This window comes from Glycine max, chromosome 16 (assembly GCF_000004515.6).
Source record: "Glycine max cultivar Williams 82 chromosome 16, Glycine_max_v4.0, whole genome shotgun sequence".
In the NCBI taxonomy this organism is placed as follows: Eukaryota; Viridiplantae; Streptophyta; class Magnoliopsida; order Fabales; family Fabaceae; genus Glycine; species Glycine max.
In genome coordinates this window covers 32,989,388-33,060,895 of record NC_038252.2, presented here as the reverse complement: position 1 = coordinate 33,060,895, position 71,508 = coordinate 32,989,388, and the positions used below count along the sequence as shown (strand labels likewise).

Below are 71,508 nucleotides of genomic sequence, written 5' to 3'. Positions count from 1 at the left end.
TATCTTTCTTTTTTCATGCATAAAATTAACATATTTTTTCAAAATTATATTATTTAAAAAATTATTTTAAATTTAATTTACAAATTAAAATATTTATAAATTAGAAATCTTATATTTGTCACAATTTAGGAGTTGCACATTGTTAGGATATTGTGGATGAGCTGTAAGTGTAATTAATGTGGTTCACCCCGTAACTCTTCAAAGCGGTTTTACAAAAGTCGGCCTTACGTTTGAGTTTATTACAAAAATGTCATCGCCAATTTAAAATCAACGCGTAAATAATAGTGTTTTTAGTAGTGGTTGTTGAACATGAGAATAAAATTAAATGTTAGAATTAAATTTTATAAGAAAATATGATTATAAATTTTGTTTGAAAAAGAAAGAGTATGATAATAATTAACGTGATAAATAAGTTGTAAACAACATTTCTTTTCGAAAGAAAGTTGTAAACAACATAAACTTTGTTAATTGGTGTACATGTCATTATATTTTAGAAGAAGAGAATATAATTAAAAATTAGGAAATGTTAAACATGATACATGAAATAATTATTTGAATGATGTATAAAGTTTAAAAAGAAATGTTTATCTTTTCATTCATTAATATCGTTTCCAATAATATTAGATATTCATGCTGTGTTATAAAAATATTTTATATAGTTGAAATACTCGAACTCTGAAAAACCAATTTCTCAATTGCATTGGTGTTGTGGTCCTAGAGAAAAGGATATTCCATTTTAATTTGTTGGATTCTTTTGTAAACAACGGAGAAGATAGAGTACAATTCATGCGTGCATAACAAATACATGCATTATTAATTTTAAGGACTTTCTTTTCTGGGCAATAATATAATAATAAATACTTGATGAATTATGGATATAAAAGAATCGAAATTCAATACAAGTATTTAAAGAATATTACATTTCAGAATAATTTTTTTCAGTAACTAACCCCTTCAATTTAAATTGTTCATTATAAATTTAACGAAATTATATATTTACATTATTCACTATAAATTTCAGATAACTTATATGTTTAAAATCATTTATTTATTTATTAACGTAAAATATTCACAAGTAAAAATTTTGGATTTGTCATCGTCAATATCGACAACTAAAAGTCACCTTTTTCATTTTCTATCCCATCCAAAACGTTGTCATAATGCTACTTATAATTCAATTGGAAGTCAGTACTCTATGCAAAGATAAGACATACAGAGGTGAATGTAATGGTTAAAAAAAGAGAAATACTTATATAATTTCATGAAACCTAAGGAGGTATTGCAATTCGCTCTTTTAATTATTAAGTCAAAATAAGCATTCATTTTGTACCATAACGTTATTGAGGTGTTTCCCAACACTGCTATTGGAATTGACTTTAGGTCAATACTCTAAAAAATGAGACTTAGGTTTTATTTTGGCTTAATTCCATTTATGGTTAATCTAATATGATGAACACCTCTAAACAAATCTGTAAATTTTGAACTTCAATAGTGTCAAGTTAATCAAATTTTGTGTGCATGAATCTAATCTTCTTACTTTTTTATGAGCTTCAATAACAAACTACAGACATTAAAAGTTTCAATATCAATTGTCAAACAATGTAGGATTTAACTTTTCAAATAGCTAAACAATATTCAACAAGACAACAGAATCCTTGACGTTGCAGTCGCAAGAAAAAGTGTATTTTATGTCTAAATGAAGATTGTCTATAAAATTTTCAGTTTCATATACCAATTTTTTTAAGAATTCTTATGCTTTTACAGTCTGTTAAGCAATGCAATGACTAATACTGATGAGTGGATAACGACGGGGTGAAACAGAATCAATAGGATATTAATTATTTGTAGTTGCTTTCCGTACTAGCACTATACCTACTGATAGCAACAGAGCAACACCAGAAGAAGACACAGAGGAAGCAACAGACATAAACACAGGGGTACCAACAGCAAAACCGAAAAGGAAGATTACCAGGCCCGCATACCTCAGAGATTATGCTTGAAGAAGGAATTGCAAATGATGAGGAGCTGAGCTGGCAGCACAGGATTTGCTAGATCAAAATGTCTCTTGCTAGGAAGCATCGAGAATCAAATTCTGTTATGCAGATATTCCTGCAAATATGGATAATTACATGTAGCAGTTGGGCATTATAAATATATGTAAATAACTAGCAAATGAATAAGAACAATTACGCTCCTTCTTCATTACCTTCGTGACTCCCTTTATCCCTTTTCTTCTTCTTAGGAGGCCCCTGGCCCTCGAAGCCAGCAACCCGAGCACGAGTACCGTACCAATTTGGTGCTCTCGTTGCTCTTCACCATGGTAGACCCTGAACCCGCCTCATTTTCGTCGGACAAGCTGGAGGATGTCCTCAGCCGACTCACTAAACAGCAGCTATATCTTGGAGAGTCTGTCAATGCCATGACTCTCAAGATTGACGAACTCATTCAACGAGTTTCTCCAGTGTTCTCCACCACGCCACCCACTCCACCGCCGTTACCACCGCCGGCACCTACACCCATACACAGATTGAAATTAGATGTGCCAAGATTTGATGGGTCAGACCCACTTGGCTGGATTTACAAAATAACTCAATTCTTTGAGTACCATGGTACCCCAGACTCAGACAAACTCACCATTGCTTCCTTTTATATGGAAGGTCGCGCGCTTGCCTGGTTTCAATGGATGAACACCTCTGAGCAATTTCCGTCATGGCCTGCCTTCTTGCATGCACTGCGCACTCGCTTTGCCCCTTCACAATTCGAGGACCCTTCCGGAGCTTTGAGCAAGCTTACCCAGACCGGGACGGTAACCCAGTACCTCTCTGACTTTGAGGACCTTGCTAATCGCACGACGGGGTTGCCCTCCACCTTCCTTCTTAGTTGCTTTATCTCCGGCCTCATCCCGGAGATACGGAGAGAAGTTCAAGCCCACCAGCCGGCCACCCTGGTTCAAGCCGCGGGTCTCGCGCGCTTGCAGGAGGAGAAGTTCTCCGAGATGCGTCAACACCCTCGTCCTCGTCCTTCCCCTTTGCCCCAATTCCAGAGATCACCCTCAGTGTTTCCCTCCTTTCCCCAAGTCAACCCTACTGCCCCCGTATCCTCTCCACCCCTTTCCCCTATCCTCAAGACACCCTCACCGCCACTTTCTTCGACCTTACCACCTCTCTTACCACCCCCGCCCCCGCGACCACCGCCCCAAACCTGGAAACGGTTGTCCCCAGAGGAAATTGCCTCTCGAAGGGAACGTGGCCTCTGTTTCAATTGTGAGGAGAAATTCCATCGAGGGCACCGCTGCTCCTCTAGGTTTTTTCTCCTCATAACTGATGAGGAAGACCCGCCCCTTTCTCATATACCCAATTTTGACCCGCCCATTACTTTAACTCATGACCCGGTACCTATCCAACCCACAGACCCACCCGAAAGCCCACTTTCATACTCAGCCCAAATTTCACTTAATTCCCTTGCTGGCCATGTCGCTCCGGAGACAATACGCTTCATCGGTGCCATCTCCGGCCACCCTTTGTTGCTACTGGTTGATGGGGGCAGTACCCACAACTTTGTTCAGCAACAATTGGTGACCCAATTGGGCCTCTCTTGCCGGACCACTTCTCCTTTGCGTGTAATGGTGGGTAATGGCCAATATTTGGAGTGTCATTCCATATGTGACGCCATTTCCGTTCAGATTCAGAATCACAGCTTCACGGTCGACCTCCATGTCCTCCCAATCTCGGGTGCCAACGTGGTCCTCGGGGTCTAGTGGCTCAAATCCCTCGGCCCTGTGTTGACTGATTACTCAACCTTAAGCATGCAATTCATTCACAATGATCAATTGATTACTTTACAGGGAGACCCCGAAGCTAGCCTGAGCTCCATGACTTCATCCCAGTTTTGCCGTCTTTGTCGGACACAGCCCCAGGGCCTTTATTTTCAGATCACGGTCCTTTCTGATGACACCCCACCTTCTTCCCCAGACACCTTACCCCCTTCCCTTCAAGCTCTGCTCACCAAGTACGATGTCCTCTTTCAACCATCTCCGACACTTCCACCACCACGTCCCACTGACCACCACATTCATTTACTACCCCTATCAACGCCGGTCAACGTTAGACCTTATCGTTACCCCCATTTCCAAAAACAGGAAATCGAATTGCAAGTCGACTCAATGCTTCAGAAGGGTTTGATCCAACCCAGTACAAGCCCTTTTTCCTCCCCAGTCTTATTGGTGAAGAAGCATGATGGATCATGGAGATTTTGTGTCGACTACCGGGCACTGAATTCCCTCACCGTCAAGGACAGATTTCCGATACCCACCATAGACGAATTACTTGATGAATTGGGGGGCGCTCAATGCTTCTCCAAGCTCGATCTTCTCCAAGGTTATCATCAAATACGCATGCATTCAGAGGATATCCCTAAAACTGCATTTCGAACTCATCATGGACATTATGAGTTCAGAGTGATGCCCTTTGGCCTCTGTAATGCTCCATCTTCCTTTCAAGCTACAATGAACCTCATTTTCAGGCCCTTCCTTCGTCGCTTCGTCATCGTCTTCTTCGATGACATACTTATCTACAGCAGCTCTTTTGATGATCACTTGCACCATCTGGACTTAACTTTCCAGGTTCTGCTTGACAACCACTTCGTTCTTAAGAAATCTAAATGTTCCTTTGGTTAATCACAGGTTGAATATTTGGGACATTTAGTTTCCCAACGCGGAGTTGAGCCCATGCCTGATAAGATTGTTGCCATTGTTAATTGGCCTCAACCTCACTCCACCAGAGCTGTTCGAAGTTTTTTGGGGCTCGCCGGGTTTTATCGTAGATTTATTCGGGGATATGCCATGATTGCTGACCCTTTGGTTAAGGCCACCTCGGACCCCTTTCGTTGGACCCCACAAGCTCAACAGGCCTTTGAAGACCTCAAATCGGCTTTGTCAACTACTCCTGTTCTTGCACTTCCAGACTTTCAGGAGCCTTTCACAGTGGAGACTGACGCTTCCGGCAATGGCATGGGCGCTGTCCTATCTCAGAGAGGACACCCCATTGCTTATTTCAGCAAGCCATTCCCTAAGAAGCTCCTCAGGGCCTCCACCTATGTTCGTGAATTATTTGCTATTACCTCTGCAGTGAAAAAGTGGCGCCAATATCTCTTGGGCCACTCATTCACCATTGTCACCGATCATAGGAGCTTGAAAGAGTTGCTCACCCAAGTTATTCAAACACCCGAACAACATATGTACCTGGCCCGATTAATGGGATTTGATTATCAAATCCAGTACCGCTCCGGGAAGCACAACCAAGCAGCTGATGCCCTCTCACGGTCACCGGAATTCACTCCTTCACTTTCGTTGCTCTTATCTATTCCTTGTTTGAGCTTTCTTGATGAATTACGTCAGCAGCTCACCAATAATTCTCAGTATTGTCAGCACCGACAGGACATCATCAATTCTCCCACCACCTACCCCGATTACACTCTTAGTCAGAATTTCATCCTTTACAAGGGCAAAATTTGGTTACCCCGCGAGCTTCCTCTCATTCAGACACTCATGCTAGAGTACCACGCGACGCCGATGGGGGGCCATATGGGCGTCGCAAAGACGATAGCTAGGCTATCGGAAAATTTCACATGGCCGGGACTCCGTTCTGATGTTGCGACCTTCGTGGCCAATTGCTCTGACTGCCAATTCACCAAATATGAGACGAAACGCACAGCCGGGTTGCTTTGTCCCTTACCTGTTCCCTTTCGGCCATGGGAGGACCTCTCCCTTGATTTCATCACTGGGCTCCCTTCATATCAGGGCAAAACGGTGTTACTTGTTGTTGTGGACCGATTTTCTAAGGGTATTCACTTGGGCACCTTACCCACCGCGCATACGGCACACATGGTCGCCTCTTTGTTCATTGACATCGTGGTCAAACTCCATGGTCAACCTCGGAGTTTAGTTTCAGATCGCGATCCACTTTTCCTGAGTACCTTTTGGCAGGAGCTTTTTAAATTGAGTGGTACAAGGCTTCGAATGAGTTCAGCCTACCATCCACAGAGTGATGGTCAGACTGAAGTCATGAACAGAGTAATAGAGCAATATTTGCGGGCTTTCGTGCACCGCCGGCCGGGGACTTGGGGCAGATTCCTTCCCTGGGTTGAATTATCGCATAACACTTCCTGAAATGCAGGCACGGGCTCTACGCCGTATGAGATAACGTTTGGGCGGAAACCTTTCTCTTTTCCAGACTATATCACTGGCTCCTCCAAACTAGATGCGGTGGATGATACTCTGAAGCACCGTGAGGAAGTTTTTCTTTGCATTCGTCAGAAGCTATTAAAAGCCCAAGCTACGATGAAACGCACTGCTGATACTAAACGGCGTGAAGTTGACTATGAGGTTGGTAATTGGGTACTTTTAAAGCTTCGGCCCTACCGACAGCGTTCGGCCAAGGATGCTCAGCACAGCTCCGGCAAGTTAGCTAAGCGCTTCTACGGTCCCTTCAAGATTCTCGAGAGAATTGGTAAGGTTGCTTATTGTTTGGAATTACCAGAGGGCACGCGAATTCATCCCATATTCCACTGTTCACTTTTAAAACCTTTCCATGGGGATCCCGCCATCAGTCAGACCCCCTCACTTCCAGACCAATTCTTCAATAATCAGCCAATTATTTCTCCCTTGGCAATTTTGGATACTCGTCGTGCTGCAACCACTGAGGGACCATGGGAGGTTTTAGTTCAATGGAAGGGGTTACTTCCTGATGACACCTCTTGGGAAGATTGGGATCAACTGAAGCGGACCTATCACCTTGAGGACAAGGTGATTCTCCAAGGGCCACGGGAAGATGATAGCAACAGAGCAACACCAGAAGAAGACACAGAGGAAGCAACAGACATAAACACAGGGGTACCAACAGCAAAACCGAAAAGGAAGATTACCAGGCCCGCATACCTCAGAGATTATGCTTGAAGAAGGAATTGCAAATGATGAGGAGCTGAGCTGGCAGCACAGGATTTGCTAGATCAAAATGTCTCTTGCTAGGAAGCATCGAGAATCAAATTCTGTTATGCAGATATTCCTGCAAATATGGATAATTACATGTAGCAATTGGGCATTATAAATATATGTAAATAACTAGCAAATGAATAAGAACAATTACGCTCCTTCTTCATTACCTTCGTGACTCCCTTTATCCCTTTTCTTCTTCTTAGGAGGCCCCTGGCCCTCGAAGCCAGCAACCCGAGCACGAGTACCGTACCACTTACATACTGAAAAAGGAAATGTGTATTATTCATTGAGGATTAGTATCTTTCCTCACAAGTAATAAAGCATGATTTGGTTCATAATTTCTCTCCATGCAGCAACAATAAAGATACAATGATTCTGTTCATATACAACATTTTTCTGTGCTATCTTTTCTTCTGTTGTTTGTTTGTAGTTTCTGGAGGAATCGTGTCCTAGTGCTTCAACTATAATAGGATACTTGTTCTTTGGCATCCTTACAAGCGTTGGTTGCACAGAATTGTCTTTCTCCAGAGGTCTCCAACTGTAGCAATTTTTTTTTAATAAATAGTTAATGTACTGATAGTGGAAAGGGTTTTATAATGTTATTCAATCACAAATTTTATTGTATGCAATTGTTGACTTTTACAATAATTAAGTCATACTTATTATGATTTCCAATTGGTTGACAAGTGCATAGTATTAGAGATGTAGTTTGTGATTGGTAGTGAGCCTATATAAAGACTAATATAATCATCTTGTAATTATACCACTTCATTAAGCTAACAGAAAATTTTCAGTTTCTCCCAGTTTTTCTCTCTTCCTCTCCTCTGAAATCATGTTTCCTAACACAGAAATTAAACTCATGGAATATTTAGTTTAAACAAGGAAAATGAATATGGAAGAGACAAGGCTGAAATAAACAGAAAAGAATGGAATAGATGTTGTTTTGGAAAATCTAGTGTGATTGTCCATTTTCTAGGTGCAATGTGATTATCTTCACTATTCAAAATCTGTTCTAATCTTACTTGTATCTGTTGACAAGATGATGGATGAAAACACAAATTTCTAGCTTGGCAAGGTTCATTCCAGGACACATGCGTGGTCCACTACCAAATCCAAGAAAACTGAAAGGCCTCAGGGTTTCCTGCAATTAAATGAAAATATCAATTTTGGGGTCCTTAGAATAGAAATGGCTATTAAAGTCTCTTTTCAGGAAGCAACTTACATCAAATCTAGAGGGATCAAACTTTTCAGGATCTGGGAAAACTTCGGGGTCATGGTGTATAGAAACAACATTTAGGTTGACAGACCAACCTTTCTTAATTTTATAACCTGCCAAATTTAACATCAACTTCGAGTCTCATTCAAAGAACAACGGTTACAACATACACACACAAACACACATTATATAGTCATATTTGGCCATTCTGTATTGCCATACCATCAATTTCAAAATCCTGGGATGCCTTTCTTGAAAACCAAGGTAGTATTGTGGCTCTTCGAAGTGTTTCACTGATCACCTGAAATTTAAATGACCGATAATCTTGGTGAGACATAAAAACTTGAAGTTACTTGCAAGCTAAAGTTATTGTTGCTCACTTTAGCCGTGTAAGGCATGTTATTAACTTCAGCCCAAGTAAGATCTGTTCCACTCTTTCTGTTGATGACAATTTGTCTGTGTTCCTCCTGCAAAACATCGCATTCATGAAGCTACATTTGAAAATCTTCAAACATCTAAAGCAGAAGACTATAGGGGATTCAATACTTACTCTCAATTGTTCCAAAACAATTGGATTTTCACCAAGAAATTTGATGAGCCATGTAAGAGCAGCTGTTGTGGTATCATGGCCCGCAACCAGCAGAGTTAATATATTATCCTTCAATTGTTTATCTGAGTTTATTTTCATCTTCTTCCCCATCTTCTTTGCTATGTTTCATAACTAAGGATCCTAAGAAATCCTGTTGAAATTCTTGGCCACTTCTCCTCCGCGAAATTGTAGAATCCAACATCTCATACATCCTATCCCGAGCCTGCACAGATTTATAGCATTGCATCAGAGGAAATGAGAGTTCAGTGATCTTCAAAATTTAATCAGTGCACATATTTAGTGTGAGGTTAGTTATGCAATATTCTGTTACCTTGATACCATGATGGAATGCTGTCCCTGGAAGTTTAAATGGCAAAGAGGCAAATGAGGAAGAGATAATCTTAAAATTTGACCTAAACTTTTCCTGTTCCTCCCCAGAAGGCTCTAAACTCATGATCATATGTCCAATCACTTTTAGAGTAAACTGTAATATTCAAAATTTCAATTACTTAGTATAGAATGAAATGTATAACCAAATAAGAAATTTTCTTTGACAACTTATTGAAACTCAACTGTAGAAGCCTCCTCAAGAACCAGGACTTTCCTTCCTTGCCATTGACCTAATGTTTCCATTGCCTGAGTATTGATAAAATGGAAATATTTTTTCAGTCCATCAATTGATAAAGGTTCACCGATCAGCCTTCTTAGCCTTTTGTGTGCCTCTCCAGTGGTTTGCAGCAAAGTGGTGGGGCCCAGAACTTGCTGGCCAGTGTAAAACAGATTCAAACTCACAATCCCATCTTTTCCGGTTAACAAAATCTTACTTGCTTCTCTCCCAGTCATGAATACAGTGAACCTCCCCCGGACGAAGCTCTTGAAAACCTTTCCATATCTATGAGAAAATAAAAGTTATCCAAGAAAAAGAAAATCCTAGGAATTCTTTTGCTCCTAGCATGTAATTGTAAAAAGAAAAGTATAAAGGGTTTTTTTTGCAGTATCATGTCATCTAATGGGGAGTCATGTACTTGGAATCTGTTCTCTTGTGAATAATTACTTTAAAGGTTTAATTATGTTTTTATCAAACTATGTGCCTATCTTTTCTAATTCTCTAAAGAAAATTATTTTTTAGTTTTTCAAATTTATAAAATACTCGTTTAGTCCCTCTCAAAGTTTGTGAGACTAAAAGATACAAATTTTATTTGAGAAGAGTGACTAATATTTTTTGAATTTTAAGAATAAAAAATACATATTTTTATTTGAGGGACTAAAACAACAGCCGTATAAATTTGAGAGATTAAAATCATAAGACATACTTAAAGTGATTTCTAATTAGTTGATAATAACCGTGTAAATTTTTAAACTGTGTATCAAAAGTAACTCATTTCTAAGTTTTGATATTATATATATATTGCCTGTTGTTCATGAAGCTAAAGATTCCAGAGGGACTTGAAAAATCAGAGAGGAATGAGAAACTCTCTCCCACAATAGGCCAACCAAGGCTGCCAGGGATGCCTTCCATCGCTTTAGGAGACCCAGTAGCACACAACAAGTCCACAGTAGTAATGATTTTTTTTAACAAAAACAATTATTGCTTCTATTTATTCTATGCATTAACTAAGTTATTTAAGGGCATGCATCTTTAATGATAAAAATATAATATAATCACTTTGAGTCTTTTAGAGCATATTAAATTTTTTTTAAAAAAAAAACTTTGAAGATTGATTGCTTATATAAAATACTCAAGCTAAAATTTAAGAAACCTACAATATCAACAGAAAAACAACAAAAAAATAATAATTCATTTATTATCCTAAGAAACTCATCAAGCATCGTTTATTGGAGATGATGGGTTTAGTAGTCTTTACCAGCTGTGTGACGTGCGTATTTTAGAAAATAAAAAGATAAAAATTACATTTAATAAAAAAATGGACCAGCTGCGTGATGTGCGGAAAATAAATTAGTTATTTAATGTGTAGTGATTAAATAGTAGAATTATTATTCTTTTTAATTTCTGAGTAAATTAGTTTGGAAATTATATTATTTTTTCTATTTAATGAAGTTTACAAAAATCATAACTCATGAAATTATTTAAAAATAAATGCACCCTTACTTAATTGGATGAACTAATCTTGAGTAAATATTTTTCATCAGTTTACATGTTTTAATTTGTGAATATGAGTCAACCCCTACTTTTACGTTTAACTACATGACTACACGAGCTAACTCTTGAATTATTATTATATGTTATTTTTATTATCATCATGCACTGCAAGAAAAAAAGAAAGAGAATTAACGGGGTTTTTTTTGTCAACATTTTATTATTAATATACTGATATACATATCTACTAGCTAGTTAAATATAATTTCAAATTACTAGTCTTTCTAAAGGAATTTCAAATTATTAGTGATTCAATACTAATTGTGACTTTATACAATCGGTAACAATCAATCATACTTGACAATATGACAGAATTATTACAATGATAAATTTTATATAAATATGATTAGATTTTTGTTTACTAGCTAAAACATTTATCCTTTATTTCTTTTAGTAAGCAATAATTTTATATATGCGCTCTTTACATTAAAGAATAAAAAAATAATATATTGCTACATTGAGTTCATTAATTATAAGAACCAACAAATAAAAAATACATATATTAACTCTTGAAGTGGAAAAAAATAAAAAGTATGAGCAATGCAAAAAGAAAAGAAAAAATAATAATCAAGTTAATGAATAACACGATACAGAGAAAAATAGAGAATAATATTATATTACTATTAAAAGCCTGAATGCCTCTTCTCTACGTTTCTCTTATTGTGAGGTAGGGGGAGTGAGCTCTCATTCTTTTGTATGATTCAATGTCCATGTGTAAGCTTGAATGTTCATATGTTTTATGTTTGTTGATCTTGGACGGGTTGTGAATGTGTCAAAGGAAATTTAATCTATGAATTATGAGTGTTTATCTGCAATTAGTTTGTATTTGATGTTGGTGTTTATGTTTGGAAAGAGTACTATTTGATTTGGAATCCTTGGGGGTAAGGCTGAGAGGCTTGAGGAGTTGTTCAGTTTGCAAGAAAATAGAGTTTCACGGTGTTATAGTGGGGAATATTGCTTAAGCGACAGGGACTAAGAGGCTCGGAGCTGAAGCCATGCTAGGTTGTAGCTTACACGCCAAAAGGGTAGGACTTAAGAAAGAATGGGCATAGAAACTAGCATGTTTTTTGGAGTGATGTAGCTTAAGAAAGAATGGGCATAGAAAATAGAGTTTCAATTACATCGCCTTTTCTTAAGTGTGCAAATTACAACACCTTAAACGAGAAAACCAAGTTGAAATTAAAAACCAAAACAAAAAGTAAGAAAACGCAAACATAATTAAGAAGATATGTTAATGTAAATATAGACAACCTTTATATATTTGTTGTTAATGTTGACTGCAAGTCTACAATTACTGTAATACTCTAATTGTGATTTATTATAAAATAATTAATAGTAACTTTTTACTTCATTGCGCAGAGAGAGTACTGCAAATCTGCAATTAATAAGGTTTTCTTGACATTGACTGCAAATTCAGTCTCCGTTGGGTTGATGAGAAGAGTCGATCAGAATGGGTGTATTATCTTCACCCAGTATTGACAATGTTCGTTATTTTAGCCCTCTAGATAATTTAAATTTTTAGGGTGGCTCGTTTAATTGTGTAATTTAATTATTTTCAAGTAAGATGAGGTTGATGAGCTGTAAAATTATTGAACTCCATAACAGCCATTGATCCATAAACTCAGACAAGCTCGTAACAATCTTAAAATTCTCATAAAAATAGTTTAAAATGAGTATTTAATTATAAGTTGCAGCCTTGCGGGAGACAACTCATTGTTCAACAATAGTCCATCATTGTACGTTGATGCTATTAATATTGTCAAGAATATATCTAGTAATTAACTAAAAAATGTTATGGCAGTTTGTTAGTTACAAAGCTATCACTCCTCTTGCTAGACATGAAGTGCTAGCACGCTAAGTGATGTACCTGTAGGTGGAGGAGGGGTGTGATTGTGATTTTACCAGCAAGGTTCAATTCGACTTTTTTACATCTTGTTCCATTAAAGCATCCATGTTACAAGCTCAAATGCTCAAATCAGACCTTAACTTAAGATGTTTATGAACAATACACGTTTAAGAACCAAAGCCTGTTATATCAGTTCCAAAACAAGTAAAAGAATATCCATGCTAATACATTTCCCACTAGCAATCCCTAGTCCCTACTCAATTGTTTGCAACCCTACTGCACAGGATGGTCCAGTGCACATACATGAAGTCATGAACCCTATTCTTATGAGCAAAGGACCTGCTTCTATTATTAGCTTGTGGGGACTTTAAAATGTGAATGCACTCATGACCTCAACTACGCTGCAAAAATATGCCTCGAGGGTAAGGTTGAAAGTGAAATATGCTTCGAACCTAAAAGCTCATAGACAAAGGAAAGCCGTTGCTCAGAAACAAACATAGAGCTCATTTCAGAGACAAACCAAAGCACCCAAATATTCAGTTAGGAACAGAGCTACAAACCTGGCGAGGAAGCGTCGCCGCAGATAAAGGGAAATGCTATTAACTTCAAACATTGTAAGATTGTTCGACTCCTTCTGTTTGCAACAATTTGTTTGTGCACCTCCTACAAAAACATCAGCATTCATAAAGGATAAACATTATAGGTTCTTAATATTTACTCTCAGTTGTTCCAGAACAGTTGGATTTTCATCAAGATATTTGATGAGCTATGTATGAGAATAATTGTGGTATCATGGCCTGCAACCAGCAGAGTTAATATATTGTCCTTCAATTTTGTATCTTCTTCTCCGTCTTCTCTTCTATTTTTCATATCTAATTCTAAGGGTTCTAAGAAATCTTGTTTAATGTCTTGGCAATTTTCTCTTTGAAACATTATAGAATCCAACATGTAGTGCATAATATCCCGGAGCATGCATACATGCATAACATATGTATCCGAGGAAAGGAGAATTCAGTGATCCTCATAATTAAATCAGTGAACCCAGCCTGTTTAGTGGTGTGTCATGTGTGGTTAGTCGTGTATTGCTTTGTTACCTTGATACTGCGATGAAAATTATGTCTCTGAAAGTTTAAAAGGCAATGAAGCAAATGTGGAAGAAATAATCTTAAACTTTGACCAAACTTTTCTTGTTCCTCCAAAGAAGGCTCTAAACTCATGATCATGTGTTCAATCACTTTTAGAGTAAACTGTTATATTTAATATTTCAAATACTGATTATTATCAAATAAGATGAATAACCAAATATGGAAATTTTTATTGTCTGAAAACTTATTGGAACTCAAATTAGAAGCCTCTTCAAGAACCAGGACTTTCCTTCCTAGCCATTGATCTACTGTATCCATTGCCCGAGTATTTATGAAATGGAAAATATTTTTTCAGACCATCAATTGATTAAGGTTCAGAAAACAGCATTCTTAGCCTTTTGTGTGCCTCCCAAGTAGTTTGCAGCAAGCTGGTGTGGCCCAGAAATTGCTGGCTATTAATATCTTACACTCTCCTAGTCATCAAGACAATGAACCTCCTTAGGACAGCTCTTGAAAATCTTTCCATATCTGTGTCAAGGTTTTTTATATGGTCATCCGGTCATAGAATTAATTGCCATGTAAGACAACATGTGCCTGAGGGAGTTAGAAACGAAATAGCTAAAATTTTTCTTACATGGCATGGAATAACCTAAGAAAAAGTCACCTGGCATTGACATAATCTGCAATTGATCAAATTTTATATATTATAAAGATAATAGATAAATATATTGGTAAATTGTTGGTTTTTTATATTAATAGAATAAATCTGTGTTTGGAATTCTGTTTTGCGATAAATCAATGCTTACAAAGTCATTTCGAATTATGTGCATTGTCATAGTAATTGCCTTTGTTGTTATAGTCACAGAACTGTACATGTTCACAAGTCCTAAAGTCAAAGAAGAATGCATGTTTCCATCATCAATAAAAGCATATTCCACCATGTATTGGCTATAGGCATCTTGAACAACGTTCTTCATGGCTTCAAATTTTATGAGGGCTTTTGGTATTGGGCCACTAAAGTTGTTGGAAGAGACATCAAAGATGACTAAACTGGGGAATCCACATGCTTGGTCTTTAAACCGAATGCGACCGTACAACTTGTTGTTGGCTCGCAAAACCAATACTTACAATTCTGGTAGAGTTTGAAGCCGATGGGGAAACACATCCTTTATTTGATTGTTTCCAAGATCTAAAACCTGCAGATAAATGCAATTGGACAAAGATTCCGGCAAAAAAACCTTCTAATAATTGGTTGTCATTGGGATACAGACACTACTAACCGCCTTCTTAAAAAACAACGTGGTGGCATTTTTATAATTAATATCATCATAATTATTATTTACGTCGTAGGTTCTAAGACAGTCATAAGGAACTGTCTTAGAATGACACGTAATGACAATTTTGTAAATAAATCGAATAAACACAATGACGGTCGTTGTCTATGACCGTCTTGGTTCACTGAGTAACTAATTTAAAATTTGGTCATGCGCATGCTCTGTCCGCCTCCCCATCGAAAAACTTCAATTTTCTCTTGCCCTCCGTCGTGCCTGTGGCCCTCTGTCATCCCTGGTTTCGTCCGGCGTGCGTGTCTCCGTCTGCCGTGCCTCTGTCGTCCCTCCGTCGTCATCGTCCTTGACTGGCTGGGTTTTTCTTGAGCCTAAGTTCGCTTGGTACATCTCGTGCCTACAGTTGGTAAGGTAATCTCTTTGTTTGAAATTTCAAGGTTCCCTTAGATCTTGCCGTTATCAATTTGATGTCCAGTTCTCTTTCTGTACCAAATTCTTTCAGCGTGGTTTAAATTTTAATAAATAGTTTGTATGTGTAAGTATTTTTTTTCATCCGCACCCAGTTCTTGCAACACAATATTTTTTTATTTTCTTAATTAATTTCCGTCCGGATTTCTGTGTGTCATCTCTCAATTTCTCTCCGTTTTCACTTTCTCCCAAATTCTTCCAATTCTTCCTCAATCTTTCTAGGGTTAGGGTTTCAATCCCTTTCTCCCTCAATTTCAATTATTAAGGAGTGGTGAACATCAATCTCCTCCCGCCGTGCTTTGGATGAAGGACAACATGGGAGGTGATGCCGCTGCCACTGAGAGTGCCACCACAGAGCGGAACGCCGCAAATGGTGAATATCAAAATTCGCTGTTCCAACGGTGAACGTCAACTTTCGTTGGTACGACATTACCTTTTGACTGATGTTTTTTAGGGTTTAATTTATATATACCGTGGGGTATCTACAGCAAAATGTAGTATTGTTATTTTCACTGTATTGAATGCATTGCCACAACATCCCTTCACTTTGATACTTGTGTTTTCTTGAAGTGGAGCTAAGCAGTAGATTTCTAGCAGTTGGTAATCCGTGCAAATTAAGAGGTGCTTGTTAGTTGTTGTTACTACTAATAATTTGTTCTGAAAGAAGTGAAAATACTGCATTGATTTCTCACTGACTGTCTATGGAAAGGGGCATCTTCTTTGGAAAGAGAGATGTGGCTTTTTGTTAATTGAGTGCTTGTTCGGATAACTGTTCTAAAGGTACTTTTTGATTTTGGATAATGAATTGAATGTACTCCTGGAGAAGAATACTCTTTGTATATTTTATTTTGAGCATTTAGAAAAGTTGCAACTGTTAGCCAAACATGCTATAAGTTGGTAAGTTGTTTTTGTCCTAATTGACAGTGTTAGAGAAAAGCAACTACCTTCTCCACTCTCGAACAATTTTGGCTTGGCTGGCTAATGTAGCTGGTAGACTTTTTGTCTTGTGCCATTAGATTTACCAAGTTTATGCTGATACTAAATTTTAGTTTTCTTGATTCGAAGGTTTTGTTGAAAATGGGAATTCGTGGTGTCACTGTATCTGATGTCAGGGGCTTTGGTGCTCAGGGTGGTTCAAAAGAGAGGCAGGGAAGTAAGTCATAGCTGACTACAAGTACTTGAATACTGAATATATGTCCTTCCATAAAGAAGACTCCTAAATTGAGCTATTCTGTAAAGTAAGTGATAGTGTGCATTCATCCTTAGTTTAATTTAAAATGCATTGCAATCTTAACCCACTAAAATTTAAGGGCAAATACTAAATACACCCTTGTTTACCTCACAAACAAACTCACTTTAAAGTAGTTTTTTTTTCTTCTATTGTCTTCATTCCATTTTTTTTTCATTCTGAAACTAATCGTTAGTAATTAGTTTTCATCCATACCTGTGTGGCCAACCAACTTTAGCTGTGTTTTAAGTTCGTAACTCATTTTAATCACCTGTAGTGCAAGAGATACATTTTTTTCCTTTGGCTTTGAGTTCTATACTTGCTTTTATGCATATAGATCTTTTAGAAATGTCACATGCTCACTTTCACTTACACCCTTGTCTTTAACTAATCGTGTATTCCTCACAGGCTCCGAATTTCCAGAAGACAATTTTGTTGCCAAAGTTAAAATGGAAGTAGTGGTGAGAAAGGACCAGGTAAGGTAGAGTAGACATTCGGCAGTAACTTCACTACTTCATACACTCTAATTGACTGTGTAGTGTGTACTTTTCTTATTAGTGCAATAAAGCAAGGTGGGGAATGAGAGATTCGTCAGTTACTGTCTATATGCTTTGAATCTCTAGTAACCATTTTCTCTGAAAAAATCAACAAATTATTACTATTTAAATGACTAATATTATTGGTAATGAATATGATAATGTCCATAACCACCATTGTATCAGCTGCTCCATAGTTTTCATGGGTTCTAAAATCTAAATCCGTTCCGTATGGATTTAAATCTTCTAAAGTTTCATCACCAGAACAATTAGGCAGAGAAAAGCACAAACTTTTTTTAATGGATATGATAATTCCATTACCATCAGGTCTACTTTGTCTCTCTCTTAATTTCTTACTGCAGTAACAGGACTGGTCATTGTTTCAAGTTTCTGGATATTAAAAAGATTAAAGAAAAACAGAATATTGTCTTGTAACAGCAAAGAACATGATTGGAAAAGTTGCAATGAGCACTTTCAATGTTATTCTGAATTTTTTTCACATCAATAACTTGTCCACAGCAAAGAACAATATTGGGAGGTCATGGTCAGCCAATGCAATTGAGGCAGCATGCTTTCACTTGTCACAGGTTAGCTTTATTCTAAGAGGACTTCAATGATAAGTCACAGTATCATACTTGTCACAGGTTAGCATGCTTTCACTTGTCACAAGTTAGCTTTTTACCTAAATTTAGTTCAATAAGTTCATAAGGTACAGGGGATAGGTATTTTATGATGGCTCATAAAATATTTTGTGCTTGTTTTGAGATTGATAGAGTAGAATGTTCGATCCCCTGCTCGGCATTTTTTAATTCAATGCAAAGAGAAAGAGAAGACACTTTGCTTCTGTGGTTGGTCAAGAAGGTCACCACTCATTCACTCTTTTTCACCTCTTTTAAATATGTTAAAAATAATATATATTTTTTGGGTAAAAAACTAAAGTACCTATTTCTGAAGTAGAAAAGGAGATTTCAAATAATTATACTTAAAGTACCAAACTATTAACTGAATGTAGAAGAAATATGTTAAAAATAATATGATTATTTATAATTTTTTTGGTGAAATATGATTAAATATTGCAGTTTATTGAAACTATTTATTTAGAAATTTTCTATAAAGTATATTTCAATGTAAGTTGTAAGGGTTCTTTTTTATCTCTTTCAATGATAAAAATCGCCAACTTCTTTAGCAATGTAATTCTTGTTAATAAAATATATAATTAACTGTGGAGGAAAAAATAAAGATAATGCTATTAATAATTTTTGTGAATTTTATTTCAGCTTTGATATATTTTTAATAATTTTCTAAGTATGCCAAAAAAAATTATTTTATCTTGTTGTTTTAGGATTTTATAATTATTTGAAATCTCCTTTTCTACGTCAGAAATAGGTACTTTAGTTTGATTATTGTTTGGATTGGATATTGATCTTATTTCAATTTAGGAAAGTGTTGGTTTAGTTTATTTATTATTTGGATTGGACTACTTGGGAAATTTTTCACCCAAATGATATAAATTAATAATTATTTCATGCATGATATAATTTATTATTTATTTTTCATGAGTGCGAAATTGATTTCCCGTAAATCAAATTTTCATCCCTGTTTTTTTTTTTTTTTTCGTTTTTACAATAAGAAATCAGTTCTTAGGGAGGGAATCGTTTTATATATTAATTTTTTCAAATCAACCTTACGGGAGTGGTTACAGAAAACCATGGTAAGGTCCTTAAAAAAAAGGTAAAACACAGCTGAGAATGTGTTTTTTTTATTGTTTCTGGGGAAGGAAATTAAAATTAAACTATAACAGAACGTAGACATATTTCTGGGGTTCAAGAGTTTTATAATTTTTTTAATTAGATTTAAAGATAAATGGACCAGTTGCGTGATGTGCGGAAAATAAATTAGGTATTTAATGTGTAGTGATTAAATAGTAGAATCATTATTATTTTTAATTTGAGTAAATTAGTTTGAAGTAGCTTAAATGGTGTTGGGTAGCGCTTAAGCTAGAATGGGCACAAAAACTAACATGTTTCTTGATGTAGCTTTAGTGGTGTTGGCTAAGAGCTTAAGCGATGGAGGTAGGGGTGGAAATGAGCCAAATCAGGCCAAGTTTTACTAGGCTTTAGTTCGGCTGGACTTGAATAAGTAAGGCTTGAGCTTGGCTCATTACCTGTTATAGGCTTTTTTTTAAGGCTCAGTCCGGCTTACATAAAAGTCTGGCTTGACCCACGAGTCTATTTAAAAGTTTGCTTAAGGATGTCTTTGATTAATTAATTATTTTAAAACCTAGTGAAATACTAACTAAAAAAAGAAACTTATAAAATTTCGTATAAGTAATGTACAAATCCAAAAATAATTGATAAACAAAATCATATTGAATTCAAGTCGTTAAAACACAAAGTATATCAAAAGAAAATAAAAAGAGCATAATATTAAAAAATGTATAGATTAAAGATGATTTACACTAATATAGCCAAACAAAAATTATTATTAGTTAAATTAACAATTTTTAATTCAATTTTTAGAATATATAATTATATTAAATATATTATTTTAAAATATATCTACAATAATTTCTTCTTAGTCTACTCAAGCCATATCTTATATACTATTGATTGAGGTCGTACCCAAATCAAATAAACATTAAAAATGCAGTATCTAGAAAGTGATCCTAGGTCGTCTCCCAACAAGCAATGGTCAACCAAACGTTCATAACAGATAGTAATAAAATTGTAAATTAAACAGCAAACAAATTTGAATTAGAAAATAACAGAATTAAAACATGTTTCCCCTTCATTCACAAGCAAGTCTCTTATCCTAGGTTACGAGAATTTATCCTTAATCAGTTCAACCACTTAATCCAACCCTAACTTAAATTACTAAGCGAAAATTAACATAAGGCTGTCATTATGTGATTAAACAACACAGGCACCAATTAATCATGAACGAAACTGATCATTAAGCATGAACGTAAATTAAGCGCAGAGACAATTAATCAAACACTAAACATGCATGGATTAATAGCAACAAATACAAAGTAATTGGTGAAGAGAAAAAAATGATCATTATTCAATAGTAATAACAAAAACTCAAAGATAGTTGTGCTTGATCCTCAAGACAAAACAATGCTGGAGACTTAGTCTTCCATTAATCAGTGGAAACGAAATTGTAGATTGAAGCCGAAACGAAATTGCAGAAAACAAATTTTATTTTACGTGAACAGTGTGCATGAACAGTAATAAAAACTGGAATTCTAAAATCCTAGAATTATTCTCCTCTCCGAAAAAAAACTGCCTAAACTAAAACCTTGGTGCTGTTATATAGGTCCTCAGTCCCAACGCTCACAAATCTATTTTTAAGTCCAAGCCCAAAACGAAATAAAATAAAATCTAGACAAGATAAGATAAGATTGGATGAAATAAAATCTGGACGAAATAAAATCTAGATGGAATAAAATCTGGATAAAATAAAATCTAGATAGAATAAAATCTGGATAAGATAAGATTTGATAAAATAAATTTATTATTATTATTATTATTATTATTATTATTATTATTATTAGTTAAACAAGTCGGCTTGACAAACTTAACAAGTTTTTTTTATAGTTTGAGCTTGACCTTTTTATCTAAAAAGACTTTTTAAAAAAGTTTGAGCTTGACCTTTATAGTAAACAAGCTGAGCAAAGGCAAGCCTTACATAGGCCGAGCCAAAGGCCCTCGACAAACTGCTCGACTCATTTCCACCCCTAGATGCAGGGTTGGGGCTCAAGCGAGTTTTGACTGAGCTTGGGTGATGAGTGGGTATAGGGATTAGTTGGTTGATCTACATAAGTCCAACTTTGCTTCTTGGTATATCTTACATCTTAGGTTTTTCTTTCGGATAGTAGGTATATTCCATTGAAGATAATCTTATTTGAGTCAATATGATTATTATGAATGATAAAAAATTTTCTTCAAATATTTAACTGCATACCCAAGACTTTATTCGGAAACAATTCAAATTTATATTCTCAAATCTATAAGATATTGTTTTCTTAAAAAAAGATATTATCTTATTTTTAGAATGTTGTTAAAATTAAATATATTATTAATAAATTAGGTATTTGTTTCTTCATTTAAGACTAGGATGTTATGTCTATAAAATAAGATTTATGAGATAAGAATAATCACTCAGCTTAGGTCAACACTCCAAGAGAGATTGAGTCATGTTAAGGGAAGGTTTGCAAGTTTGTCTAACTTGTCATAAAAACTTATATAGAGGTTGTGGATGTAGGAATTAATGATGGTTCAATCAATGATTAAAAAATTTATAGGATATTGTTTAGATTTTAAAAAAGATATTATCTTATTTTTAAGATACCATTTAGAATTAAATATATTATTTGTAAATTAAAGATTTAAATTCATTTAAGATTAAAATGTTAGGTCTATAAATAAAGATTTTTTGAAATGAAAAGAATCACTGCATCCGGTGTGAAGAAAATGTTACTACCCTAACAAAGAGAGGGAAGTCGTTAGGAGGGAATTTTAGTAAGTTTGTCTAGATTGTCCTTAAAATGTATGAGATTGTCAATGCAAGGATGAGAGTATGAACCATATTAAACAAATTTATTATCTTTTCTATTTTTTTTATGATGTATTCTTCTCATTATCAGACAATATTTTTTCGCAAGAGTCTCTAGCTCAACAACCCACATTAGTTGATCCACATAATTGGACATAGTTGGAAATGATAAATAATGAAGTTTCTCACACTCTTACCAATTTTACTTGATATTTGCCGAACATAACTTAGATTAAGCTCCTACTATTTTACTATTGCTTTTCATTAAAATAATTTAAGAGAAATTATAGTATATTTTAACAAGTGTAAATATTTATATCTTGTGAATCAATTAAAAAAATTATAATAAATTTAATCTTTAAGATAAGTTTTAATTGTAATTTTAATCCCTAATAAATATTTAATTTTTAATAAATTTTTACTTTACGTTGAGTTTCAAATAAAAAAATCATTTTATTTTAGTCCTTGATACTTTTCTTAGTCCATGATAAATTCACAAATTGTGTGTTTATTTTTTGATAATTTTTTTATTTGTTATTAGTCGGAACTAAAATAAAATTAGATAATTCAAGAGGGAGTAAAAAAAATTCACTAATTTATTAGAGATTACAACAAAATATCTAAGACAAAAAATAAAATTATTGTTTTATAAGGTACTCAAAACAAAAAAAAAATATATTAGGAAGAAAAAAAAATCAACTATTTATTAAAGACAAAAATATATTTAATCATTAAGGTAAATATTATAAAACAGTTTTATTTTTTCTTTTGAATGATAAAAAGTGAATTATTGTACAGCACACTGGTTTATTTAATGACAATGTTGATTTTTTTGAGTGACAATTTAATAAAAAATAAATATGTGATATCCTACGGACCATGTGGCCTAGACTATACCCATGGCCTTCCTTTAGTATGCATTGTTTGTGCTCTTATACTTACGCCCTGGACCTCAGCTTCTAAAGCCATGTCACGCTGGTTAAATAGTTAGCAAATTAATTAAATAGTCTACAATAGAAGCTAAAACCGTGAATTCAGCTCCTTGAATTAAGATACAATATATTTTAGCATTGGCCAATACATATGATTTTTTTAAAATATACAACATCTATTATTATACAACCAATTAATGCCACAGTTATACTTATTAAATAAATCAAAACTGCAAGCTCAATACATCGCACTCTTCTACCCGTAAAAAACAAAAAGGAACACACAAAAAAAGCAAAAGTATAACACATTCATATTACAGCAAAACTTTGAACCAGATCTCCCATGCAATGCAGTGTGATAAAGTTCTTGCCCTTAAGTTTTGTTTTCAAAGATGGCAGGTATGGAACAAGACATTCTCCAGTCATGCCATATATCAACTAATTCATTCTGCTACCATTTTCATTAGATCTCATCCTTGTCTTCCTTTTCACCTTTTTATTTAGTTGACCTCCAACCATTCTCACAAGCCATTGAGGCTTTCCTATTAACAATACACAACATCCCATTCCCACTCCAAAGACCATTCCACATCCATATCCTATAGCCACTGGTTTCCACCCAAATCCAAATCCTGGTTCTCTCCTGAAGGTAGTTGAAGGTGGAGAATGTTGTTCAGGGTCCTTGCTGCATTCTGTTGTCAATGGGAGTCCACATAACCCCAAGTTTCCCTCATAGGAATCATTGGAAAAAGTACCGAACTGTTTTCCTTGAGGTATTTCTCCCACAAGATGGTTATTGGAAAGATTTAGGACTTCAAGAAAGTTCAAATTGCTTAATTCTGTAGGTATCCCACCAGTGAGCATATTTGAGGAGAGATCCAATGATTCTAAGTTTCTCAAATTTCCCATGGATTGGGGAATAGGACCAATAAGTCTGTTATGGGAAAGGTTGAGTCCTCTGAGAGAATGAAGCTCCCCAATGACACTTGGAATCTCTCCTTCAAATCGGTTTTGCGATAAATCAATGCTTACAAAGTCATTTCGAATTCTATCCATTGTCATAGTAATTGCTTTTGTTGTTATAGTCACAGAATCAACGTAGTTGGATCCATAAGAAAAATTTAAAGAAACTTCTATGTATTGGCTATAGGCATCTTGAACAACGTTCTTCATGGCTTCAAATTTTTTAATGTAGGCTTTTGGAATTGGGCCGCTGAAGTTGTTGGAAGAGACATCAAAAATGACTAAACTGGGGAATCCGTGCTTGGTCTTTGATCCCGCAATGGGACCGTACAACTTGTTGGCTCTCAAAACCAATACTTCCAAATATGGTAGAGTTTGAAGCCAATGGGGAAACACATCCTTTATTTGATTGTTTCCAAGATCTAAAACCTCCAGATAAATGCAATTGGACAAAGATTCTGGCAAAAAGCCTTCTAATAATTGGTTGCCATTGAGATCCAGAGTTCTGAGCCAGCAGTCCTTTGCAAAGGTACTTGGCAAAGTGCCATGAAGCTTGTTCAGTTGTAGATCCAAGACTCGAAGGAATGATGAGTTAGTAAGGCATTGTGGAATGGTTCCTGTCAACATGTTGTGAGACAAGTTGAGAATCGCAATTGCACTTGCATTGCAAATTGAGGAAGAGAAGCCACCAGTGATTGAGTTAAAACTAAGATCAATGATTGCGAGTTGTTGGTTCCACGAGAATTGGTCCAATGATTGCGTCAATAGGTTATGAGAGAGGTCCAATTCATATAACAATGAGTTCGTTTCATGCAACCAATTTGGCAATCTACCTTTAAGTTTGTTATTGGACAAATGGAGTGATTCCAAAAATGGGACTTTTCCCGATAATTTTGGAAATTCAGTTAAATCCATAGAAGATAAGTCCAATCTCCATAAACGGGAGAAATTATACTTGACATTGGATTTGAAATTTAGTGATAACTGATCATTCTGTGAAAGGTAAAGTACTCCCAAATTTTGAAGCTTGGAGAAATGATGAAATTTGACAGATCCACTTAAATTGTTTGATGATAGATCTAAGTCAGTAAGGTTTAGAAGGCTAAAAATTGATTCTGGAATATTTCCTTGTAACTTGTTGTGGGATAAAAACAATCTCTTCAAGGAATATGATGAGATTGCACTAATATGCCCAGAGAATTGGTTTCCTGATAGATCTAAATCCACCAAAGATGGCAAAGATAAACACCAAGAAGGAATTGTCCCATTCAGTAAGTTTCCATGTAACCATAACGATGTTAGGTTTGAAAACCCTGTTATATTGTTAGGCAGAGGGCCCTCCAATTTATTATATGAAAGATGCAAGTGAATGAGATGTTGAAGATTTGAAAGTGTTGATGGCAGCTCACCCTCTATTTTGTTATAACTCAAATCCAATTCGTGAAAGCTGTTTGACTGAGGAAAGACATCTGGGATTTGACCACTGAGTTGGTTATTGTGTAGATTCAGAAAGTTTAGCCGTGGAAGGGTTAAGAGTGAGGATGGGATTGAACCGTTGAGGTTGTTATATGAGAGGTCCAGGGAAGTGAGATGTGTGAGGTTAGAGAAAGAGGGAGGGATTGAACCCTTGAGGTTGTTAGATGAGAGATACAGGGAAGTGAGATGTATGAGGTTGGAGAAAGAGGGAGGGATTGACCCTTGGAAACCACAATTTGAAATATCTAAGAAATCAAGAGAAGTTGTTCTACAACTCACTTCTGGAAGCTGACCTTTATTGTACCTATTGTACCTATTGTACCTATTGTAGCTATTGTACCAATTAATTGAAAGATCCAAGTGCTGAAGATTTGGTAAACAGAGAATGCCATCTGTCAAGTTTCCTCTTAGCTGAGTCCATACCAAACTAAGAGTAACCAAAGAGGAAGACATATTGAGTGTCCTGATTGAAATGGAAGACATATCATTTTCATCCAAAAGAAGCACCCTTAAAACTGTTGCATTTTGGAGCAATCTCTTCCAAGTGTCTTCCTTCCACTTTAACATATTATATGAGAGATCAAGTGAGACTAATTTGGAAAGGTGAGAAATTTGGGAAGGAATATCCCCTTCAGAGTACGTAGCAGACAAGTTGAGATGAGTGAGGCTCACAAACCCACCAAAGAGAGATGACAAATGAGATTCATCAAAATCATTGAAAGCAAGGTCGAGTGAGTGAAGATGAGAAAGATGGAAAAGCGTACTGTTTGGATGGATTTTGCCGACAAGACCACTGCAGCTGAGGTCGAGCTCAGTGACGTGACCAGAGATGGGGTGGCAGGTGACTCCAGCCCAAGAGCAACAATCTGTCCCATTTTCCCATGTTCTCGTCTTTGAATAGCCATGATCACATTTATGATAATAATAAGGATATTCATAATGGTCATAACTAGTATTAATAGTGAAGGAGTTTTTGAAGTGGAGCAAGGCAAAGCTGTCATGGGGGTGGCATAAGGAATGAGAGGGTAAAAAATAAAGGATGAGCAAATGGGAACAGAGAAGGAAACACCACATCCATGATTCCATATTCTACTCAATACTCTTTACTATAAGGGAAGGAAAATATAAATGAAATTAATACTGAGCAACCAAACATTAATATTTATAGTCAAATTAAAAAGATGATATGCAAAATTTGTGGCTAAATTAAGCTTCAAGACTTCAACAGCCCAAACCTCACGCATATTGACACATAAATTTTATGATCGTTTAAAACGCTATCAAAGTTGTCCCAGCACTTGCAATTTAAATTGACTTGACTTGGAACTCATTTTTTCTGCAAACATGATTTATTTTATTTTAATATCCACAAGTAAAGAAGTACTAAATGGAAATTATAACTCTTGTTCAAAGAGAATTGCATAATGGTTGATTTTTCATGTTGTTTTATTTTATGTTATAAACGATTTAAATATGTTTTTATTTCTTGATAAATTATTAATTTTTTTTATTCTTAATAAATTTTTGTTAACTTTTTGGTTTGTAACAATTTTTTTCTTTTTTATCTAAATAACTATCAAAATAATTTTATTCCATTTTCTAAAGCCATATCTAAATAAACCCAAAGTTAAAAAAATACAAAATTTATTTATTTGGGAGAAAAAAGTCAACAATAATTTAAAAGGGTCAAAAACCAAAACTAAAAAATGTACATATTTAAATCTAAATGATTTAAACAAAAAATGTTTTAAAGAAGAGTTGGGTGTGCTTGACAGAACTAGCTTGTGAACTAGCTCATTGAATTAAATTTTTTTCATATGATTTGTTAATAAAAAATATTTTTAGTTTTTGGTTATAATTATAATTATAATTATATATATATATATATATTTATATGAATTTATTTTTAATAATTTATTCTCTTTTTACAGAAACAATTTATCATCTTAAAAATAGGAAAATAATTTAAATTTGATACTATAAAAGAATGATAGAGATTTTGAAGATTTTTTTTAACCCTATTCAGGTATATGGATTTATGAGTTTTAAAAACAATGGAGCTTTGTAGTTTTATTATTTTTTTTTTGTTTTTTATGACGTGTTTCCTTCACTTTCCAAAATAAAATATATTATAATTTAATTAAATAAATTTATTTTATTTCAAAAATGGATATCCTTTTTTATGCATTTTTTTCAATTCTCAAGCTAAAACCTTTGCCTTACTAATTTATGCAATTGCTCCCCAAAATTTATTTTGAAACAACGCTAGAAATAATTGTTTATGATATATATAATTCGGAGAAAAACATTTAAAATATAAATATTACCTTAAACTATAAAAATTTAAATTATAAAATATTTTTTGAAATTATACCTAAAAAATATATTTGTCAAAAGTATATCATTTATTAAATTATTTGTAAATTGATAATTGTATATGATATAATTTCAAGATGTTAGAAATATTTAAAAATAAATATTATATTAAATTAAAAAGAATACATAATTCTAAAATATTTGTTGAAAGAATATGTATAAAATTAACATACTTTTCAAAATTATATCATTTAAACAAATTCTTTTTAAATTAATATTTGTGAAAATTTAAATTTACAAATTAAATTATTTATAAGTTAGAAAACTTATATTTGTCACAATTTAGGAGTTGGACATTGTTAGGATATGGTGGATGAGTTGTAAGTGTTATTAAATTGTTGTAATTAAGTATTATTAAATTGTTATCTTGGTTATTAGGTTGAATTTTATATATTTTTTAGAAAACCAATCCAAATTGACCCATTCAAATATAATTAGATTGAGTCTAAGATTTGACAAACACTACTCCTAAATTGAGAAATTTAAGTTTATCTATGGAATATAAAGGTTTTTGTCATGAGTTGAGGTGTAAGTACTGTTGATCTTCTAATCGGGGGTTGTGTCTTGAAGTTTTAGTTGTTAAGAGTTGGAAAGCTATGTCTAGATAAATCCTAGGTCCCGCCCCCCCAACTATTATTCAATTCACAGAATATATATATATATTCTTCAAACTCTGTTTATTTTTGTATCATGAGTTGATTTTATTTTTGGAAGATAATTCTTTATATAATAATTTATGCCTTTACATCGCTTTTACTAATCCATCATTTTTAAATAACTTTAATAAATATTTTGTTTAATCATGAAAATTTTATCCTTGTTTTGATAATAATTAAAAAAAATATTACTAATTATGTTTAATGTAGCAAGCTATTACAACGGTGACCATGAAAATATTTAATTTTTGTCTCATGTGATTGACTGACTTAGTTTTCTAACGCAGAAAGCATGCTACATATCATTCAGAAAACAAAACATGTATAAACCAATTTAGTTGAACCAAACAATAGTCTTCCAACCTTTAAACTATGGGTTAGAAAATTAGACACTCTAATCACATCAAAAAGGAAAATTGAACACAACTTGTTTTCTGGATATATATGTTCCTGTTAATTAATCCCTATTAAATATTTTAATCCCCAACATATGAAGACGGAAGATTCCAGCCAAAAGATATAATTGAACACAGAGAATACCACCTGTTTAAGAGAAAATGCATCTACAAGTTATTGGTGGTTTTTTTTTTTTCTTATGATAGCATAGAACTGTATTATTGTGAAAATTCAGAAGTTAATTTGTCTTATCACATGAAAGTTTGAGGACACAATTTCTGTCCAAAACATAAGCTCCCACTATCTACTTCACCAACATATGATATGATTCTAAAAAGAAAACATGTATAAACAGCCAGTTCAGTTAAATCAAAGCAATTGTTTTCCAAGTCTGCCAACCCTTAAAATATGAGTTAGAAAATTAAGCTCGCCAATCACATCAAAAAGGAAAATTAAAACACGTCCACAAAAATATTTAAATAAAAAAAAATTAAACGAAACTCACGCTGATACATTAGTTTGTGGAAAAATTCTGCCTTCACCGTATTCTTTTTCCATACTAGGGTCAGTTGACTGATACATCAGCTAATCGCTATCAAGTTTCAAATATATCAACCAAATATAGAGATAAATTCCACAAAATCAAAATTAAAGAAGAACCCCGTGCATTTACATTATGTGAAATTCTTTGTATGGTATCTGGTCCAAGAGAATGAGAGGGTGAAAAATAAAGGATGAGCAAATGGGAACAGAGAAGGAAACACCACATCCATGATTCCATATTCTACTCAAAACTGTTTACTATAAGGGAAAATATACATGAAATTAATACTGAGGAACCAAACATTAATATTTATAGCCAAATTAAAAAGATGATATGCAAAATTTGTGGCTAAATTAAGCTTCAAGACTTCAACAGCCCAAACCTCACGCAAATTGACACATAAATTTTATGATCCTTTTACACGCTATCAAAGTTGTCCCAACACTTGCAATTTAAATTGACTTGACTTGGAACTCATTTTTTCTGCAAACATGATTTATTTTATTTTTCTACTTCATATCTTTGTTTAACCATGTTTTCCCTTTAAAATACCAACTAGAAATGAAATAACATTACACATGCATGTATTGTCTTGAAACCTTCACGGCAAATCCTTCTTTTTAATGCATTTTTTCAACTGTCAAGGTAAAACACTATCTTAGTGTATGGACTGAGTTGCTCTCTGAAATTTAATTTAAAAATGTTACATCTTATAATTTTAATATCCACAAGTAAAGAAGTACTAGACGGAAATTATAAGTCTTGTTCAAAGAGAATTGCATAATGGTTGATTTTTCATGTTCTTTTATGTTATAAACAATTTAAATATGTTTTTAGTTGTTGATAAATCATTAATTTTTTTATTCCTAATAAATTTTTGTTAACTTTTTGGTTTGTAATAATTTTTTGTTTTGTTTTTTTTTCCTAAATAACTATCAAAATAATTTTATTCCATTTTCTAAAGCCCTATCTAAATAATTCCAAAGTCAAAAAATAAAATACAAAAATAATTTATTTGGGAGCAAAAATTTAACAATAATTTAAAAGGGAAAAAACCAAAATTAAAAAATTTACCTATTTAAATCTAAACGATTTAAACAAAAAAAATGTTTTTAGGAAGAGATAGGGTGTGCTTGACAGAACTAGCTCATTAAATTGAATTGAATTTTTTTTCATATGATTTATTTATAAAAAAATATTTTTATTTTTGTTTATAATTATATATATATATATATATATATATATATATATATATATATTTGAATTTATTCTTAATAATTTATTATCTTTTTTACAGAAACAATTTGTCATCTTAAAAATAGGAAAATAATTTAAATTTGATACTATAAAAGAATGATAGAGATTTTGAAAAATTTGTTTAACCCTATTCAGGAATATGGATTTATGATTTTTAAAAACAATGGAGGTTTGTAGTTTTATTTTTATTTTGTTTTGTTTTTTATGACGTGTTTCCTTCACTCTCCAAAATAAAATATATTTTAATTTAATTATGGTCCCAGCTTCTAGACTTCAACAGCCCATCCATCACGCAAAACGAAAATTCATTTTCCAATCCTCTCATCACGCCATTTTGTTAATTGACCTGGAAGTCTCTTTTTAGGAAAACATGATTTATTTGATTTTTGTAGTTCATATCTTTATTTAACATTTTCCCCCTTTAAAATACCAACTAGAAATGAAATAACATGATGGAGCCAATTTTGTAAACCTTGAGTGAATCGGATGAGGATATGTTCAGTTTTAGCAAGTAGTGGAGTGGATGGAATTAAATAAAATTAAAAAATTTACCATAAAATAAAAATCATATTTAAATATAAAAAATTTAAACAAAAAATGTTTCAAAGGAAGAAATAGGATGTGCTTGACGGAACTAGTGTAAACTAGCTCATTGAATTAAATTTTTTTCATAAGATTTTTAAATAAAAAATATTTTGTGTTATTTGGTTATATATATATATATATATATATATATATAAAACTTATTATGTTAAAAATATGGTAATAATTTAAATTTTATATAATAAAAGAATGATAGAGATTTGATGAATTTGTTTAACCCTGATGTAAATGAATTTATGACTTTTGAAAACAATGGAGTGTTGTAGTTTTATTTTATTTTGTTTTTTTATGACGTGCCTCCTTCTTTTCCCAAAAAAATAATTTAATTAAATAAATTTATTTTAAAAACAATGATAAAAAATAATTTCAAGTAAAATAATAAGGATAAAAAATAAAATAAATAAATTAGTAACTTATAATAAGCTAAAATACTAGTTGAAAAAGCGTCTGAAAATAAATTGTGTGCTGTACAGGGTTATTGGGGCATAGAGAATCTAAGTTAAAATTAGAAGGTATTAAAATAAGTTTATTTTGATGATTAAATAAACTTATATGCTAATCAAAGAAAATAAAATTATAAGCTACAAGAGTGACTTGCTGCACACACGTTTCATAACATCCATTTTCTAAACCCTTTCATAACGCTGCAGCAAGGTTATCCTCAGTACTGTCATTTCATTCAATTACTAACCCTCTCATAACGCTACCGTGATTCTGCTCACTATTCAGTATTGCCATTTCAATTGTATTGTCTTCAACTTCACGGGATATCTTTCTTTATTTACATTATTCACTATAAATTTCATATAACTTATATGTTTAAATTTATTTATTTATTTATTAACATAAAATACTCACACAAGTAAAAAATTTGGATGTGTCATCGTCAATATCGACAACTAAAACTCACCTTTTTAATTTTCTATCCCATCCAAAACGTTGTCATAATGCTACTTAATTCACTTGGAAGTCAGTACTCTATGCAAAGATGAGACATAGAGAGGGGAATGTAATGGTTAAAAAAAGAGAAATACTTGTATAATTTCATGAAACCTAAGGAGGTATTGGAATTGACTTTAGGTCAATACTCTAAAAAATGAGACTTATATAGCTATAGGTTTTATTTTGGCTTAATTCCACTTACGGTTTCTAATATGATGAACACCTCCAAACAAATCTGTAGATTTTGAACTTCAATAGTGTCAAGTTAATCAAATTTTGTGTGCATCAGTCTAATCTTCTTACTTGTTTATGAGCTTCAAAAACAAACTACAGACATTAAAAGTTTCAATATCAATTATCAAACAATGTAGGACATAACTTTAGAAATAGCTAAACAATATTCAACAAGACAACAGAATACTTGATGTTGCAGTCGCAAGAAAAAGTGTATTGTATGTCTAAATGAAGATTGTCTATAAAACTTTCAGTTTCATTACCAATTTTTTTAAGAATTCTTGTGCTTTTACAGTCTGTTAAGCAATGTAACGACTAATACTGATGAGTAGATAACGAAGGGGGTGAAACAGAATCAACAGGAGATTAATTATTTGTAGTTGCTTTCCGTACTAGCACTATACCTACATACTGAAAAAGGAAATGTGAACTATTCATTGAGGATTAGTTTCTTTCCTCACAAGTAATAAAGCATGATTTGGTTCATAATTTCTCTCCATGCAACAACAATAAAGATACAATGATTCTGTTCATATACAACATTTTTCTGTGCTATCTCTTCTTCTGTTGTTTGCTTATAGTTTCTGGAGGAATCGTGTTATAGAGCTTCAACTATAATAGGATACTTGTTCTTTGGCATTCTTACAAGCGTTGGTTGCACAGAATTGTCTTCCTCCAGAGGTCTCCAACTGTAGCAATTTTTTTTAGTAAATAGTTAATGTACTGATAGTGGAAAGGGTTTTATAATATTATTCAATCACATTTTATTGTATGCAATTGTTGACTTTTACAATAATTAACTTATAAGTCATACTTATTATGATTTCCGATTGGTTGACAAGTGCATAGTATTAGAGATGTAGTTTGTGATTGGTAGTGAGCATATATAAAAACTAATGTAATCATCTGGTAATTATACCACTTCATTAAGCTAACAGAAAATTTTCAGTTTCTCTCAGTTTTTCTCTCTTCCTCTCCTCTGAAATCATGTTTCCTAACAAAGATATTAAACTCATGGAATATTTAGTTTAAACAAGGAAAATGAATATGGAAGAGACAAGGCTGAAATAAACAGAAAAGAATGTCATAGATGTTGTTTTGGAAAATCTAGTGTGATTGTCCATTTTCTAGGTGCAATGTGATTATCTTCACTATTCAAAATCTGTTCTAATCTTACTTGTATCTGTTGACAAGGTGATGGATGAAAACACAAATTTCTAGCTTGGCAAGGTTCATTCCAGGACACATACGTGGTCCACTACCAAATCCAAGAAAACTGAAAGGCCTCAGGGTTTCCTGCAATTGAATGAAAGTATCAATTTTGGGGTCCTTAGAAATAGAAATGGCTATTAAAGTCTCTTTTCAGGAAGAAACTTACATCAAATCTAGAGGGATCAAACTTTTCAGGATCTGAGAAAACTTCGGGGTCATGGTGTATAGAAACAACATCTAGGTTGACAGACCAACCTTTCTTAATTTTATAACCTGCCAAATTTAACATCAACTTTGAGTCTCATTCAAAAAACAACAGTTTCAACATACACACACAAATACACATTATATAGCCATATTTAGCCATTCTGTATTGCCATACCATCAATTTCAAAATCCTGGGATGCCTTTCTTGAAAACCAAGGTAGTATTGTGGCTCTTCGAAGAGTTTCGCTGATCACCTGAAATTTAAATGACCGATAATCTTGGTGAGATGTGAAAACTTGAAGTTACTTGCAAGCTAAAATTATTGTTGCTCACTTTAGCTGTGTAAGGCATGTTATTAACTTCAGCCCAAGTAAGATCTGTTCCACTCTTTCTGTTGGCGACTATTTGTCTGTGTTCCTCCTGCAAAACATCGCATTCAGGAGGATAAATTTTAAAATCTTCAAACATCCAAAGGAGAAGACTATAGGGGATTCAATACTTACTCTCAATTGTTCCAAAACAATTGGATTTTCACCAAGAAATTTGATGAGCCATGTAAGAGCAGCTGTTGTGGTATCATGGCCTGCAACCAGCAGAGTTAATATATTATCCTTCAATTGCTTATCTGTGAGTTTATTTTCATCTTCTTCTCCATCCTCTTTGCTATGTTTCATAACTAAGGATCCTAAGAAATCCTGTTGAAATTCTTGGCCACTTCTCCTCCGCGAAATTGTAGAATCCAACATCTCATACATCCTATCCCGAGCCTGCACACATTTATAGCATTGCATCAGAGATGAGAGTTCAGTGATCTTCAAAATTTAATCAGTGCACATATTTACTGTGAGGTTAGTTATGCAAGATTTTGTTACCTTGATACCACGATGAAATGCTGTCCCTGGAAGTTTAAATGGCAAAGAGGCAAATGAGGAAGAGATAATCTTAAAATTTGACCTGAACTTTTCCTGTTCCTCACCAGAAGGCTCTAAACTCATGATCATATGTCCAATCACTTTTAGAGTAAACTGTAATATTCAAAATTTCAATTACTTAGTATGGAATGAAATGTATAACCAAATAAGAATTTTTCTTTGATAACTTATAGGCACTCAACTGTAGAAGCCTCTTCAAGAACCAGGACTTTCCTTCCTTGCCATTGATCTAATGTTTCCATTGCCTGAGTATTGATAAAATGGAAATATTTTTTCAGTCCATCTATTGATAAAGGTTCACCAATCAGCCTTCTTAGCCTTTTGTGTGCCTCTCCAGTGGTTTGCAGCAAACTGGTGGGGCCCAGAACTTGCTGGCCAGTGTAAAACAGATTCAAACTCACAATCCCATCTTTTCCAGTTAACAAAATCTTACTTGCTTCTCTCCCAGTCATGAAGACAGTGAATCTCCCCAGCACAAAGCTCTTGAAAACCTTTCCATATCTATGAGAAAATAAAAGTTATCAAAGAAAAAGAAAATCCTAGGAATTCTTTAGCTCCTAGCATGTAATTGTAAAAAGAAAAGTATAAAGGTTTTTTACACTATCATGTCAATGGGGTGTCATGTACTTGGAATCGGTTGTCTTGTCAATAATTACTTTAAAAAGTTTAATTATGTTTTTAATCCATAAAACTAAGTGTATGTCTTTTCTAATTCTCTAAAGAAAATTATATTTTTTAGTTTTTCAAATTAAAAAATACTCCTTTAGTCACTCTATCAGAGTTTGAGAGACTAAAAGATACAAATTTTTATTTGAGAAGAGTAACTAAAAAGAATATTTTTCGAATTTCAAAGACTAAAACTTACATTTTTATTTGAGGGACTAAAAAAACAACTGTGTAAACTTGAGAGACTAAAAACATACATAAGATATAGATATACTTATTGTGATTTCTAATTAGTTGATAATAACTGTGTAAATTTTTAAACTGTGTATCAAGAGTAACTAATTTCTAAGATTTGATATTATATATTTTTTTTACCTCTTTTGCCTCTTGTTCATGAAGCTAAAGATTCCGGAGGGACTTGAAAAATCAGAGAGGAATGAGAAACTCTCTCCCACAATAGGCCAACCAAGGCTGCCAGGGATGCCTTCCATTGCTTTAGGAGAACGAGTAACACACAACAAGAAGAGAACCATTAACACTAACGAGGAAAGGATCAACGAGAGCAGCAAAATGATCAGCTCCATTCCTACTTACTATACAAGGTGCAACTATTAGTTGTATCTGTCTTGAGCACCTTGTGCCTAGGACATTAGTGATAGATTTAAGATTTGACATAAAGAAGATGTTTATATTTATATCTATATTGTAGTCAATTAAACTGCAGGCCAAAATTACTTTGTAAAGGTGACGACATGTACTGTGAACATTTTGAAGCAGTAAATCCAAAAAATTTCTTTGGTAGAATCTCAGGGCATTCTTTGTTCTTGTTGATGGTGTTATGAATTATGATGTTGATTGCTGGATTGACAGAATTAGTCCATTTAGGGATTTAGCATTTTGAAACAGCAAAATATCAAATTGCCGTCCTTGGACTACCTGCTTGAAGTGAATAGCTATCTGCTTTTTGTATTATAATATGAAAGGAAGACTTTAGACTTATCTGCTCAAAATTTCAAGATTCGTTGGTCAAAAGTATTTTACCAAATTATGGAGCAAATTATAGTAATGTCACTCCATCTTTTATCAAATTACACATAACTCTACTCCTTTTATTTAATTTCCTATACTAATCATATTTTAAGTTTAAAAACATTACACTAGATCTTTTTATACACACCTTTAAATTTTACACTAACACTTTCTACAAGGAATATAAGGAAGGTGAAACATACCATTTTTTTTAATATGAGTAGATTACAATCCAATACCATAATATCTTTACAAATAACAATGAACCATTTTGTTTTAGGAAGCTTAATATAAGAATATTATAATAAAATCATTTATCTCTCCTCTATCTCCTCTTAATTATTAAACTCTCGAATATTATCTCCTCTTTCCTCTTTTATATCAACATTAAAGTTTTAATCACTCTCCTCTCTCCTCTCACCATAATATAAATTTATTATCAAAATTTGTATAATACAAGAATGAATGTATATTTCAATTTATTTTTTTAGTGAAATTATATTTCAATATATAATTATTTAAAAAAAATACATATTAAGGGAAAGTACGTCAAATTAATATGAAAATGTTTTTCTAATAATTTTTCTCAATTTTTTAAAAGCAATCAGGAAATTTGGTTCAAATTACTTGATTAATTTATTTTATTGATAACTTACTTTGATATAGGTAACTTGGCCTCACGTAATTTATCAACTTATTAGGCTCCCTCTGATTTATTAACTTTTTTTCAACCAAATTGATAAATTTGGCCTCCACGTAAATGTCCCAAAAATTTTATAAAATAAAAAACTATAAATTTGATTCCACGTAAATGTAGCTGAAATTTAAAAAAAAAAAAAATTGATCCCCATGTAAATGCATCTGATTATACATTATTCTCTAAAAATTAAATTGAAATATATATTCATTTTCATAATATACAGATTCTCATATTATACATATTCACTTAAAAAGTAAGTGAAAATATATCGATTTTGATGATAAATTTATATTGTAAACTGATGGAAGAGGAGAGAGATTAAAAAAGTAATGCGGATAAGAGAGGAGAAAATATATGATGTTTAAAATTTTTAATGCTAGTTAGGGATGTGAGAGAAGAAATAAATGATTTTAGTGCAACATCCTTATATTAATCTTATTATAATAAAACAAAATGACTCTTATTTTTTTCTAAAACTTATCATGTTAGCTGCTAATCTACTCGTACTAAAAAATGTAAATTATATATATATATATATATATATATATATATATATATATATATATATATATATATTCTCGAGCAAGGCTAACAACATAGTCCTTGATGAATTCTTCTTAATACAATCTATTGAATAAATAATACAGTTAAATCTAATTTTTTATATTTTAAAATAATTATATTTATTATTTATATTTCTGATTTTTGAATATTTTAATTTTTTATATAAGATTGATTGTGTGGTTAAAAAATTGTGAATTAAATTTCTTTTACTAATAAATTAATAATTAATATTTATTGATGAAAAAAATTTAAAGTTGAATAATTTAGTAGGATACTAAAAGCAGGCTATCTTTTCTTGTCCCATTACCAATCAAACAAGCTTACCCACTAATAGAACATAAATAAAATGTACTTAAATCATGAAGATAAGCACGAAAATTAATGTTGACATTCTCATCATGCTAGCTAGATGGTTAAAATACGAAAAGTTTCGAACTTACAATATTAGAACCCTAGCCGAGGCGTACTGAGAAGATGCTTTCCAAAATTATTGCTATTTAATTCCAAAAGCTAATTACTACAGTATTATCAACTAGTCTTTCAACATTTTTATTGTGTTACTTTCATTCTTATCTTCAAAAGAAATGTTACTTTCATTCATCCAAAAAGCTATAAAACATAAATTTCAAAGGTTGTGCTTCCAATCCAGAATTAGAGAAAATAAACATCACTAAAATGCATAATAATGTACCCTTCACAAGTCTCACCACACACAAACTCATAATTAAATTACTACTGCTATTATGAGCTACTTCTGCTAATTGATGTTCATCAAGTTGGAGCAATTTTGTCCATTGAAAGGTTGCTCAAAGGGAGGAACGTCTACCATAACGACCATTTCTTGCCCTAAGGCGCTTTAATTCTTCCCGTTGCGCCTTACTGACCTCTGCAATTACATATTGTAGCCATGTTTATATTCATGCGTTAAATTTGAAACACGCAAATGAAAAAATCTGCAACTTCACAAATTTCAAGCAATAATAATTTCCCTAGACTTAATTTTTTTTTTTGTTTTGAAAAATGTGCATTAGGGTTCCTCAATTCTTTCATAGGCATGATTTAGGAAAGAGGTAAAATTGACACACACGATGATTCATGAGATGAAGTTCATAAAACAGATTTACCTATGTACTGATTGAACCTTATTTCTTTATCCAATTTAACATGAATTGATTGATAAAAAGGGGACATCACATTCAATTTTTTAAGGCATAAACAAATACGAAATGATGCACACCGTCTTTAAACTGTGCTTCTTTCCTCAGAGCCTCTACGATCTTTCTCAGCCCCTTAATCCTTTCATCTGAATCCATACATTCTCTCTGCATCATATGAGACATTGATAAGTTAGCTGATTTTCTCTTCTATTCCTTGTTATGCATGTGTACAAAATTGAATTTAACAAAAATACTAAGAGAGTAATGCTACATAGAATTTTTTGATAAACTTTGTTAAGCCTTAAGGGTGGGTGTCAGATACGTTCAAGTGGTGGGAACCACTCATCTTCCATGAGTCACATGATGAAAAAGCACCAATTTAAGTTTTGAATTTGTAATGTAATTAAACAAGCCAACCTACTTCAATGATGTAAAATAGTTTTGGAAAAACTATATAGGTAGGATTTAAGTCTGCATTATGTTTCTGTGTAAAAATAATGAGATTATTGTACAGTGTATTTGCTTGTTCAAAACAAAAACACTCAAGTCATGTAAATAGAGAAGATATTCAATGATAGTACTGATGATAAAACTAAAGATATATGATGCAACATGGGAGTTTGATTACAAAATCACCCATAACCCATCCCAACCCACCTTCACCATTTGCACTAAAAGTATGACCAGATTTTGACACAACTATATTAACCAAAGAAAAGTGTCCTCTCATCTACAATTGTAAACTATTTTTTTAAGGCTAAAGGAGGAGAGAGGCTGAGTCAAGCGCTTGCAGTGACCCCGACTAGGTTGGCATCCTTACAAACACCCAACAAGGAAGCCAACTTCCGAATTCATTAAATCAAAAGAAAAGAAAGGGGATCTACGATTGTAAACTGATATGCAACCAACAAGAGTATTCAGTGCATATATTTTTCAAGATTTTGATACATGATATATATGATCTGTAGTTGATTTAGATCACCATGTGATTCTTTTATTAGCCATGACTCTTTCCAAACAAAAGGATAACAAACCAGCATAATTATTAGTCTTCTAGTCCTCAATTTTGTTTTGGACCAAATTCTAATTTCTAAACGCTATAGATATGTTTTCATGACCAATGCTATTCTTTTCCTAATTTCTATGCATAAGTAAATCTACACCACCGTTAGTGGCAGGGCTCCATCACACACTGACAAGAACAATTTACCAAATTCATGTTTATTCATCATCAATATGAAAAACGGAAAGGAAAGAACATACCCGGAGCCTGGCAATATTTGCTGTGAGGTTAGCGTATTTAATCTTAAGCTTCTGCACCCTCTTCCACAGAATTATGTAACGAATCTTCATCTCCTTTAATGGGACGTACAGAAGATTGCCTATTAGCAAGAATCCTGCAAACCCACAATATTCCAAATCCAACCCCACACCAGTGCATCAAACCAATAATTTTCCCATAATCCAAACACCCCTTAGCCAATGCTGTAATATCCTAAGGGTATTACCCTTAGATTACATTTTAACATCAAATGTGAATAATTAAAAATATATTACTGTCAAGTAACATCATCATATACATATCAAAAAGGACATTTTCCAACATAAGAAACTCTATACTAAAAGAATAATTACATAACTAAGTGTCTAAAAAGTAATAAGCCAAAGACATTAATTCACAAAAACATAACATCTGCATGACCAGAGTCTTCATTCTCCATAATCTACTCAATCTAGAACATGAAATCTAAACTAATGGGACACGGTCTAAGCAAGTGCTAGACATGACCCCATATACTTATAAAATCCATGGAAGCAACATAAACATATAGCTAGCTAGGGGAGTTCACAAGCGAGGTTGAGTTAGATTTGGCGAAACTCATTACTTAATCCAATCAAATTTTGAATAGGTTTGGTTGGATTAATATTTTGAATTTTTTTATAATACCCAACCCAAACCAACTCATTCACAAATGGGTTTTTTTTATTTAAATCTAGTATTTTTCTTAAAAGCTAAAATTTTATTAAAATACACCTAAATTTAACATAAAGGTAGTAGGATGGGGATACACATCCTTTACCCAAATTTATAAGTTAATATAAAAGAATAAAATAAAAACAAATGCATAAAAACTCCATCAATGTCTTTTAATCTAGAATGTCAGGGTTAAAATAAATGTGTGTAAGTGTATTATGTTGTCCTCACTAGCCACTACTACAACTATTAGTCTAATAATAATAATATTTTTATTATTTAATTTTTAATTTAAAAATATATATTATGAAATATATATATATATATAATAATTTAATATTAAAAAGATGTTCATGGGTCGGGTCAGTGAGTGCAAGAATTAAAATCTTGTGACACAGCCCAAAAGTTAAGTAGTTTGAATGGATTGATTTGGGCTCAACTAAAACACATTAAACATCCAACGTGTTTGGGTCAATTTGAGTGGCTCATACTCGTGAACATCCTTACAGGTAGCTTCACTTCAACATTGACAAAAGCATAAACATAAACTTAGACATCAAGTTTTGTATGCTTAACATCATTTCTTTCTTTGTCTTTTTTGTCCTATGACAAGTATTGAACTTAAACTTCCAAGTAGTGTCCCCCCTTGTTCTCATATCATGACCTTGCATTTATTTCACCCTCTGACTCGAGGAGCCTTTACCACATTTTTTGGGATGAGAAGTGACAGAACCCCACCGATCATCCAAAGAAGGCATCTCAAATCTTATTGCATGCATCTTCCTTTTTAAGACATTTGGACAACAATTATAGTATCAAAAGGGTTGGTGTCCTTCTTCAATTCATTCAAAAGAAACACAATTAACATTCCATTGTGCGTGAAAATTTAGTGTCTTTAAGGAGTGAGATACAATTTAAAAGAAAGTTATGCGTGATTAAGGATGAAAAACAAAAAATATAGTGTTTCGAAGCTTCCAACTAGAATGTTCTCACGTTTAGCTTCAAGCTTAGAATGCTCAAGCCCTTTACTTCCTCTCTCACACTTAGCTTGAGAAGTTCTACACTTAGCTTGAAGCCCATGCTAAGATTGAGAAAATTTCACGCTTAGCCTTAAGTCCCTAGAGCTAAATCTTCAATTTGTGCTTCTTAAGCTAAGCCTCACAAATCCCAGGCTTAGTGTAGAGCTTAATTTTTGGGCAAAATGTAGGGAGTTTCAATTTTAGAAATTTCTAGGCCATTAATGACTTCCCAACCAGTTCTAAACATCATAAAAGACACATGAATGGTCCATCAAGCATTAATACACCAAACAAACATCTAATAACTCATAAATCATGCAACCCAAATAAAATTCCCAAATTTACCAAGTTAGGGTTCAAACCAAACTTTCCCAAATCAAACAATATAATACATGTTCAAAAGGAAAAAAAAAGAAGAAGAAGGAAACGAATAGGAAGTACTCACTCAATAATGTCAAGAGTGTGGGTGGGGTGTGGGTCTCCCTTGATATTTCTTCCTTCTACTCCTTTCTCCTTCTTCCTTCTTTCCTTATCTTTTTCAAGTGAGTTACAACTTACGAGAGGGGTAAGAGAAAGGGAAGGGTTTTAGTACTTGCTCTAAGAAGATCATGGACCTTCTATTGGGCCTAAGAGGCTTTTCTCTCTTAACTATGACTTACTCCATTCTTTAACCCATATTGGGCCTAAGAGGATCATGTGCCCCTAAGTGTAAAACACATAATGTAGAGTAAAAAACATAAATAAATAGCATCACATTAGGTAATAATAATAATAATAATAATAATAATAATAAGTGATATTATCACCGGTGTTCTATTTTTGGGGTGTTACAAATGGTCTAAAAAAGTATCATTAGTGTGGGGATTAAGATGCATGACAATAATTAATGGCCAATAGCTATGTTACTAGAGTTGACAAAATATTCACTTTCAAATTTATTGAAAACCATAAATCATTTGGAGAATTTATTGAATAGGTAGGTAAATTTTGAAAATTTTGAGTTTTGCTTATTTAAAAATTTTGAGAATTTTATAATTTTTAATAAATATTAATTAAAAATAAAAGTATTTTTATCTCACTTTGTTTCATACTTAAAGTCTAAAAAAAAGAATATTATGCTTATGCGACATCAATTAACCCTTTACCCAAAAATAAAAAATACAAACAGAATTGCACTAGAAGAGGTTGCTTTTTCGACAATAAAAGATTTTTAAAAATATATATCAATTTACTATAAAAAGATGTGTACATAAGAATCAAATCAAGTTTATAACAAGATTAAGGTCACAAACACAAAATTGTAGAATTTATGGCACTCAATTTTATTAGTGTTAATTTTTTTTAAAGAAGAACCTTATAGCTCTCTTTGGATACATATGAGCAAGATCAATAAGTTTATTGAGGTCCACCTCAAACAACGTAGGTGAGGACCCATTTATCAAGTTGTTGTGCCAATTCTGCCCCCTCCTTCCACTATTCTATCGCAGGGAGAACAGTGATGGGAATAGGGATAGGAAGCAAGAGGATGGAAACAGAAGAATGGTTGAAGATGCAAATACTCAAGGACATGCAACAATACTTGGAGGTGTTTAAGCTCCCCCCTTTAAGATGATGAAAGAAGTTCAGGATAAAAGTAGTGCAGAATATCAAAGATTAAGGTGGAATGCATTGAAAAAGGATTGTAAACAAAGTTAATGCTACTCATATAAAGCATATAATTCCGGAATTGTTTTCAGAAAACCTGATCAGAGGAAGGGAACTCTTTTATTGTCGATCATGTATGAAGTTGCAGACAGCGTCTCTCCGAGATTTACCGATGTTTTTGCTGCCATGACTGCTGCCGTTAACACCGAGTTTCCTCAAGTGGGGAATCTTTTGTTGAGACGAATTGTTTTGCAGCTAAAGAGAGCTTATAAGCTTCAATTACTAGCAGGCTAGCAGCTGTTAAATTTATGGCACATCTCGTGAATTAGCAAGTGACTCTCGTAAGATCATTGCTCTGGAGCTACTCACGGTTTTACTCGAGAAACCTATTGATGACAGTGTAGAAGTAGCGGTTGGTTTTGTCACAGATTGTGTCTCAATACTGCGGGATCTCTCACCCAAAGGCCTTCATGGCATCTTTGAGAGTTTTCATTGAATTCTTCATTAAGGAGAGATTGACAAACGCGTTCAGTTTCTGATTGAAGACTTATTTGCAATAAGAAAAGCGTTATAAAGAGTTGAAGAAATCAATGCTGGGTGAGGAATCTGAGGATGATGATGAGGAAGGCTTGGATGCTGATGAGTCAGACAATGACAACGAAGAGGAAGAAGAACATATGCAGATAAAAGATGAAATGGAGACAAATCTTGTCAATCTTCGAAAGACAAAATACTCAGCAATTATGTCTAGTGTTGATTTAGAGGAAGCTGGTCATAAGCTTCTGGAAATTAAGCTAGAGCCTGGCCAAGAGATGGAATTGTGCATTATGATTTTGGAATGTTGCAGACAAGAGAAAAACCTATCTCTGATATTAGAGTCTTCTCGAGCAGTGTTTGCAGATGTGGCAAAGTTATGATTTTGGAATGTTGCACGATCAACAAAGTACACCAAGAAAATCTCGAAAAGTGCTTTTTGCAGCAGTACTCAATGATTAACCGACTTGAAACAAATAAACTGCATAACGTGGCAAAGTTTTTCGCTTGTTTATTTGGCACAGATGCTCTACCTTGGCATGTTTTGTCATATATACGCTTGACTGAAGATGATACAACTTCTTCACGTATATTTCTTAAGACTATTTTCCAGGAAATATCAGAACATCTTGGAATCGGGCTGCTAAATGAACGGTTAAATGATCCAACAATGTAAGAATCTTTTGATGAATCCATATTTCCAAAAGATAATCCAAAAAACACACGGTTCTGCATTAACTTCTTTACATTCATTGGTCTTGGTGGTCTTACTGAGAACCTACGTTAGTATTTGAAGAATATGCCGTGTCTTATCAAGCAACAACAGAAAGATGAGTCAGGTAGTTCTGATTCATCAGATTCAGATGCAGAATCAGCAAGTTCGGATCAAAGTGACACTGAGAATGACAGAAGCGGAAGAAAGCGGCCGGAGGACAAAGGGTGAAGCAATTTGATGCTATTGTCGAAGGCCCTTGCATCCACAAAACTGATTGAGTATCCAAGGTTTCTTAATCTTTAAATATCACTGAACTTACTTGCCTTGTTATGCAAATATGAAAGGGATTTTTTTTTTTATCAGTAATGTGAAAGGGATATGTGGGCTATGCTGGTTGAGATGTTGAGCATGCTCGATGGATTTGTTTAATTTTGTTCTTAAGATCATATTCTTTAGAAGCTTTTGGTTTTCTTTTTTGATTTCTCAGTATAAGGGAACTCCTTCATGAGTGGTTTTGTAGAGCAAAAAAATATATCATCAAGAGTGGCTTTTTTAAAAAAAAATTGTCATATCTTATTATGTCTTTTGTAAAATTCTTAATATAGCTTTCAACAATATTAGTAGCGACGACATATATTATTTACTATGAGGAAATTCCTATTGCCTCCCTGTTGATTGAATTCAAAGTTTGAAGAAACTGTTGCTGACATGGGAAATGTGGACAAAGACAAAAAGACAGGAAAAAAGGTTATGGTTCATTCATTGACAGAAGAAAGGACAAAGTTTAGGGGGGAAAAAGGTGGGTGGGATGTTTAAATATATATTTGGTTTTCTCAATATTTTTTAAGAGATCCAAGTGATGGAGTCCATTTAATCCTTAAGTTTCTTTAATAATAAAAAAAATAATATTTGAATAAATTATTTTATTTTTAATTTTATATATACATATATATAATATGTATGTGTGCCAAAACTGCCAATCAGTGTTGGTGAAGAGCATTGTTTCTTAAAAGCTAGAAAATAAAATAAAACAAAATTCTTTCATTATAATATTCTGTACGTTTGTGAGGTCGCTGAAAAGATAAAGAACTGTATCCAATTTTAGTATTGTAAGATTTATTTACTAAAATAAAACACTACTGCCCATAGCCCATAGGCCCCATTAGCCTGACATTTCGGTTCAGTGTACTTGTATTTTGAAATAGCACCAAACTAATTAAATCAATTTATGCATTTTATATAATTTTGTTTCCCTAAACAGTGGTTTTAAATGAAAATCTTAAAAATCAACGTTGACATTCTCATCATGCTAAATGATTAAAAAAGAAAGGTTTTGATCTAATAATCTTACAAAGCAAGGCATACCGAGAAGATGCTTTCTGCTTTAACTTTTAACATATATAGCATGCTATTTAAGTCCAGAAGCTAGTTAATAAACTTCATTCACCATCTATACTATTATCAACTAGTCTTTCTACACCTTTATGTTACCCTCATTCACCCAAGAGCTATGACGCTTACATTTCAAAGGCTATGCTTCTCACCTAGAACTGCAGAAAGTACACATATCCTAGAACTAAAGATAAACAACACATGACTAAAGACACTGAACTGCACAATATATCCTTCACAAGTCTCACCAGTTAGTTATACATTCATATGCACAGGATGTTACTTGTGATGAATATTGCATGTAATCAATCATTTACTGCTACAACTATTATTAGCTACTTCTGCTGATTGAAGTCCATGAACTTAGGGTGCTTCTGTCCAGAGGGGGGAGGAGGCATGCCAACCTGTGGCTGGTGTTGTGTCTGGTGCTGATGGGGCACAGAATTAGACAACTGTTGCATGGCTAACTGGGAAGCCAACTGGTTGAATATCCCACCAAAAGAAGGGTTACCACCAGTCATAGCACCCCAGCAAGCACTTTGTACCCTAAGGCGCTGCAGTTCTTTCTTCAATGCCTCATTGAGATCTGCAATCACATATTGTAGCCATGTTGATTGATATTCGTGCATTACTTAAATATGAAACAAACAAATGAAAAACAACTTGACAAATTTCAAGCAATATTTTTTCCTGGACTTGAAAATATTTTGTTGTTTTGAAAAACATGCATTAGGATTCACCAATTCTTTCATGCATAACATAGGAAAGAGGTGAAATTGACACATGTAGATTCATGAGATAATGTTCATACAACAAAGAAGTAATGATTGAACCTTATTTATTCATCCAATTCAATATGAAATGACTGATAAAGGGGTACAGAACATGTCCATTTTTTAAGGAATAAACAAATATGAAACGATGCCTACCTTCTCTAAGCTGTGCTTCTTGCTCAAAAGCCTGTAAGCGCAGTTTGAGCTCCTTATTCTGTGCAGTCAAATCTGTAGTGTCTCTCTGCATCATGAGATATTGATAAATTTGATGTTTTTTTCTTATTTCCCTTATTATGCATGCATACAAAATTGACTTTAGCTAAAATACTAAGATAGTAATACTACATAGTCAGAATCATTTGATTGAATTCAGCCAAACTATGCAAAAGCACACCAATTTGAGTTTTGAATCTGTAATATCTTACTCAAAGAGTCTTGCTCTTATGGATAGTGGCAAGAGCTACTGGTGGATACCTGGATAATTACAATTTCTATATTCTAGTCACTAATTTAGTATATTGTAAATTACTTTCCTTTAATGCTACTACATTAGTTAGGAACAGTCATTGTCTCATTATTTTTAGCAGAAGAAATATATAAGAGACCAAGATATCCTATTACAGAAAGAGAAAAACAAAAACACATCACTTCAACAAAAACACATCACCCTGAGAAGATTCTTACACAGCTATTAACTGGAGAAAAATTTCCTCTAATCTAGAATCATAATCTGATATAAGCCTACAAGGGCTACAACAGTATTCAGTAAATATATTAGGAACACTTGATTGATCCACATGCCCTGTGATTCTACTATTATTTATTAGCATCCATACTACTTACATAGATACATCTTCACAATTATATTATATGCATCAGATACATCAGATTTTAAAAATATGTTGCATGCATCCACATTGCAGTCCTCAAACTTTTTGGAACCCAAATTCTTCTTTCTAAATGATATACACATGTTTTTATTACAATTCTTTTATTCTTTTTCTAATTGCTGTGCATATGTTAGATTACCAAATTCTTCTTTACTTTCAACTTACCATGTTATGGAATCAGTTATGTAAACATGTACAGACTACAGATAAATAAACAGGGCTAAAAGGCATCAAATTATACCCGGTATTACATGACTAGTTTTGAACCTTTGAATATCATACTCAGTTCAATTTACAAACCCAGCATTGAATTATCAGTTATTACTTCTCATATGACTGGAACCAATGCATCAAGAGACATTTCATGCTTATCTTTTCATAATCAAAATGAAGCCTATAATGTATTTGTGATATAGCAGTCACAGGTTTAATCATTGACAAGGTCATCATCTTACAGAACACTATTTTTTTGCCTAAATATAAGATAAAAATGTGTCTGGTTTGAGACGACATTCAAAGATATATATCAAGCAATGGCTATCCAGTGTTGAGGTCTACTCTCTGGTTATTTGGTCCTTTATCAGATAAGAGATTTGTGTCATAAGAGCAAATGCAACAGTAAATTTCTGCAAACCACCTCCATGTTTTATAAAATTAAAGAAACAACCTTCTTCTTTTCTTTGACATGTAACCATAAAGAATATAAAAAATCAGATGAGGAGGGTATAATTTTCAAAGGGCCTTCTGTAATATGAACAAAATGCTAGGAATGAGATAGAGAGTAATTTAATCTAACTTTTGTCAAACCAAGGACAATTCTATAGATATAATCATATAACAAAAAATGTTGGCAAAAATTTTGCATTTAAAGAAAGGGGCCTTGATAATGTGTGGGATCCATAAACTGTTGTGACTTATGAGCCTGTGACCACACAACTCAAAATCAGCATAAAAAAAAACATACATCATACTTAGTGTGTTGGGGGGCTCCATCAAACACTGACAAGAACAAGTCACCAAATTCATGTTTACTCATCTTCAAAATTAGGACTTATAAATGCAAAACGAAAAGGAAAGGACGCACCTGAAGCATGGTAAGCTGTGCAGAAAGGTTAGTTGCTTCAGTCTGAAGAGTCTGCACCTTCTTCTCCAACTCACTTGTGTAACGAATCTTCCTCTCCTTAGATCTTGCAGCAGATTGCCTGTTAGCAAGCATCCTGCAAACACACAACATCCCAAATCCAAACCAACATCAGTGCACCAAACCAATCATCTTCTCCCAGTTTTCCCACAATCCAAAGTCCAAACACCGTTAACAAAACTTAAAAAGATAAAGAATACTGTAATTCCTAACCAGTAACCACCTTATTTTCAGCAGAAACAACCTATATAAAATTATAAATTACAAAATTAAAAAAGCACACACAAAAACTAAATCTAATTCATTACCAGTTCCAACTAACAAAAATCCTGCAAGCACACAACATTCCAAACCAATATCAGTGCATCCAACCAAGATTTCTTTCCCAGTTTTCTCATAATAAAAACAACCCTTAGTAATAGTAATAATAATAATGTCTTTGGCTATTTGGTGGGACCCCAAAATGTCGCTACAACTTTTTGTCTTGTAAGCCAACTACGAGACTATTTCTCAGTCCGAGGTTAGTCACACTTAAACTCTTCGCCGTCTCCAATCATATAATAATAACTTAAAGCTTTTTTCTTTTTTGAAGAGGAATAACTTAAAGCTTATGGCAACATTAAAGCTTAAAGCTTCATATAATTTGCAACCATATTGTTTTCAGCAGAAACAACTTATTTAAACCTACCAATTCCAAAAATAAATAACATAACATTAAAATCAAAAGTTTATGACATGATTATGGTCGAAAACACAAAAACAATTTAAATTGCACTTAAATTTATCACTATTAATTTCTTTAGGAAAGAAAAATAACCTCTTAGCTCTTTTGGGATCCGTAAGAGCAAGCTCAGCAAGTTTATCAGGGGCCGTAGCTTTCTTCATGCCATCCATCATCGTCGCCGAGTCCGCCTCAAACGACGTCGTCGACGACCCCTCCATCGAGTTGCTGTGCCGCTCGCCGCCGCCATTCCCGGCACCTCTCTCATCGCCGCCGACGCCGGACCCGAGCCCATCGAAGAAGTCAGAATCCACCGACAGACTCCGCAGGTGCCCGCCGGCGGAAGCCCCGGACCGCCTCGGCCGTCCGCCAGACTCCTCGGAGACGACGGACATCGGAACCACGCCGCCGGCGCCCTGCGACGGCAGAGGGAGCGGCGACGGGAGGCCGGAGATGTCGAGGTCGGAGGGGTCGAAGAGGAGAAGCTCGTCGAAGTTGGCAGCGAAGCGGAAGGAGGTGTCGGAGTGGGAACGCCGGTGGTGGGACCCACGCTCCGACATCCGGTCCCGGTCCAGGTCCACCATCGCCAGCGGCTTTCCGATGAACTTCGGGTCCATCGAAAAACTAAAAAAAAAAAAAAAAAACTTTATTTTTCCTTTTCTTTCTTTCTTTCTCTTAAAAAAAAAAGGTTTATTTGTTCTTTCTTCTTTTTTTTTTCTCTTGTGTGGTGATGAATGATGATACCAAAGAGAAAGAGAGAGTAAGAGAAGAAGAGAGGGTTGTGATTCAGTTTTCAGGTGGTTGTGTGAGTTTGCTGAAGAACAAGTGGAAGCAAAGAAGAAAATTGACTTTAGTGAACAAAAAGTTGAGGGAAGTTGTGTATAGCCAATGGTAAAAAAATGCATCATTAGTGTTGGGATTAGAGATATGTGACGGCAATGTCATTGGCTATGTATCTTACTAGACTTGACACCATATTCATTTTGGAGTTTAATGGAAAATTAGATTTGGTATTAGTGGAATCTATTGGATAGATAGGTAGATTGGTGTAATTTTTTTTAATAAGTTTTAATTATTAATAATAAAAAGTACTACTATCTTTATCTCATTTTATTTGGTTTTTAAAGTTTTGTCAAGGGAACCAAGAGATATAGTTAATATTTTTAGACGTTATAAAAAGATTACTTGAAAAATGCTTGTTAAAAAGTTAAAAAGAATAATTTTTTATCTTTCTCTCTCTCAAGAATCTCAACTAGTGAAGGAGTAGTTTTCCATTTAAGTTTAATATATTAATTAAATACAAAAATGAGTTTTTTTTTAATGTGAACAAACTTTACCGCTGATTTTTTTTATATAAATTTTGTTTTTTAAACATTTTTAAAGGATTTGAGACTTTGAGTCCATTTGGTCAATGCCATCAAGTAACTTTCTTCTTTTCTTTAAAAAAGTGCAAATGACATACTTTATGTCTTTGTAATTAGGAAAATGTTAGATTGTACGAAAAAATTAGGCATGAATGGCACAAAACCTCTATATGATAATTACACCCCTTATTTCAACCAATTTCATTTTTTATATTAAATTTTTTAACTAAATTTTATCCAATCAGAGGTTAACAAATACTTTCGTACATAATTCGCGCTAGATGCCTTCGTACCAAATAGCAGGTCTCTTGTAACTAATATTCCAAATAAAGCATTTGTTAGTATTAGTAACACCATGGCTTCTTTGTTATCTAATTGTAATGGATTAAACCAATGGACTGTTTGATAGTAGCTCCTAACTAGGTTCTTTCATTGTATCAACATCTTATCCAGATTTTACAATTACGAGGAAATCCTATTACTTCTCTATGGTCGATGTGAAAATAATTAATTAGTGAGAAATAGCAAGTGTGTTATTGTGGATGAGTTTGGTTGCTTCCCTTATGTTTTAGGCTTTACAGTTGGGCTTTAGAAGATAAGTGAGAAGAGAAATGTTTTTAGAAAAAGATTTTTTGAGAGAAAGAGAAAAGCTCTAAAACCATTCCCTTAAACCCTTAAGAATTTGAATAGTCACTCCTAAAAATCTCATACTCTAATTTGTTTTCTCTGAGACAATCACTTGGTTCTCACATTATTTTGAAAGGGTTGAAGCTCCTTATCCTAGAGCAAGTTTTCTTCCATCTTTTGTTGGATAGCTTCCTTAATATAGTGGCAATTTCCTATCTTTCTTCTCCCTCTTGAGTCAGTACTAGTGTGATGCGTAAATATATTCACTTAGGTCGAGCATATTTTATGTATAGTTACCGTGGAGTTTTTTATTGACATATAGTTACAATGAACTTAAGTTTGACTATCATACCTAACAACTAGAGGTAATTCTAAGATAGCCAAAATTTATCAAAAACGAGACAATTAGGTTTAATCAACAATTGAGAAAATGGTGTTCAAATAATTGCAATAAAACAAAAATTAAAGACACATGTGCAATAGAGTGAGAGAAGAAAGAGATCAAAGTATAAAAGAATGAACAGCATGATAGAAAGAAAATAGAAAGAAAAAATAATTTATAAAAGTGTTTTGGAAATATGTGGTACGATGTAACATTAATAATAATTAAAGACAAAATTTTCTATATTTCTTGAACGCGTTTCACTGTCTTCGTCGACTACATACAAAGTTCACAAAAACCCTCTAGATTAGATATTGATTTCTTTGAGCCAGTCGCCATTATACAAGTGTGGAAAGGAAAATCTTCATCTTCAAATGCGTGTTTTTCATTTTTTACGCACATGTTGCACCATACGTAAAAGTTATAAAAGAAATAATTTAGGTGACCGAAACAGTATTTAACTTTTCAGTTAATGCAAAATACTCATATTTCCCACGAGTGAATTAGCAATGGAAAAAAAAAAATTCACTGCCCTTTCCTTGCTGTTTCCCCTCACAGCTTGTATATATACATGAAACTAAAATCCAAAATGAGACAGCGTAAGGGATAACATGGCTAGGGTTCATAGTCTAAAGTATATATATATTCTATTTTTTACTAGTTCAATTGCACTTAATCTCTTTTTAGTCAGCATGTTCATACGCAACAGATGGAAGCAAAATTGGACGCAAGAAGCTGAAGCTGTATCGTTGATCTCGTGCTCCAGCCATGGAAAGGCTTTTTTGGATGGTTTACTTCTTCAAGGCAAGCATGTTTGCGAATGCAACATGTGCTATGGAGGATGCGACTGTTCACAGCTCCTACCAGATTGCAGTCACATAGTTATGTTTTGTCATGATTCTACATGTTGTGGAAAATTGCAAACAAATGCGGCTGATGTGGCCAACAATTGCAATCACCTTGCAGACATAATGAATCCGAAAATCTTACAGTTGCGGTTAAAATTAAAGTCACAACTGTTTTTAAAACTATGATAGTCATTCATGGGTTTGAAAGGGTTTCGCAAGTGAGATGTGAAGAATCATAGTTGTAATATTTAATAAGTTTTATTGCATGTGTTGCATATTTTATTTTCAGTACCTCAGAACATTTTGCATATGTATGATTCTGCAGTGGAGATCCCATTTTTTAGGAGCCCTTTTGGGTGAAGAATGCAGCTAGCAGGGTGGCATCGCATGAGCTAAGAATACGGTGATGGCTCTCTCATCTCAGAAGAGTTGAAGGCACTCATTCGAAATGTTCATGATAGTGTTGGAAATTGAATGCTATAACAGAAGGAAAATACATAATATTTGGAGCAGGTGCCACCCATCTTCTTAATGCTGCAGTGATGCATGCCCTTTCTTCAAATGCTGCATCTTCACCCGCAAAAGTGGTAGCTTCAATCCCATATTACCCGGTAAAGTTGAATACCACAGTTCCTTACATTACATCTCTCGTTACGTCTATCTCACGCATGAAAGATGAATTACAGCACACTTTCTAAATTTATTGGAACTTAAGAAAATATAAATGTGACTCACTAAAAATTTGAATTTGATCTAATTCACCCTCAAACTAACTAATTCATGATGTAAGAATTATCCTCCTACTTCTATCATATAAATTATTTTAATTATATTATGAGTCTAATACAGTAAAATTTCCAACATGTCTCTTTATGCTGAAAATTGACATCTCAAGTATAAAGTTCTCTAGACTAAATATCTGTAGGCTGATAACGGGTGATCTAAACCTAACAATAGCCACAAAGATAAGTTTTCAAATCATTTTGAATTTATATTAATCTAATTAACCCCAGGACTAATTCAAGAAATAAGGATTGACATTCATTTACATACATTATTTTATGAGAAAAAGAATTATGTATTGATAAAGTAAAAAAAATTATAAAGTAAAAAGTTTTACATAATTATTTAATTATAATATATGATAAATTTATTAATTTTTAAAATAATTATCTTAAAATAATTTAAAATAATAATTTTGTGATTGAATATAAAAAAAAAAATCATTTTACACGGGAGATGTGAAATCTCTAACAACACATTAATTAATTAAGAAGTGACACTTATATTGTTTTGTAAGTCTTAAAAAAACTTAAACTAATAAAAATATATATCTAGAAAAAAAAATTTATTAGAGATCAATGCTTCTTCATTAATTATCTAAAATCAATTTTGTGCTTCATGTGACTTGCTAGGTTTATAAAGAGCAAACTGAATTTTTCAATTCTGAGCATTACTAATTCAATGGGGACACGTCAATGTGTGGAAGAATGATACTTCAAACTCGACCTTTATTGAGTTGGTGACTTCTCCTAACAATCCGGACGGACATACAAAGAAGGCAGTTCTTAGCTTCAAGGTCAATTTGTGAAGACAATTCATGACCTTGCCTACTACTGGCCACATTTCAGACCTATCCTAACTCCTGCAGATGAAGATTTAATGATATTTACACTCTCTAAGCTAACTGGTGACGCTGGAAGCCGATTGGGGTAAGTTACAGTTTAAATATTGTACTAATGAAAGTCATATACACACTTGTACATAAAACTGTTTAAATTGCACTATGTTATTTGACTTTATATTATATATTAAGTTTGCTTTCAAATTAGCTAGTCATTTTCAGATTATAAATAGTATTATATAAGTGTGAAATTAAATCACATTGGATAGAAAAGAGAAAATTGAGCATCACATAAGTGATGAAAAAACTTATAAACCTAAGCCTTAAAGTTTTAAGTTAAAGTGTGATATAAAATTTATTTATGTGATTTGTTTAGTGATTTATTAGTAAAAATCTCATAAATATTTATCCCTTCATATACACAACATGATATGCAACTAGATAAAGAAAACGAAAGAACAAAAAGAAAGGCTAAATTGGAGATAAGTTTCTGATGCCTCTTTATTTCATTTGCTACTTCTTGTATATATTTTTCTTACAAGCTGAGCTGGATTTTTGAAAATGCGGATATCTATATGGCTTGACGTTAACAAGGTCAGTGTTAGGGAAGAGGTGGATATGGCGTTGGATGGTGCGGTGGGGAGGGAGGTGGGTGGGCTCAGAGAATATGCCTGGGTAACGGGAGAGGACTGTGGTGATCTGAGGTGGGATAGGGGATGGGGGTGGTGTGAATGAGGAAGACGACTCTGGTTGGGCCAACACTGGAGCTATGTGGAATAGGGCCGAAATGCTTTGGGTTTGTGCGAAGCGTTTTAATTGATGGGCTGTAACGAACACTGGGGTAAGAGGTGCGTCAGCACGGAGAGTAATGGTATGGCCCATATATGGAAAAGTCATGGTCAACGATGCATAGTCGGTGGTAATTAGGCCTAACAGCTTCAGGCATTGTACTCCCAACACTATATCTGCACCGCAAAGAGGAAGATGAAACAAATCAAGGGTAAAAGAATTGCCCTGAATCAAGAGGGAAACCTAGTGCGAAACTGTGTCACAATCCAATGTGTTGTCATTGCCAACCATCATGCGGAGGGGTGTGGTTGGCGAAGAAGGAAGAGCAAGGAATCAAGCCATTCGCGACTGGATAAAGTTATGCGTGCTGTCGCCATCCACAAGAATGACGAGTTGCTGATGGCGAATCGAACCGAGGAGGCGAAAGGTCTGAGGGGCGAAGGTACCCTCCATGGCATTGAGGCTAATTTGGGAAATCATCGAAGGGTCTATGGTGGGAGAAGAAGGGGGTTCGATCTCATCAGGTTCGTCATCCGCGATGAAGAGGTGTAGTCGAGGCTTGCAGCGGTGGCCGGGAGACCACTTGTCCTCGCAGTGGTAGCACAACCCCTGGTCGCGGCGAACAACGAGTTCCTCTGCCTAAGGCGCTTGACTGGAAGTTTAGAGGTAGGAGTGTAAGGTGGTGGCGCGGGTTTGGGGTAGGAGGTGGATTGGTGGACTGGCGGGGCACGAAGGCCGTGGCGGCAGTCCAACCATTTTTCCTCCTGAAGACGTGCGAGTTCCACCGCTTGGGGAAGGGAAATCGACCGTAGTGCCTGAACTTCCTAGCGAAGTTCAGGGATCAAACCGGAGATGAAGCAGCTCAATAGGCTAGATGGAGCAATGCCCATCGTTCGATTTGCTAACCTCTCGAAGTCAGTGAGGTACTCACTAACAGTACCGGTCTGCTGCAACTTGAACAAGGCGCCTTAAGGGTCATCATAAAAGGAGGGCGTGAATCGCGACTCTAGAGCCTGTAGCATCGCTGACATCCATTGGTACTAGGACAGGGCAGGACCATCCATGTAAAAGGATGCGATCGTGAGGCGCTCCTGATCTGGGATCCCTTGATAGTCGAAGTATTGGGATATTTTGAATATCTAACCAAGTGCATCGTGGCCATCAAAGCGAGGTACATCCAATTTCATGTGATGATGACGGGAAGCTGGTGAGGGGGGTTGGTGTGTAGGAGATGTAGGTGAAGGTGGTGTGACGGAGATGGCTGCTAGACGATCGAATAGTGAATCGATCTTGGAGGTGAGAAATGGGTGGACGGAATCAATTTTAGTGTTGAGAGAGTGATGGCCTTGAGATAGGGAGGCATGACTTTTAGTCAAGGAAGCTTGACCTTGGGTTAGACGATGAACTGCTTCCTCCAGCTTATCGGTAGTCACCTGTCGGGTGTGGTGTTCCAACATGGTGAAGGGGTAGGTTAGACCAGTTGATATGCAACTAGATAAAGAAAACAAAAGAACAAAGAGAAAGGCTAAATTGGAGATAAGTTTCTGATGCCTCTTTATTTCATTTGCTATTTCTTATATAGATTTTTCTTACAAGCTGAGTTGAAATTTGTTATAACAGACTTTTGAAATTTGCACTAAGTAGGTAATGCTAACAGAAACGTGAAAAATGCTATCAATTAAGGGAAACAATTTTCTAGAGGCTGTTAAAACAAGTATGTTGTTGCAACTGATCTTCAAACGAACTCCCTAAGGTATTTGGGCCTTTGTGTGATTCTTTTTGGCCTATTATCAACTATGCTATTTGCTGTTATATCTCCCTCTTGAGTATTTGCTGCTATATATCCCTCTTGAGTGTTATTGTCCTGTGTATTGCTATCACAACACTCCTTCAATAATAAGATAATCATGGACTTAATCCCAAATAAACATCCAATCACTACAAAAACACTAAATCATCATCATACAACAAGATCAACAAAAACAAATCACAAAAGAATCTATAAACTAACAACATCAAGTACGAACCAATAATAAGGGCTCCATTTGTCGTCAAACCATTACTCATCATGTCTGACACTTTCTTAACTCCTTTCTTTGTCACTTGATTGCGTGTGACACTCCTTCCATTAAACTGTTCAAATGCACACACAAACATATATAGCACAATGAACCAATAAACCAACAACATTTTATAAAAATAATTTGCAACAGAGATGAGAGGGAGGGAAGGAAGAAGAGGTCAACAAAGGATATATAGGTGGACTCGGGAGACAACAACAAAATAGTGAATATGGAAAAAGAAAAGAGAAACACATCTTATGTTAAAAATTAAAAAGAACATTCTAATGAGATACATCAAATTATGAACTTAAATATTAGTTGATATAAAAATATGATAAGTATAGGATATGATAATAAATTAATAATGTTTTATATATATTAAAATTAAATTTTAAAATATTTTAAGAAATAAAAGCATATTTTTATAAAAAAAAAATATAATTCCATCGTATCCAAACTTTGAATTTCAACATTTATTGTCCTCCTATAATAATAATAATAATAATTCATATAGTATAATTTAAACAGTTCCATAATTCAAACATCAAATCTGATTAATGCCACATTTTTTTTTACAGAAGTTAAAACCACTTATGTTATAAAATAATTTCTATTTTTATTTGTTTAAAACACGAGTTTCAAAATTCCCCCAAAATTACCAAGAGCACACCAAAATTTATTTCCAAAATAATTTTCCTAACCCAAAACGACACAAGTCACAACCCTCAACGCAACCAAGACCAATTTTTACATGAATCAGAACTCGTAGTATAAATTCGATGGGTGGCATTAGCCCCAATTTCTTCATCTCTGCATATGAATAAATCGATTTCAATCTTTGCAGTATCGAACATCTCTGCACACTTCATTCCCAAATCCCACTCGTTTCTCTGTTGTTTCTGCACTGTTTTGAGGAGGTTGAAGGGGAAAAGGTTTAAACAAATCTGAGTTAGAAAATTCGCTTTTTTTCGGTTTTCTTAATTTGATTTTTCATCTGTGGTTCATGCCTATCCCTATTGTACAGTGATTGGATTAGGGTTTCGTTGGATTTTTGTTCCTACCTTGTTTGCAAAATGCTAAGTCGTATTTTTCTTTTTTGCTATTTGATGTTTAAGTCTGATATGATTGCGTTATATGCAGTGGGTATCAAAGTTGGCATAGCAGAAGTGCAATCAGCTCTAGTTTCATATCCTTAATATATAGTGGTTTCTGTGCTTGGTGTGAAGCACTGGGCTTGACTGCATAATACGTATAACCATGTGTGAGCATAGCATCAACTGTGTTTTTGTGTGTGTGGAAACATTTATGTGCAGTTTCTTTGTAGTATTGCCAAGTGATTTAAAATTTTTAGAGTTGAGATTGAGACTAGAGATTGGGTCTCTTTTAAGTCTCGTGTTTTGATGGATACCACCCTGAACTTATGTGCAATTTGTTGCTTGTTTTATGGTTAGGATGTGATTTATAAATTCCATGGTTGTGTTTTAACTGCATTCTGGACCTAATCATATTTGTGGTTTGAGGGAGTTACTTTTGGGATGCTTAATTGCAGTGTTATCAATGTAATGGGATGCTGCCCTTTCCTTCTCAATTAGTTTTAGTCTTGTTGTTTCTGGTGACATAAATGCTTAGGTTAGTATATACTATTTAATATTCAGATTTTTTCCCCATTAAACTAATTACATGAGTTGCTGCACCGGTTTTGATTTTGAAGATAAATTTGAATTTTTTGGGAAAGCATCCAGTGCAACTGGAATCTGCAAGGAATTCTGTTTTAAAGAATTATTTTTGCTGGTATCAGTAAAACTATAATAAACCAGTTCAGAACTGATAAACTAGTTTAAAACTGTCTCTGGTCTAGCTCTGAATTGGTTTTAAGCAGTTAGAACCAATTCTGAGCCGGTTTTCACTTGTTAAACTAGTTTTAAAATGGTTACTGGTTGGTTCAGAATTGGTTTTGAACCATTCACCAAAAAAAAAATCAGTGTGGCACAAAAATACTTGTTGCAATTGCAAACCTCTTTTTTTTTTTTCTGAGGTAATGGAAGATTATTAATTCAACTAGGTTTTGGGTGTTGAGTTTTCTTCACAAAGTTTGTTTCTTTTGTCAATTGGTTTCCTATACACCACACTTCTCTTCCAAGCAACAGGAACATGGATGCACAAGCCAAGAAAAAAGCATTGTTTCGTGCTAAATTGAATGCCCAGAAGAAGGAAAAACGCATAGAATCTCCCCTTGTAAGGTTGGTACTTAGCACACATCATGTACTTTTTCATTTCACAAACATCATTATACTTGGCCTTTCACTAATTTGTCTGTGAAATTTTTAATTTGGTATATGTTAAACTCCATCAGTTATTAATTCACTCTTCATAGCTTTATTTGTTATTCTTCACATAAGAATGATACTTTAGTTCTTAAATGCCTTCTGCTTTTGAATTGAGTTATGCCCTTTTATTAACTTGTTTAATTTTCTGTTAATGTACATGGCATCTATATTTGAATTCGCAACAATGTGTACAAATATCCACATTTACTCCTATTATGTTTTGCATCTGATTATAGCTACTCATATAAGTGTTTAAGACATGCCTCTTCCTGGCTCATCATAAAATTAAACTTTATCAAGATGATTTATTTGTGTTTAACCTAAAATTATTCCCTTCTTGTTTGGATAAAATTGTATCTGTTATTATTTTGACTGTTTCTGCCTTTATGTGCATATACATACAGGTATAATGAATTTGATCAACCTGTTTGCCGGGTTTGTGATGTTGTTCTAAAGTCTGAGTCTTTATGGGATGCACACCAAGTTTCTCGTAAGCATCGTGAGGTGATGATATTTACAATCTTGTTTTTGTTATGTATATGTGCATAGTAGTCAATAGCATGCTATATTGGAGTCGCGGAGCAGAGCAGCCCTGAGCTTCTATTGGATTCATATATCAGATCAGTTTTCAACAGTGGCCAAAAGAAGCTTTTTGCTTGCTATAGTTTCGTAACCATCATATAGGCTTTAAATTTAAAAAACCCATTTTACCCTTAAAATAATATTGTTTAGGCCTCTTGGGCTTTTTTTGGGTATAATTGTGATGCTTTAGAAACTTGATAAGATTTGAAACTCTTCTTCCTTGATCATTCACACAAAAAGTTACCTCTGATTTGACCTCTGTTATGGGATTTTTTTTCTTGAAAAGTTACTTCTGTTTTGATCTTTATTCCATTCTTTCTACAAACTTCCCAGTATGTGTTCCACCAATATTTATCTAAAGTGTTATGTTCTTTTTCTACATAATCTTTCATTTTTTTAACTCCATTACTATGTTGTTATTGATCCTAGATTGTGGGTAAATTGTCTTATTAAAAACTTCGTACCCCATTGTCCAGAGGCTCTTCGCTATGCGAAGGTATGGGGGAGGGATGTTGTACGCAGCCTTACCCTTGCATATGCAAAGAGGCTGTTTCCGGATTCGAACCCATGACCAACAAGTCACCAAGGCACAACTTTACCGCTGCACCAAATTGTCTTATTATTTATCATAAATTCCTTTCATTTTGTCTTTTGTTGTTTTCGAGTATTAGTTATTTAATTTGTATTATAATTATTTAAAATAGCAGTCAACCTGTTCCTGATATCTTTCTATAGTGTTCTTTGAGCTGGCTGCTATGTGTGCTGCTATCTGGGGATTGATAACTATGTATATGTGTTTAAATATTTAAACATCTCTCAACGGTATTTTTTTTTAGTCAAAATTTTCTTAGCTCATATTTAGATATTTAGATGGTGTTATTTTTATAATTCTTGGAGTCTTGTTAAGGTTTGTTTCCCTTTGTATTTCACAACCTCCCTTACCCCCAACCATACTCCAGAAGGAGCTTACCTTAATAGCTATGATTATTTTGGGCAGGCAATAAGTAATCTGAAAGCGAATGCAGCTGGATTAACTCAGCATAACAATGCAAAGCCTGTTGCTGATTCCAGCTTTTCCAAGGCTAAACCAGAACATTCTTTGGACTCACAATTCAAACCGCCAGAAGCTTCACAACTAGTTTCTAAACCTCAATCATCATCGGTGCTTCCACCAGGATTTTTTGATGACAGCGATTCAGGAAAAACAAGATCTGGTAAGAATTTGGTTTAGAAAATGAAGTTATTTATACTCTTGTACATTTAGATATATGGAGAGGCAATTACATACCACAGGCATTGATAGTAATATTTGTTCGTATATACGTATTTTATATGTCAATATATAATGTGCAGCTTGTCCATTTAATACATATACAATTATTATGCATATGATTTTTAGAGTAAGATATCTTTCTTGTTTTTGTGCATTCCCACATCTTTTGTAACTTGTTTGAATGATAGAAAATTTCTGAACTGGTGTCTCTTTTTTGGAGCCTCATTCAAAGTCTTCATTTGTCTTATTCAGTCACACGGATTTGGTCCCTGGTATCTGGGGTGTTTTCATGCAAGTCCTTTTTCAATTTTGAACTCGATATATAAAACTACTTTCTATCTTGAAAATCTCTTATGTATGTTCTAAGCTCTCTCTAAGATCTAAACTTTTATTTGGAGTGAGGTGCTTAATGGAATTAAACCTAATGACATTTACATGTTTGTAGGCCACAGAAGGCTGATGCTGGTTTTAAAGTGGTCCTTCATTTGGTTTTACAGTGTTTTACTTCTGTTTCTTTATGGAATTCGTTGTTTTACTTCCTTATCCTTCACTTTCCTTGTTATTTTCTTCTTTTCATCTTTAATTTCTTCATTTATAAAAAATTGTCAAGTGTAAGACATAACATCCATGTCCTTGGACTTTGAGATGATTTTAGGTGTGTTACAAAATGGTTATAGGCTACAGTTGGTTGAATCCTTCTTGGAAATGGATTAAACAACTTTGGGTGTTTTCTAATGTATTCTGCAAAAAAAAATTATTTTGATAAATAGTAAAAACCATGGAACTTTCAGAATTTATTATAGCTGTGGATAAACAAGGTTGTTTAGGTCTAGGAAGTGGTAACATTATCCTCGTCTTTCATTATTTGTACTGGGTATATCCAGTTTGATGATAATATTGATTGTTTGCAACACCTAATATCAACTTATCTTTTGTTTCATTGACATTTTTGCTTCCAGAACATTTAGTGGACTCTGATTTAGGTAGAAAAGCTGGGGTTTCTGCTAAAAGTCAGGTGTCAAACTTGGAGAAGGATAAAGGTCAATTTGATGACAATAATGTTGCAAAGTCAAATGTTAGCCAAGCCACAACGGATAGTAGGCAGACATCAGTCAAGACTACTGATACAGAGATCCAGCAAGTAAAAGGGATTCTGCCTGAAGGATTTTTTGACAATAAGGAAGCCGATTTGCGTGCTCGTGGCATAAAGCTTGTTAAGCCAGATGTCAAGTAGGTTCCCACTTTATGTTGTTGGTTACTACTGCATTTAACTGTCATGAATTTGGTTTTTGCATGGAAGTAAAGACAACTGAAATATTCTGATTATCGTGGCACACAGAAGCTAATTAAATTTTCACTGTTCTCTTTTTTATTAAATATGGGCAATATTTATGTGCCACGAGTGATTATCTTATTTTGTAAACCAGAGTGATTTTTGAAAAACTCTTGAAGAGATTGAAAACAAGTCTAATTCATAATATCTGATGATTTTATCAGCATAGTTTGATCCATGTATAATCACATTGAATCATGTTATTTCCCCAATCCTTTAATGACTGTCACTATTTTCTTGTTAGTCTTTTCATTCAAATGAGTAAAGGTATAATGGGTGAGGGTTTTGGCTTCTTTAAAGTGAGGGATGCACTTTTGAGGGTATAATGCAACCTTTGATCGAGGTGTGCGACTCCCAATAGTGCACTTTATGGATGAGGATTTTGTCTTCTGCCAAATATCACATTCAACCTTTGATCAATGGTGCAGAATACTCCCGCCAATAGTGTACTTTATGGATGCACCCCTCACTCTAGAGGAGTCAAGCCTAATGGGTAAATCCATTTTATTGCTTGGTGTTGAGAATATTAGTGCAATACCCTTGTATATAGCTGGTTCTGTTCCGTGAAAGCTTCTTTTCTTTTCATTTTTGTGGAAGATTTATATATTAAATAGATTGGAACATAGAATGATATTGTATTCTTTAAAATCCTCTCTTAGAGACGAGTACAAGGAATTTGAGAAGTTGATTCAAGAAGACTTGCAGGAGGTGGATGACCGGTTGGAAGAAGAAGAGGTGATGATCATTATTTTCTTTCTTCTATATATTTAAGTATTACTTTCTAACCCTTGAGATGTACATGCACTGTAAACGTGATTCATGATCAAGTGTTTGTCATTATGAGCAGATTGATGCGGCCGAAATGATAGAAGAGGAGGAAGTTGTAGAGCAAAAGTACGTTTTGCTATCTTTAATACTACTTTGTGTTCTGTTTTCATGTGTTTTATTTTCCATTGTGTGTACTAAAATGCCCCACCCCCTCGATATCTTTTTATCCTTCTATAGGATGCTTAGCGAGAAAGTGGAAATGTTGAAGAAGAGGAGATTGGAGCTAAAAGCTGCTAATGCTGCAAAGCGTAGTAAATCATCTGAGATTGTAGCCAAGGAGTCTAGACAAGAAGAGTCATCCAGTGATGATGAAAGTGAAGAGAATTTTGCCGTGGACTGGAGAGCACAACACTTGTGACCGTAAATACTTTGCTAGTTTTTTACTTCTATTTCTTTAATTCCATGAGTGGAATATAATATCTACACAAATATATAAGATGTTGTATGTACAATTTTATTCTTCATCCTCTTGTCTGTGTTTATCCATTATTTCTTTTCTCTTTATCCAAATTTGCTTAGAGCTTTGGACAGACAAGGTGTTTCTCTTTGGTCCTTGATTTGGTGGTTGCCAAGACTCCTTACCGAACCTAAACTTTATTCGTAAGTCAGGGGTGTCATTTGATGTTTTTTTAAGGCTAAAGTATCATCATCAATGACCATAAAGTAGGTGTATGGAAAGAATATAACAAAAAGGTGTAGAAAAAATCATGATTCTCTAAATAATCATCCTCCCCCCCAAGATACGCGCAGACTATAACTAACAAATTGTTCTCACAAGTCATTCTCATTCAGCATGATCATGGATTATGATATGATCCTAATTAGGAGTTATAGTTTTCATATCGTCTTTGAGCGGGTCATTTTGTAACTGTTGGACCAGGGATGAGAGTCTAGGGGCGTGAATAGATTCTTGTAAATTTTTTCAAACTTTTGAAAATTTTCAAATTTATTTCACACTTTAAGAGAAGAAGAGAATTAAAATAACAATAAATTGAAAAAAAAATGGAATAGACAGGAAAATAAAAGAAGTCACTTTTAGAGTGACAAGTCAAGTGAAGAATCACCAGAGGTTTTAATCTAAGAACCGAAAAGAAGAGCTAATGTTAAGGTCCATTAAAAATTAAGTAGATGTTTGGATTAAAATTTGTTAACTTTAGTTTGGATTAAACTTAATTTTACAAATTGGATTCACAAAAATAACTTAATTCTTATTTTTATGAAACTAAATTTTTAGGAAAATTTTTAATATACGATGTACTTTTGAAAATAATCAAACATGTCTTGAATTAAATTTACTCTCCAAATTGAGTTTACATCACCTTAAATTGAAAACCAAATATAACCTTAATTCAGTTACAAATTAAGACCAATAAAGGATGATTATTGTATTTTTTTTTTTGTCGTCCATTTCCCTATTCTTAATAGGCAATTGCTTTGGACATCCAGTATTAGGTGAAAGGTCTAAAATGTCTTTCACCTTTTTTTAAATAATGATCGATAATTCGTATGACTCATACGGCGGATTGATGATCCGTATGAGTTTTATTTATAAAAAAAAACAAAAAAATTTATACTGATTGTTGATTCGTATGAGATTTTTTTTAACTCATACAAATTGTCGATTCGTATGAATCATATGGATTGATAATTCATGACTCATACAGATCAACAATTTGTATGAGTTATTTTTTTTTAATTTTTTAAAAAATTAAAAAAATCATACGGAATCTGTATGACTCATACGGATCATCAATTCGTATGAATTTTTTATTAATTTTTTTTAAAAAATTAAAATTTAAAATTCATATTTATAAAATTTCTAAAATTATTAAAAAAATTACACTACAAAAAAAAATTAAAAAATATATTTACAATTTTTTTAAAAAAAAAACCTACGAATCAACAATTCGTATGAACCATACGGATTGACAATCCGTTTTATTTTTAAATTATGCACCTCTTTTTCTCTAATGATGAAAAATTACTCAATTTTACCATATATTCATAAATAGGAGGTTAACGGAAATCTGGTATTTATAACAAAAAATAAGGATAATTTTGACATTTTAAAAATCTGTCGGGTGTTTAAGCAAAAACGCTGGATGCCCCAAACAAGACACTCCCTTACTTCTTATTGCAAAAGCCCAAAAAGAAATAATCAAGGCTCTTGCTATGTACACCTCATATTCTCTAAGTATACCTCTTTTTACCTCTCAATTGTTCATTATACTCTTTTTCTTAAAGAAGTATAACTCTTTTTATTTTAAGAAATGTATTTCTAAAATTACATATACCTATCTTGAAAATGTATCTTTGAAACTATGATTCATAGTTCTTGAGATATACTTTTGAAATATATATATATATATTTTTCAATTTTGACCAATCAATTTTTTATTTAGGAATTAAAAATTAAATTTCAAAACAATTAAAACTAAAAACTTAGTTAACCAATTTTTTGGGGTGTTGTTCGACCTGTGCTTTCTTGTATAATATGCGTGCGAATTACAATAATTAATGATAAACTTCAACGGAGTGGATTAAAATGGAAAGAAAAGAAATAAATAATGGAAGAAAGGACAAATGTTAAATAATAGTCCCTTTATTTTATTTTATTTTATTTCAATTTGGTTGCTTAAAATTAAAATTCGTTTTAATCCTTTATATATATATATATATATATATATATAATTCATTTTGACCCTGCATGTAGATTTAACATTATCAAAACCATCACAAAATACAATTGTTTTTTTCTTCTTCTTTAAATATCTCCATACTATAACTAACACATATTGAGGTTTAAAAGCAATCACAAGGACACAAAACACAGAACAAAAAAGATCAAAGTCAAAACACTTAGATTCACAACCGACGTTGAATGGGAATGGAAAAATAGGTTAATTTGAGAAACAAACAGGATGACGCTAGTGGCTGAACACTCAATCTAGCTTGTGACGCTGGTCGACGAGATGGTGGCAGGACCCTCCATTTCCTCTTCAGCAACAGTTGATAACGAAGAGAACGTGATTAGGGCAATGCAATGAGTGAGTGTTTTTGCGTGTGTTGTGTGTTGAATCAAATTGTTTTATTTTTTGGGTTGGAAATAATGGACAAAGCAAAAGGGTACGTTGCAGCAGTGGATATGGAGCATGACATAGGGTTCGAAGTTCCCGAGTAATGTTACTCGTCCACCCTATTTTGGGGTGGATACAATCATGGAGATGAGAAATAGAGAAATAAAAAGTAAAAAAAGAAAATAATAGATATAAAATGTGTTGTGATAAAAAAGATAGATAGAAATCGAGAAAAAAATGTGATGGAAATGAGTTGTAAGAAAATAAATGAGAAGAATATTGTTACTCTTGTTCCTTTTCTAGCTCTTATTCCTTCGTGCTTATATTTTATAAATTTTAAATATTATATTGAAATTTTTTAACCATCTGCGTTAATTATAGTATGGAATATTTTAGAAACAGATTATGTTTTATGACTATTTTTAGCCACCAATGTCTTGAAATTATTAATGGTGACAGAAGGATCAAATTAATTCCTCCTCTGTGCTTGCATTTTTTAAATTTTTTTAAAATATTATAGTGACATTTTTTTAATTGTCACTGTGTTAATTATTGTATAGAGCCATTTCATTTTTTTCCTTTGCATTTTAGGCCTTTTTAACTAATACCTTAAAATGATTAAGAATGCTAAATTTATATTAACAAAAGCACTAAATTAAATCATTTTAAAAATAAAAAGGACTATAATTAATTTTTTTAAAGATGAGGAATCAAACTGGAAAAAAAAGAGATCAAGAATTAAAAGTGGTATTTAGCGAAGAAGGAAAGATAGAAAGAAAATGACACATATAATGTTATAGGAAAAAGGAACATATGAAAAGAAAATATAATAAAAATTAGATGAAAGATAAAATGTGTATATAGATATAGCGAACTGAATTAGTAACTGTGGATTAGGATTTTTTTTAATATTTTCTAATTGTAATTACAAGCTAATACAAAGAAGCTCAAAATCAAGGGGAAGGATACAGGAAGTGCAGCGTGTGTGTGTGTGTATATATATAAAGATTAAAGTCTTTTTACTAGTCAAATTGTTTGATTTGTCTCCCCCAAAAGATAATAATATAAACGTATTTCTTTTGTAAGTATAAATGCACATTAATTGTTATATTGCGTGTTCATGGACACATTAATATATGGAGCTAAAACTCATTTTTATTAAAAAGTATTTATTGAATAAATAATGCAAATGTCATCTCACAAAAAAAAGCACACAAATTATTTGATGCATGCTTTACAAAGTAATTTAAAATATATTTAATGCTTTCATATCACGTGCCCATAGACACAATTGAAAATCCTATTTACATACAAGTAAAAGAATAATATATTTTAAGGTAAAATATTTTTTTTATCAAAATATCTCAAAACTCAGTTGAATCCCCGAAAAAATTTAACATATTTTTATTGTCTAGATTTTTTATAAGAAAATACCTGTTTTTAGTCTATGAAAATAGACTGAAACGCTTCACTTTTAATTAATAAATATAAATACTAAAAACGTATTAAATTTATATAAAGACTAAAATTGAGTTTTTAGATATTTTGAGAAAGCGAAAACATATATTTTAGCATATAGTTTACTATGAGTCTTCTATTGTCCATCCATGAAAACACACAACTCCTTCATAATTCTTCTTTTATGTTGTAATAATATTAATATTTATTTAATTTTATTATTGGTAATATATTTGACTTTGATTTATACTAATAACGTCTAGTAATTTTACTGTGAAATTATTGAAATAAAAAAACAAACTTATCAGAGGGATCACGATCTATTTCTATAAATTTAATCAAATTAACACACACAAACATATTTTAATAATATGATAAGTCTAAGTAAATTATAAAACCTATTTTTATCACCCCTGTAAGAAAATTAGTAAGCAATTCCTCTAAATGCTGGGATTATACCAATATTAGACCCTTCACAAATAGTCCAGACAGAGGCTTATAAATCTCGATTGAGATTTAAGTTTACCCAATGATTGCCTTTATCATTAAAAGAATCACACATGCTTCTAATCTTCATAAATATCCTTATCATTCAAGACCATATTAAAACATGCCCGTATGTGAATAAGATAGAAGGGAACTCTTGTCAAATTGCTATACATGCAAAACAAGGAGCTCTAGAGTATATCTGCTTCATCCATTGGTTAATTGTTAGTGCAAAATGACAGTGAAATCATAGCAACTAATTAATTATTTTCAGTATATTTTGCATGTTGATCATTATTCAGGTTTAGATCTTTCTCTAGGTAAAGATATTTTAATTGATTAGTGCTATATAAATATTTACTGAATACTCATCAAGATTATTAGACTTACGGATACATTAAAAAAAAAATACTATTATGATATTATGATATTTTTATTATTTATGTTTCCTTTTAATGCATGATAATCTTCCATATATATTAGGTTAACGTTATTTTAGTAAGTGTATGTTCTATATAAATTAAGATCACGCCTGTTACTATAGGGCATTTTTGCTTGCTCAAACCTGACATTGTATAAGAGCTCATCAACGATCTAACTCAAACTTATTACTATATGCATCTATATGCATGCTACTATAGTATTTTAGTATGTGATATTGGACAGGAATTCGAGTTTACCACGCTACATGTTTATGGATGTCATTATACTATCAGAACCACTTTTATTACTGGGGACTTACTTTATATTGATGTGCTTTAATAATGAGACAAAAGTATGTGGATCTCATTGAATTCTCTCCCTCATGACATCATCCATGAAGCAAGTTGGTGGAATGCAAAAACATTGAAAATTCTTATTGAAGGAGATATTGCACGTTGGTGGTGTTCGTGTGGGATGCACACTCCCTCCCATTATTTAAATTATCTATTTTCCATTCTTGCTTTTCTCACAGCACTTAGTGCTTTCCTCTTCAGCGATCCACTAAGCTTCTCTTGAGTCTTTCACTTTTTTTCAATCTTCATCGATCGATCTCCTATATGTATCAACTATCAAGTTAAATTAGGTTATGTTGCATATGGGCAATTAAAATAACCAGGAATTCAAATTCTCAAAGTATGACTAGAAATTGGACTTGCACGATTATTAAAAACAATATTTTTTAATATAAACAGAAAGAAATATTTAATTTTATAATTTTTTTAGATTACCGTCCAATTAAACATTTTCACCTATGCCAATAATTTCTACAATGTAAGTTCTTTTAAATAATATATGAATTTGGATAATTAATTATAAAATTATTGTCTCATCATCGTTGTGATTTTTAATTTTACATGTATAATTTATCGATTATTCTTTTCTGGAACTATCACCATCATTTCTATTATTATTTTACATATTATCATTATCACCATCAATTTTATTATTTTCTTTATCATCATCACTATTTTAAGTTACCAACATCCTATTGTGCCAACATGAAATTATCTTGTTATTACTACTATTATGGTTGGTGGATCAATTTTATTTTGAACTCCACCCAATTTGATCCACAGCCACTCCTAATTAAACTTTTAATTTAAAATAACTATAAATTGTATTTTTATATGTAAACTTTGATAATTGCTAAATTGAAGTCTTATTTAAATAAACTTCTTCACAATCATATATAGAAGAAGAAAATAAAAAGTCAAAATAAATTAAACTTTTTTATAAAATAAAATTAAATTATACACCTTAATTCTTAAAAAAGTTATATTAGAAAACTATTATATATAAAATTTGAAGTGCATAAGTTAATTTTAATTTATAGAAAATTTTAATTTGTTTTACTTTTTTATTTTCTTCTCTTATAAGTAAGTGTCGATCTTCATAAAACGTAAATAAATTTTTAATTAGAAAATTATAGTTGATTTTAGTATCCAAATTTAGATGTTATGATTCTAAATATCATTCTTTGTGGAACCCAGACATATAATCTATGTATAATTTTGTAAGAATAAAAATTATAATTGTTAGTTATTATTCCTGTTACATCATCCAAATGCACTCTTACTTTTTCTTCTTCTTTTTATATTAAATCTCTATTTTCTGTCACTTATACTCTTAAATTAATTAGTTATTTTCATTTTAAAAATTATTTTTTTATCGACAAATATTATTAATTTATTTTAAAATTTTAATTTTATTAGCAGAATGAATCGAAACCTAATTTTTTTTTTCTTTCTTAATCATGATATCTCTTCATTTTAGAAAATTATACCCCTTTCTACCTAGCTAATTCTTAGTTCTCTCTCTGCGCGTGCGTGTGCCATGAATTAAGAAATATTCTATAATGCATAAGAAAATTATTAGGTAAATCTAAAATTTAAGTACAGATATGATATTGGTACAACAGTTGAAATAAATGGCTAATAATTATTTTCAGTGCTTCAATTCTCTGTTTCTAATAGAATATCTTCAAAATTCAAATTTAATTTGCTATATATATTGCTGGCAAGGGCTAGCTTTCGCCTTGGTGTTACTTTTATCTTCGTAGTGTTTTGATATCCTAATTTGGCGACCTCTCTCCTTCTGTTATTTTGGTTTCCTTTAAGGTGTTTTACTAATCAAGGATGTTGCTCAAATATTCCAGTGGAAGCCTTCGCTTCCTTCCTTTCTTGTTCTTCTTAGTTTTAGAGTTTTATGGTTACACTTTATATATGAAAAGGTTCCTTCTTAGTGTTTCAAATATACTCACTCTAACACTATCAAAGTGGGATCAAGGATGTGCGGCAAGGGAGGGATCCATAGTCCAAGAAATTAAGAAACTTTATTTATTTGGAAGAAAAACT

At 33.1% G+C, this 71,508-nt stretch overlaps 6 protein-coding genes and 3 pseudogenes across 11 annotated transcripts; 4 read left to right on the top strand and 5 right to left on the bottom strand.

The window, feature by feature from the left end:
• The first annotated feature begins 2,058 nt into the window (after nt 1–2,058).
• Nucleotides 2,059–4,675, top strand: LOC121173699 (uncharacterized). The gene is made up of 3 exons (XM_041010381.1): nt 2,059–2,142; nt 2,243–3,751; nt 3,845–4,675. The coding sequence occupies exons 1-3, from the start codon at nt 2,059–2,061 to the stop codon at nt 4,673–4,675; spliced, it is 2,424 nt and encodes an 807-aa protein (XP_040866315.1).
• Nucleotides 4,676–7,047: 2,372 nt separating this feature from the next.
• LOC100779475 (abscisic acid 8'-hydroxylase 3-like) lies at nt 7,048–15,561 on the bottom strand (annotated as a pseudogene).
• A 7,429-nt stretch (nt 15,562–22,990) lies between these two features.
• On the bottom strand, nt 22,991–26,509 carry LOC100778950 (receptor-like protein 7). The gene has a single exon (XM_014768512.3). The coding sequence runs from the start codon at nt 26,415–26,417 to the stop codon at nt 23,331–23,333; it is 3,087 nt and encodes a 1,028-aa protein (XP_014623998.1). The 5' UTR covers nt 26,418–26,509; the 3' UTR covers nt 22,991–23,330.
• Nucleotides 26,510–32,937: 6,428 nt separating this feature from the next.
• LOC100810666 (abscisic acid 8'-hydroxylase 3) lies at nt 32,938–35,940 on the bottom strand. The gene is made up of 9 exons (XM_003548077.3): nt 35,732–35,940; nt 34,873–35,191; nt 34,631–34,783; nt 34,262–34,525; nt 34,092–34,178; nt 33,934–34,012; nt 33,718–33,824; nt 33,517–33,635; nt 32,938–33,028 (listed from the first exon to the last, which is right to left on the bottom strand). The coding sequence occupies exons 1-9, from the start codon at nt 35,938–35,940 to the stop codon at nt 32,938–32,940; spliced, it is 1,428 nt and encodes a 475-aa protein (XP_003548125.1).
• Nucleotides 35,941–38,223: 2,283 nt separating this feature from the next.
• Nucleotides 38,224–42,460, bottom strand: LOC112999764 (transcription factor VIP1). Of its 2 annotated transcripts, none has more exons than XM_026126041.2 (4): nt 42,246–42,460; nt 40,070–40,162; nt 38,887–38,971; nt 38,224–38,535 (listed from the first exon to the last, which is right to left on the bottom strand). In XM_026126041.2, the coding sequence occupies exons 2-4, from the start codon at nt 40,157–40,159 to the stop codon at nt 38,456–38,458; spliced, it is 255 nt and encodes an 84-aa protein (XP_025981826.1). In that variant the 5' UTR covers nt 40,160–40,162; nt 42,246–42,460; the 3' UTR covers nt 38,224–38,455. The 2 variants fall into 2 exon arrangements, with proteins under 2 accessions (XP_025981826.1, XP_025981825.1); XM_026126040.2 differs by having other exon boundaries at nt 38,269–38,535; nt 40,070–40,203.
• Nucleotides 42,461–43,238: 778 nt separating this feature from the next.
• On the top strand, nt 43,239–44,320 carry LOC100778411 (pre-mRNA-splicing factor cwc22-like; annotated as a pseudogene).
• Nucleotides 44,321–46,055: 1,735 nt separating this feature from the next.
• Nucleotides 46,056–50,616, bottom strand: BZIP130 (putative bZIP domain class transcription factor). The gene is made up of 4 exons (XM_003548075.4): nt 49,707–50,616; nt 48,833–48,965; nt 47,015–47,099; nt 46,056–46,671 (listed from the first exon to the last, which is right to left on the bottom strand). The coding sequence occupies exons 1-4, from the start codon at nt 50,516–50,518 to the stop codon at nt 46,421–46,423; spliced, it is 1,281 nt and encodes a 426-aa protein (XP_003548123.2). The 5' UTR covers nt 50,519–50,616; the 3' UTR covers nt 46,056–46,420.
• Nucleotides 50,617–53,026: 2,410 nt separating this feature from the next.
• LOC106796530 (tryptophan aminotransferase-related protein 4-like) lies at nt 53,027–55,059 on the top strand (annotated as a pseudogene).
• Nucleotides 55,060–58,005: 2,946 nt separating this feature from the next.
• LOC100808515 (zinc finger protein 830) lies at nt 58,006–64,114 on the top strand. 5 transcript variants are annotated; one of them, XM_041010549.1, is made up of 9 exons: nt 58,006–58,239; nt 58,448–58,493; nt 59,435–59,547; nt 60,039–60,138; nt 61,214–61,415; nt 62,449–62,719; nt 63,482–63,557; nt 63,670–63,716; nt 63,828–64,114. In XM_041010549.1, exons 1-9 carry the CDS (start codon nt 58,124–58,126, stop codon nt 64,006–64,008), a joined length of 1,152 nt encoding a protein of 383 aa, XP_040866483.1. In that variant the 5' UTR covers nt 58,006–58,123; the 3' UTR covers nt 64,009–64,114. The 5 variants fall into 5 exon arrangements, with proteins under 5 accessions (XP_040866483.1, XP_014624646.1, XP_025981975.1 ...); XM_014769160.3 differs by having other exon boundaries at nt 58,009–58,239; nt 61,214–61,430; XM_026126190.2 differs by lacking the exon at nt 58,448–58,493 and having other exon boundaries at nt 58,009–58,239; nt 59,455–59,547; nt 61,214–61,430.
• The last annotated feature ends 7,394 nt before the right edge of the window (nt 64,115–71,508 follow it).

Bases quoted from the DNA above. Each gene is read 5' to 3' on its own strand.
- BZIP130 (XM_003548075.4), bottom strand. From the start codon at position 50,518: ATGATGCATTTTTTTACCATTGGCTATACACAACTTCCCTCAACTTTT. The intron at 48,966-49,706 runs GTTATTTTTCTT...GTGTGTTTGCAG, and splicing joins GATCCCAAAAGAGCTAAGAG to GATGCTTGCTAACAGGCAAT. The intron at 47,100-48,832 runs GTGCGTCCTTTC...CTCATGATGCAG, and splicing joins CACAGCTTACCATGCTTCAG to AGAGACACTACAGATTTGAC.
- LOC100810666 (XM_003548077.3), bottom strand. From the start codon at position 35,940: ATGGAGCTGATCATTTTGCTGCTCTCGTTGATCCTTTCCTCGTTAGTG. The intron at 35,192-35,731 runs GTAAAAAAAATA...ATTTTCTCATAG, and splicing joins ATGAACAAGAGGCAAAAGAG to ATATGGAAAGGTTTTCAAGA. The intron at 34,784-34,872 runs GTTGAGTGCCTA...TGAATATTACAG, and splicing joins TTCTTGAAGAGGCTTCTACA to TTTACTCTAAAAGTGATTGG.
- LOC121173699 (XM_041010381.1), top strand. From the start codon at position 2,059: ATGTCTCTTGCTAGGAAGCATCGAGAATCAAATTCTGTTATGCAGATA. The intron at 2,143-2,242 runs GCATTATAAATA...TCTTCTTCTTAG, and splicing joins TAATTACATGTAGCAGTTGG to GAGGCCCCTGGCCCTCGAAG. The intron at 3,752-3,844 runs GTCTAGTGGCTC...ATTACTTTACAG, and splicing joins GTGCCAACGTGGTCCTCGGG to GGAGACCCCGAAGCTAGCCT.
- LOC112999764 (XM_026126041.2), bottom strand. From the start codon at position 40,159: ATGAAGATTCGTTACATAATTCTGTGGAAGAGGGTGCAGAAGCTTAAG. The intron at 38,972-40,069 runs GTATGTTCTTTC...CATATGATGCAG, and splicing joins CAAATATTGCCAGGCTCCGG to AGAGAATGTATGGATTCAGA. The intron at 38,536-38,886 runs GTGTGCATCATT...ATGTAATTGCAG, and splicing joins AGAAGCACAGTTTAAAGACG to AGGTCAGTAAGGCGCAACGG.
- LOC100808515 (XM_014769160.3), top strand. From the start codon at position 58,124: ATGAATAAATCGATTTCAATCTTTGCAGTATCGAACATCTCTGCACAC. The intron at 58,494-59,434 runs ATATCCTTAATA...CCTATACACCAC, and splicing joins GTGCAATCAGCTCTAGTTTC to ACTTCTCTTCCAAGCAACAG. The intron at 63,717-63,827 runs GTACGTTTTGCT...ATCCTTCTATAG, and splicing joins GAGGAAGTTGTAGAGCAAAA to GATGCTTAGCGAGAAAGTGG.
- LOC100778950 (XM_014768512.3), bottom strand. From the start codon at position 26,417: ATGGAATCATGGATGTGGTGTTTCCTTCTCTGTTCCCATTTGCTCATC.